The 57,041-nt window shown below is 36.3% G+C and overlaps 3 protein-coding genes across 3 annotated transcripts; all 3 read left to right on the forward strand.

Moving 5' to 3' along the window:
- Positions 1 to 3,448: 3,448 nt before the first annotated feature.
- Positions 3,449 to 7,766, forward strand: LOC138326535 (mucin-2-like). The gene has a single exon (XM_069272634.1). The coding sequence runs from the start codon at positions 3,474 to 3,476 to the stop codon at positions 7,764 to 7,766; it is 4,293 nt and encodes a 1,430-aa protein (XP_069128735.1). The 5' UTR covers positions 3,449 to 3,473.
- Positions 7,767 to 14,256: 6,490 nt separating this feature from the next.
- On the forward strand, positions 14,257 to 33,053 carry LOC138325993 (uncharacterized). Its single transcript, XM_069272053.1, has 4 exons — positions 14,257 to 14,613; positions 21,335 to 21,628; positions 22,048 to 22,252; positions 24,790 to 33,053. The coding sequence occupies exons 1-4, from the start codon at positions 14,562 to 14,564 to the stop codon at positions 24,845 to 24,847; spliced, it is 609 nt and encodes a 202-aa protein (XP_069128154.1). The 5' UTR covers positions 14,257 to 14,561; the 3' UTR covers positions 24,848 to 33,053.
- Positions 33,054 to 34,962: 1,909 nt separating this feature from the next.
- LOC138325994 (uncharacterized) lies at positions 34,963 to 38,225 on the forward strand. The gene has a single exon (XM_069272054.1). The coding sequence runs from the start codon at positions 36,362 to 36,364 to the stop codon at positions 37,370 to 37,372; it is 1,011 nt and encodes a 336-aa protein (XP_069128155.1). The 5' UTR covers positions 34,963 to 36,361; the 3' UTR covers positions 37,373 to 38,225.
- Positions 38,226 to 57,041: the final 18,816 nt, after the last annotated feature.

A 57,041-nucleotide genomic window follows, 5' to 3' on the forward strand; every position in this document is an offset into this window, starting at 1 on the left:
CCTATTTCCACTATGAAACAAATTCAGTTGTGGCGTATTAATTTTTTTCAGTAGCTTAGTTTGGCTCATGACTGTGCCAATTTTAACATTTCCCGCGAAAACGTTCTTAGTGTATGACGTCATAATAAACGACGTACTGTTATTTAGGGCTATGAAAATATACCCTCAAACTTAAGAAATGAGTGTAACATATAAAACATATAAGTTTAAATTAGTATTTTAATTTCAAATGCTTGGGCCATTTAAACACATAACTTATTGTGGAGGTAGAAAAAGCTTTAGTAGATTGTGGACATATTTCAGAATACCTTAACTTTGAAGATATTTCAAACTAAATTTATTTCGCTTTGTTAGTAAGTTTATTTGCGAAAGTACAGATAAAAATGATACAACGTAGCAATATAAAGATTGACTACATATAGGTTTATGGGGCATAACCCAATAGGTCTGGTGATAGATACATTTTGAACAGCAAAAAAATTGTTTCAAGACCTATTGATGTTTATAAACCTACATACAGAAATGTAATTTTAACTGTAATTAAGTCTTATATCAATTAATCTATTATCAGTTCTATCCCATAACTATGCATGTTTCACAATGGAAAACCGATGTGATAAATTTCATAGCAGTTGGTTATCGTTTATGTTTACACACTCCAGTGTGTAAACACCTACGGCGCCTCTGATTGGTCAATTCCAAGATATCTTGATTCCGATTGGCTCTCAACTTCGGGCTACTTTTCATAGCGCATTTTCTTTTAAATAGCATTGTATTTACTATTTAGGAGGTAGTTGCTTATTCAAAGTATAAAACAATAGGATATTGGCTCTCTATTTAGGCACTATATTTTATGGTGGAAAGATACATGTATCACTACACAATGTATGGTGGTAAGTTTCCCTGAATGAAGACGAGAAAATGGTTACCGCGGTATAACTATAGAGCTAAAGTTATGGGATAAATAAGTTCCACAACGCGTGACTGTTGTTACTCTCGTTAGTTAATTTTCAATTTTCAAAAGATACTCGCTAAAGCTCGTGTCTTTTCAAAATTTAAAATTAACAAACTGGAGTTTGATAAAACATGATAAACAACAGTCACGCGTTGGGGAACCTCTATATAACACTTTGTTTACAGGGCTGTAACATATAAAGCGAAAACTGCAATGTGTTTCAAATTAATATCATGTTTACTGATGTTAACCGGGAAACAATGATGCGTTTATGATGAAGTTGACGCTCCATCGTCAAACCCATTATGAGAAACATAATAACATTGTCATAACTAGTAGAGGTCCTCTCCATTATGCTTAGGTGTGTGACATTAAAACGTATCCATAAGTGCAGCTAACGTTAATTCCTCGTCTAATTTGTTAGGCGATGTACATAAAAATAATAAATGAACGTCGCTAGCACGAATTAGCTACACAATTTGAATAAGTGGTTTACTTTGGTCTCGGGAAGGTATAGTAGCTCATTTGTATTAGGCTGAATGCATTAACATGAAAATGAATGAAGTGTTCCGTGATTGGACAATGTGATGTTGTGTAGGCCAGATTAACTATGCTTTACATCTGATGTATAAATAAATACACTCTTTGTTATATTTGACTTTAAGATGTAAAATCACCTAGTATACTTCATATTTGACACAACGGACACTACATAATAACACGCTTGCACTATTTCAAAATGCTGATTAGCAACAAAATGTGAAACATTTTTCAAATGTACTTCAATTAATTATTTCGTTCATGTTAAATATCACTGGCATTTACAAACACGAAGCGGAAATTCTTACGAAACGTTAAAAGTTTGGCGGGATACGTTAATTTGTATATTTCTTTATCCCGTGTATTTATTATGGCTGAGCTGTGCTGGCACACAGGCTACAAGGTGCGTCATTTACTGTTAAGCTTATGGACATTAATCTCCATATAACTATCTGGAGACAGTGTAGCTCAATGACGAGTAACACACAGACATCCACTAACCAGTGTGACCATTTCCAATCTACCGTGTCACCGTGTTATACTGAGTAGCGGTCAGTGTGTGCAAGTTGAGGAGTAATGTTAGAGGAAGCACCATGTACAAATTAGTCCCGCCGTCCTGAAGGTAAGTGTTCTTAATTAACTTTTCTTTTCACTAAACATGTTGTGTTATTTGTGTCTTGTATCAAACACGTATATCGGTTATTTTCAAAAAAAAAATATATCATCAGTTGTAAACTTTTTATAAATGATTTTTTGTCATTTTTTTGAGAACATTTCACGTTCTAAGAAAAATGAGGTAAATTGTAACCATTTATCTTAACGTTTCTACAGTACGATATCTTAATAGACAAATACAATAGAAAATCGATTTAGTGGTCCCTTATATATAAATTGATATAGAATAAAAACAAAAAAATAAATCTTCGTGATATATATCTAGAGAAAATGTCCGTTCCTAATATAACCAGATCTCTTTCGTAATGTTTATTTTATATGCCTATTAGGTAATTAAGATGAGATTTCAGAAACAGATTACCTGTCGGAGCTGAAGGACCTGATAATGATTTCAAATAAAGAATAAATTAAAGAGATGACCTTTTAATTCCTTTATCTATTAGCAACATCTAACAACTATAACATAAATGACGTGTGTTTTAGAGGACGTCGATTCAAATGTTATGGTGGATACGGGGATACTAGGTAGCTGTTGATATGACGTTGTTACATCAACACACAATGCAGATCTCGTAGTTTGCGTTTTATGTCTGTTGACATTTGACCTCCTCTGTAATATGTTGCATACTAAATATAACACTTTCTCAAAATATACATATATATGTATGACAATGTCTTACAACGGTAAAACTTAACTCAGGTAGCTAAACATGTGCTTTAAAACCAAATAGTAAAACGATGTATTTATTCTACTCGTTACTGATGCCTTTGAAATTTAATTTTAATGCCTTCATATTTTTTTTTCAAACTAGCATTTATCTCTCGGAAACAGCATTTTGAAGCATTCGAAAAAGAAACAAATATTAGATATCAGATTGCTAAAAAAAGAAATGGTCACACCCGTTGCTCACGATTTTCCAGAAAATGAAAACGTGACTGAAATATTTTCTCTTTTTCATTCCAATTATCATTATACGAACATGTGCAAGTAATTAGGGTCGATGTTCGAGTGCGGATCGTACCATGATTGATGACTGGCATGTCAATATTTAGAATACATATCCTAGCTTGATTAATTACTTTTTAACTAGTATAAAAAAAACTTGAGATTTTTCTTATGCTATAGAAAGTTTATGAAAATTCACATATCAAATTAACATTGACGCACGTTTAAATGCTCTTGACTTTGAATGATATGTTATGTGTATTACATATGAAAATGATGAATGAAATTGAATGTTTTTTTTCTTTATTTCAGACTCTAAACATGGATTACAATTCGGTGATTTATGTGTTGATAGTTATGACATTGTGCAGTTGCAGCATGATATATGCTCAAAGACATTCCTTTCAAAAGCAAAACTTTCGAAGAATTCAAAGCAATGGTTTCAACTCACAACCATCTACCTCAGAGGGACAGGCATTCAGAAAGAGCAGTATGATGATAAGCGATCCATCAAATGCATTTAATTTTCGTCAGAATTCAAGACGTGAACTTGAACTTAACAATATGAACAATTTCCATAACCGCCAAACAGAAAGGCGACAGACAATTCGAAATCGTCCAGTGAATTCAAACCAGGAAAAAGGTAAAAATATATCTCCATCTTTCAGCATGCCTGTATTACCGGATATACAAAAACAGAGGAGAATTAACAAATCTAATAGAAATTTTGTTCCAACAACAACGCTTGCACCAGTGTTAAAAGTGGAATCGGCAGTGGTTTCTAAACCGTACATGGTACCGGGTTGGGTAGGCAGCCAAAACGGACAGCCAACGAGGCCATGGCAAAGAAATGGTCGGAACAGTAAAAGTAGAGCCGACGGCAGAACAGATGAATACATTTATATGGTAAATGGACATCCCGCAAGAAAAGGGAATTTCCTAAACGATCAAGACCCTCAGAATCAACAACAAAATACTAATTTTAACAATGGGAAGCGCTCATCCATGAATAGTCTTCCGTTGAATGGTAATAACTTAAACAAAAATAATGAACAATTTCAAAATAGCAATTATAAGAAAAACACAGTCCATCCATTGTTTCAGCATACCATTAATAGCAGAAGGTTTGGTGGAATGAACATGGGTGACGGTGGAGCTAACAGACAAACCGCAGGTGTGACGGGAGGAGTTCCAAACTCCGGTTCTTTAAGCAATAGTCAGTGGGGGGAAGGAACGTTAGGATCACCTGGAAACCTAATGACGCTCACGCCGAATGAAAATGGAATAGGGATGAATAGAATACATACTACGGCAGCCAGCGATAATTACCTTCCAAGCACGGTGTCGGTTAGATTACCTAAGAATGGACACCTACTACCCAGTGTGATGCCACAATTGAGTCCAACCCGAAGGGCAGAACCACCGCTGAGCCACTCGCGTCATCAAACTGTCATATCTAGTGGCATGGCCCCGATTCCACAGACTCGACAATATGTGGATAGTCCAATTGCAGTCAAAAAGATACCTATTCCTTCACCACAACCAGCAGAAATTTCAGTGCAGCCGATTGAAAGCTTCCATATAAGTACAAGGCGTGTGCAACAGGGCAACTCACGCCCAACAAGTATGAAGGTAGGTCCTCCAACATCTGGCTTCAATCATGCTCCATTTCCTAGTTATAGTATCAACAACCAAGAAGTAAATCCATCATCGATGCCTGGATTAACACAAACTACGAAGTCGAACGCACGTATCAATGTCCAAAGGCGACCCATGGATCACCCAGGACTTGCTATTGATATGATGGTTCCAGGTGTTGAATATATGGAACCGCGACAAACGAGACCAAGGCCGACGGTAGGACAACAGATAGGACCTTTACCCTCACCGCTTCCAAGGCAGCACATTGGGCCTAAAGCATTTAATGGCCAACAAAGGCGCCATCGAGGACCAATGCCAACCATTAGACATGATACAGGGCCACATCCAACAAATGGTCAACATATGAGTCCACAGACACCAATGGTGGAGTATATAAGGCCACGTCCAACACCAACGCAGGGTCCGAGACCAACCATAGGAAATCAAATAAGGACACATCAACCACCTAGTCCTAACTTTGGACCGAGGCCGATGACAGGACGTCACAAAGGGCCACATCCTACGCCGAGTCAAAATATGGGACCGCGGTCGACTACAGCACAACACGTGCGACCGATCACACCCGATGTAGGCATGAAATTTATACAACCGTCAGTACAGCCAATCATGCAGCGTCCTGTTCCAAGCCAAAGCACGCGACCCATCAAATCGTCAAGACAACCGATTGGAGACATTCCGCAATTATCACGGTCAATGCACGGTTCTATATCTCCACAACAAACACAATCAGAAATACATATGATACAAAACCAACCGTCAATGCCATTATTAGGTAAGATGCCAGGAACACCTATTCCGGAAAAAGTGTTAAGAAACCAACAAATGCTACCACTTCAACAGCATCCAAGGGCGCCCCTTATGGGAGTGATGCCATCGGCAAAACCACTACGAGAAAAGATAAACTGGCAAATGCACTCCCCGTTGCCAGCAAATGGGCACGGCCAGGTATCGCATCCGTGGTCAACAACTAGGACACACAGCGTAGGACCAATATACTCATCTATATCACAAAATGGACCGAACCTTGGAATGAACGTGCGACCAACGCGTATAGCTCCGAGTCAAGGCCCAATGCCACAAGACTGGTCACAATCAAGTTCTACAAGTTTGATTCTGCCATCGGCCCGACCGACTAAGAGCACTTCCGGTTTAGTTAATGGCCAAGTTATATCACACAGTACAGATGAACCAATACCAATAATTGAAACAACCAGCAATGACATAATAAAGCTAACAACTTATGATAATGTGGCAGACAAAACAAGTGATTATATCTCAATGACCTGGCTTCCTCAGAATAACCCAGGGGTATCTCCAAGTATAGACCAAGCTTCCAAAGGTCACGTGACAGTGTCGAAACCACGTGTGGATGACGACAATGGTAATCATAAAAACTCAAAATACAAAAATGGAATGGAAAATGGCAAAAATGGAATGGAAAATGGCAAAAATGGAATGGAAAATGGAGATAACGGATACTACGAAACTAAACCTACAACAGGAAGTAGAAAGGATGTACCTGTAACCAAGACAACCGTTAAAGTATCACCATCGCAACCAGTCAGAAGAGTATATGTGAAATTACAGGATGGAAAAGATAATCACCAAAGGATGAATAATGTTAGTAAAACAACACCAGCTACACCCAAATACAGTTCCTCCTCTGATCCAAAAGGAACAATATCTAGTTTAGACATGTTTCTCATACAGACATCCGGTCAGATTGGACCTGAATCACCACCTACGGAAACCAAGACAATGTCAACCACGAACATGATTACAAATAATAAACCGAAACCGAAAAAAGTAACGAAAGAAAAAACTGTTCTGGAGCCTGTTATACCGTCTACAAAGACATCAGGGAAACAATCAATGCGGATTTTTGACATCAATGCTTTCAGCATTATTAGGTCACAGTTTTTACCTAAAACAGATGTAAAGACAACAGCACAGACACCAAAAAGGCCATCCTCGACGGCGTCACTTCAAGAACTCACCAAAAGGCTGCCAGTTGTATCGAAAAGCGTTGTAGGTTCTACGCAAGCCTCGCTACGTTCATCTGTGCGTAATGTTGATACGAGGACGGATTCAATGTTGAAATCAGCAACTACGACAGAACCGACTACTACAACAAAGCGAACCATTATTTTCAGGAATAGGAATATCATACCTCCAGCTTTACAGGAAATCATGGATGCTTTAAAAAGACCTTATTACCAAGCAGGTGTTCCGATAAACTTGAACCAAGTGTACGCTCCGGAAGCAACAGAAACACCAGAAATACAAAAAACTAGGAAAACAAACGTAGGTGGTTTTGATATTGGAAATATTAATGGCAATATTCAGGGAAACCCTGACTTAATATCCCCGGCAACAACAAATAAAAAATCAGTAATAACACCGCCACCAACACAGCCAACACCGCCACCAACAACGACAACCATCGCAACAACAACAAGGCCTTTAACAACAACAAGAGCTACTACAACAACAACTAAGCCAACAACAACGATGGTGGTTTCCACAACTGAAACAATACCGGGAATGTCGTCTGAAAAACAAATGTCATTCAAATCAATGAAAACGTCCTTTGTAAATCCCAATATTCAAAGCCATCAAAATTACTCGTATAACTCTCCTACGGCAGGATTTATTTCTGAGCAAAGTACACAGCAGCCGTTCTTTGACGCTAAAAAAGAAGTGAGCCAAAATTTATTTATACAGCCCTCTGCGGAGCCAACATCCGATACAGATCAGACAAGTACAGTCAGTGAACAGTCTAAAACAAGCATATTCTTTGGAATGTGGTCTCCAACTCCCCAGAATGATTCAACTACAGGGGACACACACAATTCCCAACCAACCAGCGCCTCAACTTCAGGTGACCATACAAGTGACAACGGAATTCCTTACCCGACTCTATCACAGGATCATTTGACTCCTACTGATGCCGTCCCGTGGACATGTATATATCTCTGGTTAGGTTAGGCCATGGATGTATAAATCATGTATATATATCTGGTTAGGGACCATGGGCCACATGTATATATCTGGTTAGGCCATGGACATGTATGGATGTATCTGGTTAGGCCATGGACATGTATATATCTGGTTAGGCCATGGACATGTATATCTGGTTAGGTCATGGACATATCTGGTTAGGCCATGGACATGTATATGGTTAGGTATGGACATGTATATCTGGTTAGGTCATGGACATGTATATCTTGTTACTAGGCCATGGACATGTATATATGGTCTGGTTAGGTTAGGCCATGGACATGTATATATCTGGTTAGGCCATGGACATGTATATATGGGTTAGGTATGTATATATCTGGTTAGGCCATGGACATGTATACATCTGGTTAGGCCATGGACATGTATATATCTGGTTAGGCCATGGACATGTATATATCTGGTTAGGCCATGGACATGTATATATCTGGTTAGGCCATGGACATGTATATATCTGGTTAGGCCATGGACATGTATATATCTGGTTAGGCCATGGACATGTATATATCTGGTTAGGTCATGGACATGTATATATCTGGTTAGGTCATGGACATGTATATATCTGGTTAGGCCATGGACATGTATATATCTGGTTAGGCCATGGACATGTATATATGGCCATGGACATGTATATATCTGGTTAGGTCATGGACATGTATACCATCTGGTTTTAGGTCATGGACATGTATATATCTGGTTAGGTCATGGACATGTATATATCTGGTTAGGTCATGGACATGTATATATCTGGTTAGGCCATGGACATGTATATATCTGGTTAGGCCATGGACATGTATATATCTGGTTAGGCCATGGACATGTATATATCTGGTTAGGCCATGGACATGTATATATCTGGTTAGGCAATGGACATGTATATATCTGGTTAGGTCATGGACATGTATATATCATATCTGGTTAGGCCATGGACATGTATATATGCTGGTTAGGTCATGGACATGTATATATCTGGTTAGGTCCATGGACATGACATGGAATATATCTGGTTAGGTCATGGACATGTATATAGGCCATCTGGTTAGGTCTGGTTATGGACATGTATATATCTGGTTAGGCCATGGACATGTACATGTATGGATATATATCTGGTTAGGTCATGGACATGTATATATCTGGTTAGGCCATGGACATGTATATATCTGGTTAGGCCATGGACATGTATATATATTAGGCCATGGACATGTATATATCTGGTTAGGCCATGGACATGTATATATCTGGTTAGGCCATGGACATGTATATATCTGGTTAGGTCATGGACATGTATATATCTGGTTAGGTCATGGACATGTATATATCTGGTTAGGCCATGGACATGTATATATCTGGTTAGGCCATGGACATGTATATATCTGGTTAGGTCATGGACATGTATATCTGGTTAGGTCATGGACATGTATATATCTGGTTAGGTCATGGACATGTTATGTATACATATATCTGGTTAGGCCATGGACATGTATATATCTGGTTAGGTCATGGACATGTATATATCTGGTTAGGTCATGTATATATCTGGTTAGGCCACATGTATACATGTTAGGCCATGGAATCCATCTGGTTAGGTCATGGACATGTATATATCATGAGTTATGGTCATGACATGTATATATCTGGTTAGGCCATGGACATGTATATATCTGGTTAGGCATGGACATGTAAATAATCTGTATATCTGGTTAGGCCATGGACATGTATATATCTGGTTAGGTCATGGACATGTATACATATGGTTAGGCCATGGACATGTATATATCTGGTTAGGCATGGACATGTATATCTGGTTTAGGCCATGGACATGTATATATCTGGTTAGGTCATGGACATGTATATATCTGCCAGTTAGGTCATGGACATGTAATATCTGGTTTAGGCCATGGACATGTATATATCTGGTTAGGTCCCATGGACATGTATATATCTGGTTAGGTCCCATGGACATGTATATATCTGGTTAGGCCATGGACATGTATATATTCTGGTTAGGTCATGGACATGTATATATCTGGTTAGGCAACCCATGGGGGACATGTATCTGGTTAGGCCATGGACATGTATATATCTGGTTAGGCCATGGACAATGGTATATGGACATGTCTGGTTAGGCCATTGGACATGTATATCCTGGTTAGGCATTAACATATCATCTGGTTAGGCCATGACATGTATATATCTGGTTAGGCATGGACATGTATAATTCTTGGTTAGGCCATGGATATATGGTTAATCATGTATATATAGGTGTATTATATATCTGGTTAGGCCATGGACATGTATATATCTGGTTAGGCCATGGACATGTTATTATGGTTAGGTTGATGGACATCTATATATCTGGTTAGGTCATGCGACATGTATAATCTGGTTAGGCTCATGGACATGTATATATCTGTTAAGGTCAAGGACATGTATATATCATAAGGCCATGGACTATGTATACATTCTGGGTTAGGCCATGGAAATGTATATATCTGGTTAGGCCATGAAATGTATATATCTGGTTAGGTCATGGACATGTGTATATCTGGTAATAGGCCATGGACATGTATATATCTGGTTAGGCCATGGACTGTATTTAGGCCAATGGACTTTGTCTGGTTAGTCATGGACATGTAATAGGCGATTCTGGTTAGGTCATGGACATGTATATATCTGGTTAGGTTGTATACATATATTAGGTTAGGCCATGGACATGTTACTATCTGGTTAGGTCATGGACATGATTATACATCTGGTTAGGCCATGGACAATGTATATATCTGGTTAGGCCATGGACATGTATATATCTGGTTAGGTCCATGGATACAAAATTCAAAATGTCCAAATCTACATTAATGGAATCATCCAGGCGTCAATGTTCGAAATCATCAGGTTAAGATTTCTATGCAGGTAATGAAATACTATTATGTGTAACAGCTGTAACGGGATTGGTAGCTCAGCGGTAGAGCATTTGGCTTGTGGTCTGGCCGTTACATTTTCTCCTCTCCTGTTACACAACTGACATTGATTAGCTACAATTAAATAGGATTCTAAGTGTTGTGATGGGTATGAACAATCATTTCAAGGAAGAAAATGCTGGCTTTTGAGAATTTCAAGTGGCCCAATGGGCCGAAACTATCAGGTTACAATTTTGGTGCAAGTGTTGAAATACTGTTATTTGTAACAACTGACATTGGTTTTTACATTAATGTAACAGGGTGCAGGATTTACAATAAATTTAATACCTGCCTCTGCAATGGATTGAACTCGGGACCTCTGGATTACTAGTCTGATGCTCCACTGGTTGAGCTCTAGCCGAGCGACATATTGCAGCTAGTATTGACCAGGGTTACATACTCCCTCTCTAGGAATGAACTTGTCTTGAGTTTCTAGGGGCCACGATTCCTTCGCAGGTATCGTTAAGTATCCTTTCCAATTCCCTACATGAGCACAAATGTAACAGGATGCAGGATTTACAATAAATTTAATACCTGCCTCTGCCAGGAATCGAACTCGGGACATCTGGATTACTAGTCTGATGCTCCACCGATCGAGCTAAAGAGAAGTTCTCTCTAGCCGAGCGATATATTGCAACTAGTTTTGATCAGGGTTACATTAATGTATAATTATTTGTGTTATGATGGGTATGCACAATTCTTTTAAGGGTAAAAATGATGGAATTGGAGAATTTCAAAAGGCCCAAAGGTAATAGTGATGCTATAATTGACCAGGAGATTTTTTTATCTTTAGAAAATATAACTCACTTTTTTCATGACTCTGGGGAAGTTTTAAAAGCATTTAATTATAGGCTATAAGTGTATACTTTACAAGACATCATTCTTATTTGATTTACATATTAATACTACAGTGAATATTAAAATTAAAAAAAAAAAAGAAAAATTCTATTGGACTTTGCATTTGTAAAAGCAATAGACAAATACGAACAGTGGCGTAGGACGATGAAATGTAATGGGGGGGGGGGGGGGGGGGGGGGGGGGGGGGCAAAGGTCCTCAATATTTTGTAAACTCCCAAAAGACATGTTTGCCCCCCCCCCCCCCCCCCCCCCCTCTGTCGAAGAGTACTAATCTCAATAAAGCCGTGTTATTGAAATGAGTGAATTTTTAACCTTGAAAAATTCTGATGTCAGTAGTCAGTACTGGCATCAAAGTGTGAATTAAAACAAGAGGCCCAGAGGGCCTGTATCGCTCACCTGGTTTTTTGTTAGTAATTATCACAAGACTCTGACAATAAGAAAATTAAGCAAAATTGACTCCCAAAGTTTAATTTTGAATCACAACCATACAATGATGCTATTGATACCATACAAATATGCTATCCAATACATAGGTTCAGAGACAAAGTAATTTATATGAAAGTAGTAGCCTAATTGACCTTTTTGACCTCGCATCTATTGCCGTCTAAGGCCCCGGGGGTTAGCCCTATCATTTGTACAATTTCAAATCCCAACCCTATAAGGATGCTACCATTGCATTATAAGTGCTCTTCCATTCTTAGATGCAGAGAAGAAATCGTTTATATAGAAATAGCTAAATTAACCCCTTTTGACCCCACCCTTCAGGCCCCCGGGGGGTCAGCCCCATCATTTGCAAAATTTTGAATCCAAAACCCTATAAGGATGTAACCATTGCATTATGAGCGTAATCCCATGTTAAGTTGCAGAGAAAAAGTCATTTATATGGAAATTGACAACTTTTGACCCCGCCCCTCAGGCCCCCGGGGGTCAGCCCTATCATTTGCACAATTTTGAATCCCCACACTATAAGGATGCTACCATTGTATTATGGGTGCTATACCATGCTTAGTTTCAGAGAAGAAGTCGTTTATATGGAAATAGCCAAATTGGCCCCTTTTGACCACGCCTCTCAGGCCCCCGGGATGTCAGCCCTATCATTTGCACAATTTGGAATCCCCACCCTATAAGGATGCTACCATTGCATTATGGGTGCTATACCACGCTTAGTTGCAGAGAAGAAGTCATTTATATGGAAAAAGCCAAATTGACCCCTTTTGACCCCGTCCCTCAAGCCCCCAGAAGGGTCAGCCCTATCACTTGCACAATTTTGAATCCCCACCCTATAAGGATGCTACCATTGCATTATGGGTGCTATCCCATGCTTGGTTTCAGAGAAGAAGTCGTTTATATGGAAATAGCCAAATTGACCCCTTTTGACCCGCCCCTCAGGCCCCCGGGGGGTCAGCCCCATCATTTGTACAATTTTGAATCCCCACCCTATAAGGATGCTACCATTGCATTATGGGTGCTATACCACGCTTAGTTGCAGAGAAGAAGTCATTTATATGGAAAAAGCCAAATTGACCCCTTTTGACCCCATTCCCTTGATCATTTGCACAATTTTGTTACATTATGGGTGCTAGACCATGTTTATAATTATTTGTGTTATGATTTTATTATGGGTGCTATCCCATGCTTGGTTTCAGAAGTTGGGTCATGCACAATTCTTTTAAGGGAAAAAATGATGGAATTGGAGAATTTCAAAAGGCCCAAAGGTAATAGTGATGCTATAATGGACCAGGAGATTTTTTTATCTTTAGAAAATATAACTCACTTTTTTCATGACTCTGGGGAAGTTTTAAAAGCATTTAATTATAGGCTATAAGTCTACAAGACATCCTTCTTATTTGATTTACATATTAATACTACAGTGAATATTAAAATTAAAAAAAAAAAAAGAAAAATTCTATTGGACTTTGCATTTGTAAAAGCAATAGACAAATACGAACAGTGGCGTAGGACGATAAAATGTAATGGGGGGGGGGGGGGGGGGGCGCAAAGGTCCTCAATATTTTGTAAACTCCCAAAAGACATGTTTGCCCCCCCCCCCCCCCTGTCGAAGAGTACTAATCTCAATAAAGCCGTGTTATTGAAATGAGTGAATTTTTAACCTTGAAAAATTCTGATGTCAGTAGTCAGTACTGGCATCAAAGTGTGAATTAAAAAAATGTAAATGACATTGAAAATATATATATATATAATTAAGATTTCACTTAGGCTTCTTCGTGGATTTATAGCACAGATTTTTATGAAGGTTGGACTTTGTCATTTGATATATAATAACCAGAAACATACATGTATTATCAATTACTAGTGACAACAGATCTCTGACCATCAGATAACTGTTAACTGTAATAATTATAACTTAACTTGTTAATGTATTTCGCCGTTAATGTATCAGTTAAAATTTGCGTATGGTTACCTGTTAAACACCTAGTCTGAATTGAATTAACCCCAAAACTCCTTATTGTTAATTTAGTTAATTAACAGTGTCAAACACCTGAACACTGTCAGTCTCTTTGCAGCATTCGTCCTACAAAATTACCCGGAAGTGCGATAAAATGTAAACAATATGATCTAGATCATTTGGTAGCTTGTATTTAACGCTGTACTGCAAGAGCCCGACGCACTTTGAGTAACAGGAAATTGGAGTACGAAGTTTAGCCGTCTACTGCTTTCTGAAGTCATTCTTTTAATCAAAAGAAACAATATGTTCCTGTTTGTGCATGATAGGTTCTACAGCGAGTAACAAAATATTCTTCATCTGGATAAGTAACTAGCGCAACTTTTGGTATATGAACGATAACAATGTATACACGATCTTACAAGAGATAAAAAGGATGCTATGGTCATGATGGTGTGAATCTGATAAAAGAAACCAACATGATTCGATGGTGACACCAACACTAACGCTTGACGTAGAAGGCCGATCTTCAGCAGACAATCGGAAATGAAACTAAAAATCACGATTTCTTTTATTCTGCAGTGCATCGTTTTAATAGGTAATCCAAACAGTAAAAATTGCAAAATAGCTTTATATTCGCTTAATACTCCTGCTAAGCGTACCCCCTATGTGTGAAACAGGGTTTGGTCAATGCTCCAAATGTTTGAGGAGCTGAAAAATTACCCAAAGATCATCTAAATATTAGCTGAATGTTTGATCAATTGAGCTACTTGATTGGTGATGATCAACCTGATCAAGATCTAGAACAGTTACAAAAACACTTATTTACATTACAAACGTAGTGCATTTATAAGAATAGTGGAACGCCTGGGCAGACTGAACCGAAGACCTTTAAACAAAGGGTTCTGTACCATTACTGATATTATATTAGCATACATGCCATACCTCCCGGCGTGAGACAAAACCTCCCGTATTTTAAAGCCTTTTATTGTCTCCCGGCAGGAGAGTCTAAATTCCCGATTTCTATAAACCCCTCCGTTTTATTTTCGTTGCCACATTTGTGTACATGCTAGGTTAATTTTAGCAGGAGAGTTACCACTCCCTGACCCCCTGACCAACACCCAAGTGGCCCTAATTAGCAGTCTTGGGCTATTTCACTCATGTCTGTGTATTGCGTAAACTGAAATCAAGCAGCCGATCAGCCGCCTAGAAAACAATCAGCTGGCCTTTCAATAAATTTTATGACTACAGCTAGTGAGCATTACAACAAAACAAATACTGCTTACAACTGTGAATGATTTACTCACGCTTTTAATGTTAAATAGGCCTATCTGTATTTGATTGATGTCACAAACTTTGCAATCGTAATGGCCGCCATTTTGGGTAATTGTAATAGATGATCCGGATTTTATAGAATTTCCGGATTTCCTAATAACCACGTTTTTAAAAATGGAAAAAGTATTATTTTTTTGGCGAGGATCACCTCGCCATTGTGATCGTGGTTGCAAAATTCTCTTTCAGTCAATTTCCTCAATATGATTGGCTTAGAACTTGCTCGCAGATACTAGCGCTCCTAGCGGCAGTGTATTCAACAACTTTGATTTTACCGGGAATTTTAAGTAGCAAATTTTGAATATGAAAGTTACTGAAATAAGCGTATCTGTAATGCTGAAATAGGAGAAGTAGATAACTGCTTTCATATCCTTACCATATACACTATCCAAATGATCTTAGGTTGGAAAATGTTCACTTGAATTGTTTACAATGTATCTAGACTTTCCGTCCCGAAAATGTTGTTAACAATGCATGAAGACGTTTCGTCCCGAAAATGCTTCGCTTCGCCCCACGCGTTTTGTCCCTACTAGTGACAATTAACCCGCAACGGAAAAAATGAAATCTATATTTCACCTCGAACATCAATATTTATACCATAATGAATTTTGTAATTTGAATCAAATTTGTCTCGGAGCAAATACATTTCATGGCGAAATGGAGATGCATTTATCACGGCTGTGTTCAGGTTGACATGGACGTAAAACTACAATGGAAGAAAGACAACTCTAACAAAATTTTGGACAAACTTGGACTACTGATAAAATATTATGTTACAGACGGTGAACATTTTGTAAATGTCCAAGGTGGCGTTATCTTAAAACTAACGGCAGTTAATAAGGTATGAATATTTATCACATCCATCATTATCGATAATTTCATAAGCACATGCATAAATATCAGATTATATCTATATACTAAAGCACGTTCAGAGATTACCACTAAACCATACTTTTAAAACATTTTAGTTATTTTCAGCACAGGAGCTTGTCGTTCTGATCATATACATACAGCATATTCATTAAACTAGGTAATACGAAGTAAATATTTGGCCGAATGACATAAATCATATATGTTCATATAACTCGAATTGATATTTTTGGACTACTAGATCGACGAAAATGCCGATTCCTTTTTCATAATTCTTCCGTAAAACGGCACTTAAAAAGCTGATTCAATCTGTAACAAATGAAGAGAAAACTGTTAATTGTTTAGCAATTATCCTGAGTTATATTTTACCAAAAAGCATCAGGGATTAGCAATTAAAACTTACATAAACATATTCCCGACTCTCGCTTGCATTGTGTAATCACTCGAGCGGAACTAATCTCTACCACATGGCACAGTCTTACAAATGCAATCGCACAAAAGCCCACATGATCACTGTTTTTACTGCGATTACATCTTATGTTAGTTTTTTTAACTTTTTACTCAACAAAATAGACTTTACGCTTTTCATGATCAGCACCATCATTTTCCGTATAACTTATTAATTTACCACTGTACCCATGCATACGTGTGTATATTTATACTTCTTTGTGCAAATTATATAACAACTGCTATATTACAATCAATTTATGAAGGACAAAACTCTTACATGTAAGAACAGGAGGACGGAAGAACAGCGGGAATTAAACTTCAATAATATTTCCTCTATGCTGGTATTGCTATTTATGATTAAAATGTTTAATTATATGATATTAGCCTTTTCAGTAATTACTCTGTTAATACATTTATTGTTTCCTTATGTTTTACAGAATGTCAGCATGCTTGTATCATTTCAACTGGAAACAGTCTAGGAGAAGAATTGTGTGAACAAAAAGAAATAATTTTCAGCTGTGGAAGCTTAATATTGTAATCATTTTCAATCCAAAAATAATTACTATAATCATCTTCAAATTCCTTATTGTGAATTTAACTGTAATATTATTTAAGCATATACCTGATATTTGTTTATATTCTATGACATGTACATGCTTGAAATGAAATGAATAAATAAAAGATTATTTTAATTTATAACACAATATGACATTAGCTGTTTATATTTTTTGTCAAAAACATATTAAGCTTATCGTTAATAACACTCTAACCATCACCTTCGAGACAATTTAATGAAAATCAATTAAACATTAATTTGTATAACACAGGTCGTCTTATGTTTTCCCCGCCTTGACTATCAATGTTCTCTGATCACTCTGAAAGTATTGATTTTACCTTTTTTTCGGTCACCACATGAACTGCCTTTAAATCAATCACACCAATGAGACATACATTTACTGCATTCATTATAACACTAAGGCAATTCGGGCACGATCAGCGAACATTGTTGATTTACCTTGAATATCTACATGCACAGAATAGTACCATATGTAACAGGAGAGGAGAAAATGTAGCGGCAAGACCGGGATTCGATCCCTGGACTCTCCGAACACTATCCGAGTGCTCTACCGACTGAACTACCTGGTCATCGATAATCGACCCAGTCCAGTCCCGCTACACTCCTCCCTTCTTTTTTGAAGACATACAAGACCGTTTCAAACACCACAACCGTTGGTTATTAAGTTGGGTGCCAATTCTGTAACAGGAGAGAAGAAAATGTAGTTCTTCCGACTAAGCTACCTAATCACCGATAATCAACCCAGTCTGATCATGCTACAAATATTTATCTGGTTATTTTATCTCCCTTCCTATTTTCAATCTACTTTTATGACTTAGAATCTTACCTGGTGGAAAAGAATACTTTGTCTTACAAATCTTGACAAATTATGCACACTGTGATTGTTGCAAGTTAAACTACGTATCCGCTAGCTGATTGCTGTTGATTGTTAATGATCTCAAACACACTAATTACTTATTGTGCCAATTTAAGTAAATATATTGTACTTTTTTCAAATATTCATGATTACTATTCATGTGTAATATCTCAAAACATTGACATGTGCACGAAGTACGGCGGACCAGACCGCCGATGTTTTGGACATATGCTAGATATTTCAGTTTCGGGTTACTGTGGCCAATAAAAGAAAACAAACACAATGCGGTTTTCATATGTTATTTCTTCTAAATACAACACTTTTTGTGCAAGTTGTCAAGCATTTATGGGGAATATTTTGCATTGAAATTGTCGCCTTCATACATCGGTTTTTGGGACTCCCTGGACATTGTTTTTCCCCATTTTTTTGATGCGCAAAATATACTGATAGTAGATTTTTTAAGCATTTTCAGCCCTAAAAAGTACCTGCACATATTATACCAGTTTTTACGGTATATAATATTGGAATGTATCCCAAACTTTTTATCATATTATTTGCCAATAACACTGTTATGATATCAGAAATATCTGATGGTCTACGACAAATGTTACATGAATTTTAACAATATTGCATAACATGGAAAATAGAACTTAAAGGCCCACTACCTTTCCGGGGCAAAATTAAAAGGTCTCTCAAAAAACATTAATAACATATCAGAAAACCCATGCCGATGCCTTAAGATGAGGTTACAACACCAAACATATGCAAGATTTCCTGTGTAATATCTGAAAACCGTGGAGAGTTGTTTCGCTGTCTTGCCGTCTGGCGCTGTAATAGTCAACTACCGCGCGGTATTTAGGACGACGGCGGGAAACATAAGACGACCCGCGTTATAAAAATTTACATTGTATCTATTTTGATTAAATTGTTCAGAATGTGATGATAAACGTAGTATTAACGGTAAGTTAATAACTTTTGCGACTCTACAAAATTATCGATCTCGTTTTACATTCCCATTTTAAAAATTAAAAGTCGTGCCGGAAAGGTATTGGGCCTTTAATATCAGAAAGATAAAAATTGTGATATTCTCAGGACGTAAATCGGTACAACAACACCAGTTGATGTTATGGAATACAGAATTTAGATTTATAAGAATTGTTTACATATCTAGGTACAGAAAATAATGTTAATGGTAGCGTTTTTAAAGAAAGGGAAAAAACCTGCTGAACAAACAATTAAATCGGTGTTTGCTATTTATAAGAAATAAAGGAATGAATCTCTTCCTGTTCATCTTGAACTGAAAATATTTGATTCACTTGTAATAACAGTTTTATTATACTCATCAGAGGTATGGGGATTTGAAAATAAAAAATGTAGAAAAATTCATTTGTAATTTTGTAAAACAATCCTGAAGTTAAGAAAGTGTACAAACAATTTCATGGTCTATGGTGAGCTAACAAGTTATCCGGTTTGAATTGAAGTTCGGATACAATGTATATCAATCAACTTGCTGTTTTACAAAAGAATAATTACAAAACTTGTTAAAAGTAGACCAATTGACCAATTTATTCAAAAATCACATGATGATATTGATAAGTCTTCTAGAGGACAGACATATTCTATATTTAAGACATTTTGGCATAGAAAAGTATGCCTCTTGTCTTTCTCTGCTGCAAAACAATACTTGTTAACTGATACTGTGGTCCCAGGAACTTGATGACAATAGCTATATATAGTCATTAAGAATGAATATTTTCATTAACATCAAATTAACAAGGAAAATGATTAGAGGTGTTATAAAATCATTTGACATATAACATCATAGGAAATATTAGAATGGGCTTCCAAGATTTTAGTATGTGCCTCTTATTTTACACCTTGGTGTCCAAGGAATCCTCAAAAGTCCAAACTGGAAGGAACACCAGCCAAATTTATTTCTTATTGTACACAACTACAGTAGTATTGACCTTAGAAATATATTCTCCTATCATCGAGACCGAGCCATTTAGTACTTTCAGTACTTTGATTAGAATTTCTGTGTGAATTTATTTTTAGGAAAAAAAATATTAATAATAAAAAATTATCAGTAGTAAATGAATTTAAATAAATAAGATTAAAAAGAAATTTACTTTTTTTCTCTCTCAGATTAAATTACATTTTGAATACTACTGTAATGATTCTGCTTTTTTTAAATTTAGTGCTTGTAAATTTAAGAACTTTATCTAAGTTAATTATCCGTTATTTTGAAAGATTATTAAAAAGCCCAGTCTAATATTTCAAACAATAAAACTGCTCCAGAACTGGGTGTATATAGGGATACTTTTGCAAAACCACACATTCCTTTATTTCAGTAAAATTCAATATGAATGCAGAATTTCATCATAAAAAAGCAGATATGAATTTATTCATATATGTCGCGCGTAAACCTCCCTCTTTAGAGACCAAAATCCCTTAAAATGGTTATCAATCTCCCTTTCCACCCCTATAAAAATATGGCATGTATGTATTAGTACATCCAGCAGGGGTTTCAATAACAGGAGGTACCCGGTACTTTTTGCCGGTTAAACGGTAAAACCTAGCTGTGGTACCACCTGATTTGGGCTAAATTACATTAGATAGCATACAGATAGTATAGAAAAGTACCCCCTGAAATTGCAATTGTACCGCCTCTCCTGACAGAAAATGAAACCCTTGAAAAGACTATCCTTGTTGATTAAGTGTACATAAAAGTTTAAAGCTGTTTTGATGTAACCCTTGATCCAGAATTTTATTGACTTGACTATGAATTTTCTAGTACAAACTGAAATTGAAAAGACTATCCTTGTTGATTAAGTGTACATAAAAGTTTAAAGCTGTTTAGATATTAAAGGTATTTCCACATATTTTTTCACATGTGCATGAGTAAGAAAAGATAAAAATAATAATTATGATTATTGTATATCTTAGCATTTGGAAAAACTAATTATTATAAAATTACAATTCATTTCTATTGTTTAGTCAGTGTATGTATATAGTGATTAGACATGTGGAGAGAGGTCCATGTACCAATGGACCAAATATATTTATAGCTTTAATTTATTGGTAGAGCATCTGTCTTGAAGAAGAGAAATAATTTTGTGTTTAATGAATCCAGATAATAAGTCGTGGATAAATGTTTATATGTAACAATTGAGTTTCCTACAAAGCAATATTAGTCTGATAGAGTTATGATTGATTAGTTTTGATTTTTTACAGGTGCCTGCTTGCTGGTATATAGCGAGACCCTCCCGCGACTTCACATGGAGATGGAGAGTGTGTGTGTAGATGGTGCTGCCATCCTGGTATCACTTCATGCTCTGACTGCGATGCCAATTTCGTGTACAGTATGGTACAAGGATCAAGGTCGAACTCAATCCGTCGTCAATAAAACACAAGTTATTTCAGTTACAGACAATAATGTTACACTAAGCAATCTTAAAAAGGCTACACAATATCTCGTCCATGTTGTTTGTGATGATAACGAGTCCCTGCAGAAGACTGTAATTACAGGTATTTATGATATGGTTAAGCTTTGTTTATTAGCTTTTCGAATTGCTTTTCGTCCATGGTCCGTCCTTTCGACCGTCCTACTGTCAGTTGACAATTCTTGTTACCGCTATTTCTCAGAAAGTGCTGAAGGGATCATTCTGAAATTTCACATGTAGTTCCCCTAGGGCCCTAGTTGCAAATATTGCATTTTAGGACCGATCGGTCGACAAGATGGCCGACCGGCCACCATCTTGAAGCTCTTTTATGTGAATCTTATTTGATTCATTGTAATTTTTCCATACAATATAAAGTCATGCATAAATATTTGTCGAGGAGCATGAAGCCCTTCCAATAGACTTTACTGTTATGATGTCACAGGTCATTGTAATATGGCTTTTGAAATTAATATATTATTTAAAGCTTGATGTTGTATATTTCAGGTAAATGTCTGTCAGATCAGCAGTCTAACAGACACGACGATGAACCTGATGTTACTTACAAGGAGGAGGCTATATTTTCCTCGTCTGCTGTGGACATTGTACTGGGTCTGATGTTCAGTGTGGCCGCCATTATTACACTGTCCATGACGGCGTATTATATGTATCGCAAATATCAACGTAGAAGACGACTTCAACAATTCCTAAGGTTTGTGTCATTAAAACCATTTTGTTGTAAATTTTAATGATATCAAAGATGCTACACCATAAAGGAATGATACTTTTTCCCTTTTACTACCGTTGAACCCTACCTGTGAACGCCAAAAGTGTAATACAATTACGACAACTATCAATAGTACATGATCAAAGACAAGTTCTCCCTGGCGTCGAGAATCAAAATGTTTCCTCATTCAATGGTTCGTTTACAAGGGCCAAATATGACTTAAAGGGCACATGAGTTTGGATGTTACAATTTGATGTTTGTGCAAAATGGCGGACGCCGTAGACAGTTTCCTGAAAAAAATTGATCCAGGACTCCTTAGGTACATGAATGAATTCTTATTGCCGTGCTACCCCAACTGAGAACGACATGTGTATAAAAACCCCTACCGCTCTGCGACTGACTTGTATCGCTGTATTGTACCAGTGCAGCTGTGCTCTTTATAGACTCGAGTACTGTCGCCTAATCCACAGGTAAATTGGTACTGATGCTACACTTGCATTTGGCCTCTCACTTTCAGTACATATGGAGTTTACATTTTATGATTCCGTCTAATTATCTCAGCAAGCATAAGACATACAAGCATACACAAACATATCATTGTCAACCACCTGTGATCATCAGTGACTTGTTAACTGAGCTGTGAATGAATGGCTAGTTAGCTTAGCCGATCTATATATCATCAACAATGCGTCTGTATCTACTTAAAAACAAAGATTTTATTCTTCAAATTGCATCAACACTCACTTGAGTAAAGTACTATTGTACTGTCTTTATTTAAATATTTTAATGAATCTTCATATTTCTAGTAAAATTGTACTTGAAACTCCTAAAGCGTATCTAGCAATGCTCCTTACGTAGGGAACCACTGTGTTCCGGCTGCAGGCTGTGTGCAAAAAAGTCAAAACACAAGTGGGATTTATAAGATGCCTAAACGACATGTATTTAGGATTTGCTGCAAAACTGACAAGCTACAAGGTTTGTGGCATTTTTAACTGTACTGTTATATATAATTAGTTATCAGCATGGATCTGGTGCTGTACAGGTACATATTATATGCTATCCGATTGCTCTTTAAAGTTTATTAATGATCTGAAACACACTAATTACTTATTGTGCTTATTTTAAGTTACTAGATTCTAATCATATTTCTGATAACTATTAATGTGTAATATCTCAAGACATTGACATGTGTACGGAGTACAGCGGACTGAAAATGTTTTGGACATCTGCAAGATATTTCAGTTTCAGAGTTATGGTGGCCAATAAAAGAAAACAAACACGATGCGATTTTGATATGTTATTTCTTCTAAATACAACACTTTTTTGTGCTAGTTGTCAAGCATTTATTGGGAATGTTTTGCATTGAAATTACCACCTTTATAATATAAATTTTATTGCTCCCTGGACGTTGTTTTTCTCAAAATCTTTTGATGTGCAAAATATATCAATGTTTATATCAAGATTTTTTTCAGCATTTTCAGCCCAAAAAAGTACTGCACAAAGTAGACTGGTGCACAAGCTTTTATGATATTTGTAACAATTATGATTGTGTTTATGGAAATGTTAAAGTGTACACTAGCAGAAGTGGTGGTACAGCTGAATATATATAGCCAGTGCCGATCCGCGATTAACCTGAACAGTACTGGAGTCTATATATGTCAGCTTTGAGCAATGTAGATAAGTCTAAATACAAAAAAAAAAAAAAAAAAAACAAGAACGTAACCAGATTTATTACATTTATTTGTTTTGATCAGCTGATGTTTGATCTTCAGCAAATGAGACTTCAATCATTTTTCACTCCGCCTACTTAGTTCAGAGAATCATCGCCACCTTAGGGTGAGTGGGAGGCGATTATCTTTTTGCGTCACTTCATTCAATACAATGCACACTCACAACAGTAGTGTAGTACTTAAGTCGTTCACAGATACGGTTCAACAACAGTAAAAACAGAAGCAGACAAAAAGTGCTTGAGGTATTTTTCTCAAATTTTATCTGTAAGTTCTTTCGGGGCCCTACTTCTGCCTATTGCATTTTGATCAACAAGATGGCCGACTTGCCACCATCTTGGATTTTAATAGTTTTAAGTTTGAAAAGCAGAGAAAAGAAGTTTTAAGTTGAAAAGCAGAGAAAAGAAGTTTAAGATTTGAATCTGAACCAGTTAAAGGCCTGCAAAAATTTTCTTTCAAGATTAATGAGAGAGCGATGTCCCACTTCAAAGCAAAACGGCTCTTTGATGTACAACATAGGACTGAATTATCTGTTCTGTTGCCTCCAGTTTTACTATGAGATAGTCCAGGGATGTTTGTGATCAGAACCCCTGGAGTATTGAGGATGAGGGTTAGAGGGACAACAGTTGTTAAATGCTAGCTAAGTTCAGATTTAGATTTGTCTTTCGGATGAGAAATAAATATGGATTGATTCAAAGTACTATTTCTTCAATGAAGAAGAGATTCCCTCTCACTGTTTGGTGATAATTAAATTCTAGAAATATTTAACTGAATGATGGTGATTTGTTGTTGCAGTACACCACATACAGATCCCTTTGAAAGTCTTCAGAGCTACATGGAGGAGGACTCTTGATCAAGGGACACAACTCCTGCTCAACTACCATCACACAAAGCTCGCCACTGCCTGAGGAAAGTAGGAGGAAAGGTTTGGTGATACAGAAAATCTGGAGTTTGTTTATCACAACAGAAAATATCTATACCTATTGAATGTTAGTTTATAAATCTACAGAAATATTCCAAAGAAGTTCAGCTAGAGCAGCGACGTATATAGTATTATTATATCTAAGTCTCTGGCTAAAGTGTGCCTTTATACTCTGCCAACATTGCTGTTTGATTGGCTAAGAAAGATTCAAATTATCCAAAATCTCAGATGCGGATTTTGTCTTTTGAGAAAAATCTAAAAATAAAAGGTGATACATTGTAGCCAAAGTAATTAATTTGGGTTTGTCCTTATATAGGTGCCTGACATACCACTTAAATTGTTTGTACAAGTATCAATATGATATCTGAATTGTCAATACTTTTCTGAAAGTAAATGTACATAAAGCTTTGAATGTGGTTAGAGTATAGACAATATATCTGACAATGTTTGGATTTCTTTGAATTATTCTATGGTATTTCAGGTGCTTGTCATGTAGAAAGCAAATGTGTGCAAGGGAGATAACTGACAAGGGCCTGTATGTCTGAAATGTCTTTACACAAAGTTCACTGCAAAACGTGTTATTTTGTCAATCAATTTTCTTTATGCTAATGTGGTAGATTGATAACCTACTTGCACAGAAAAGGGGGATATTAATTTGAGACTGCAGTTCATCTGCTTTGTCTGTCTGTCAAACTTATTTTCCATATACAATAACTAACTAAATTATTGAAATGATGATTTTTTTAAACACTGTAACAAAAATAAATGCATGACGATTTTGGCAAATTCAATCATCACTTTCTGGAGTGGTAGTTTGGTAGAGTTATTGCCCCTTGATTATCTTAATCTGGGCAATGGTTGTTACACATAAAATTCGAATTACTCCTTCAACTTGCACCAAAAAAGGCAAAATTACATTTACACTTATTTCTCATATTTATGAGCATTAACACCAAATACAAGATATATAGTTTAGGTTTTTGGTAGTTAGCATCTTCAACAAAAAAATGTTACTTAGTACATGTATATGATGTTTTCCCTGACATGAAATTTAGATCTAGATGTGCAAACTGACGTACCTCAAAAATGTTTACTCACCCTTCAAATAACAGAAAGTGGTGATATGAATTCCACAAATTGCCTTCGAATCTAAAATTTGATTGGCACTTAAATTAGTGATTCCAAACTGCTTACGAATAATTCCATTAGCACGGTCATATTTTAGTGTAATTTTTAGTCCATAATATTAATTCTCAAAAATAAGATTAAATGCCAAAATATAAACCAACTGCATTATGTACATTAAGACATATTCCATAGACATTGAACCCATTGATTGTATTTCTCCTCCTGACTGTTGCAGTTTGTGCTATGACTGTTACAGTTTGTGCTTTGACTGTTACAGTTTGTGCTACGACTGTTAGAGTTTGTGCTACGACTGTTAGAGTTTGTGCTACGACTGTAAGAATTTGTGCTACGACTGTTAGAGTTTGTGCTACGACTGTAAGAATTTGTGCTACGACTGTTAGAGTTTGTGCTACGACTGTTAAGAGTTTGTGCTATAAATTTTACAGTTTGAGCTATGACTGTTACCAGACATGTTAACCTCTGGTGACCAAAAAGAGGTAGATTTATAACTCAAAAGCAGTAGCATTGTTCGCGGCGTTTTTTTGTAAAACGCCATAGACAAACAGTGTTACAGTTTGTGCTACAACTGTTAAGAGTGTGTGCTACGACTAAGAGTTTGTGCTACGACTGTTAGAGTTTGTGTTATAAATGTTACAGTTTGTGCTACAACTTACAGTTTGTGCTATAACTGTTAGAGTTTGCTCTACGACTGTTACAGTTTGTGCTACGACTGTTACAGTTTGTGCTACGACTTACAGTTTGTGTTATAAATGTTACAGTTTATGCTAGGAATGTTGTGCTACAACTGTTACAGTTTGTGCTATGACTGTTACAGACTAGTTAGTGCTATGACTGTAACAGTTGGTGCTACGACTGTTACAGTTTGTGCTACAACTGTTAAGAGTTTGTGCTATGACTGTTACAGTTTGTGCTAGAAATGTTACAGTTTGTGCTACGACTATTACAGTTTGAGCTTTGTGTGATGTTCTCTTTAATGCCTTCTTATTCAACTATGCCAAATAGATAGAATTGTAATACTGCAACTGCAGCATATTGTTGTCATGTTTAGAAGTGTTTTGGACGTCCATTATTGTAGAGAACGGCCGTAAGCGTCATTATGATTTGTACGATACTTATCTGTCAGTGGTGTGGTATATGTAGTCAAACAACGAAATGCTCATTCTATGTTATTTATTATTGTATCACCAAAGCCATTTACAGTAGACATTTTGGTTGTTTTTAGGATTGAGAGATCATTTGAGTGTAAATGCGGTTTGACATATTGCCTTGTTGTAATTATACCTGTCTCCTCACAGAGTTATCTCCCCTTGTAGTTATTCTGATGACACAATGTAGCTTTTACTTAGCTTTAATACCAAACATACTTTTATGATTTTGATATTGTTTTTTAGAAATCTTGTATTCACTTTTTGAATGAATTTCAACATTTACATACTATTATTAGCTATTAGTCTCGTTACTGCCAATTTTTTAAAGGTAAAATACATTCACCAAAACTGCTTTTGATCTTTATATTGTAAATATGAAATGAATTTACTGATTTTGTAGAATTTAGAAAGTGATTAGATTACTGTACTAAACTAATCATAAGTTCTTGACCAATTTAAATAAATATTCCCATAATGTCTATGTTTAATGGAGTCGTACTAATGTTATTATATTCACTTAGTCGATTATTGCAACACTTAAACGGCGAAATGAACCTTCGTTGTTAACATAGATTTAATCTTTCATTTGTTTGGTGTTGTAACTTTATCTTTGGTCATTGATCTAGATATTTTGACATTATGATAGTTAAAATTAACAAACTATTAATTTTTGTTTCTGAAATGAATAGAAATGTACAAAATGGTCAGATTTAAATCCATGAATCCTTTGAAACATGCTTATTGTTGCCAAAGGGAAATTTATGCCCAATTTTAGCCTTGGATGGTATGCTAAGCTATGAGGACTTGTAGAGAGGCCAATATTGCCTCGTAGTTTTGAGGTACATTGCCTTCACTTTCTAGGCACTAATACATCCCTGTAATAGACTACAAAGTATCCATTCAAATAGGCCATGATAGATAAACGGGACAACACATACCCCATGATACCTGATAACTAGTGTTGTTCCGATTAATTGATTTAGTCAATGTTTAGTTGTTTCTACCGTGAATTTGATTACCGTAGTTGATCTTCGTTTATCATGATTGATCACAGTTTGACTAACTAACATGTACAATATATAATGATCAGAATTTTGTGGGTCCCAGCGGGTGTTTCTCGCCGAGGAAGCTAGCGTTTTATCAGGAAAACAATTTCAATGAAATGTAGCACTTAGACAATAATACATCTTCATTTTCCAATGTAAATGGGTGAAAGACGATCCCCGCTACAACATCAGTAATATGGATTTTCCCAGAAACAAAAGTGAAAGTAGATACGTAATATTGCAGACAATGAAATAAAATGAAATCTATAATCGGAGTGAAGTAAACTTCAGCTCATGATTGATCATCAGTCACTTGCTTGGAAGTGATGATCGATCATGAAAATGCAACCATTTCCCCACACTACTGACAACGTTTGTGCAGGACTATTGTTTCAATTGGTGATGGAATGATGTCAAAAGATGAAAACATCATTTCAGCGGGAAGATTTCAAAGAGTTACGTTCCATCACCACTGGAGACTCTAGTCCCGCACAAATGTTACCGGGTATCATGTATCCCATTATTTTGTGTCATTTACAACTATGATTTCATAAACAAATGTCTTATGTTTCATATTTATTAGGCCACCATCATTAGATGGTGGGCTGTTCAAATTGCCTTTCGTCCGTGGTAATTCGTCCGTCCCTCCTTCTATCTGTTAAAATTCTTGTTACCGTTATTTCTCAGAAAGTACTTGAGGGATCTTTTTCAAATTTCATATGTATGCCATTGTAGGTTTCCCTAGGGCCCTAGCTGTGCATATTGCATTTTGGGACAGATCGGTGAACAAGACTGATGACCAGCGGCCATCTTGAATTTTGATAGTTAAAGTTTGTTACCGCTATTTCTCAGAAAGTACTGAAGGGATATTTTTAGGTCACCTGAGACGAAGTCTCAAGTGACATATTCTAATCACCTTTTGTCCGTTGTCGTGCGTCATATGACCGTAAACAATTTACATTTTCCACTTCTTCTCCAAAACTGCTAAAGCAATTTCAATGAAATTTTGCACAAACCTTCTAAGGCATACGGCCAATCATAATTGTGAATTATATGGTCCCCACCCCCCAGGGGGCTGTGGGAGGGGCCAAAAAGGGTAAAATTGAGTAAAATTTCAAAAATCTTCTTCTCTACTCACAGATGTGGTAGAATCAAATACTCTTCATAGATAGAAAGATCTTAAGGTCCTTTACAAAAACTGTGAATTATTTGACCCTGGGGTCTCTAGTTTCCCCCTGAGGAGGGGGTTAAGTTTACTATAGTTTATATAGGGAAAACACATTTTTGAGCATTATTTGGTCATTTGTAATTGGAAATGAGTTAAAATTTGTCAGAATTATCAGTATGAGATGGCCATTAAATCCAATTAACAAATTTTCTATGACTGACCCCAAGGGGCCTTAGGGGCTGGGTCAAAAGGGGTCAAATAGGCCAAAACTTCAAAAATTTTCTTCTGAAATTCAGGAAATGGTAGAATTAAATACTTTTCATAGATAGAAAGGTCTTAAGGTCCTTTACAAAAATTGTGAATTATATGACCCTGGGGTCTGTGTCTCAAGTTTCCTCCTGGGGAGGGGGTCAAGTTTACTATAGTTTATATATAGGGGGAAAACACATTTATGAGCATTTTTTGCTCAATTTTCATTGGAATCGAGTCAAACTTGGTTAGAATTATTAGCCTCAGATAGCATTTTAACATCATATCCATATTGGTCCAGGCCGACCCCCTGGGGGCAGAAGGGCGAGGCCAAAAAAGGTCAAATAGGCAACAACTTCAAAAATCTTCTAAAATTCTGAAAATGGTGGAATCAATTACACTTTATAGATGAAAAGGTCTTAAAGTGTGTTTTATAAAGATTGTGAATTATATGACCCTGGGGTCTCATGTTTCCCCTTGGGGAGGGGGTCAAGTTTACTATAGTTTATATAGGAAAAACACATTAATGAGCATATTTTGCTCAATTTTCATAGGAAATGAGTCAAACTTGGTTAGAATTATTAGCCTGAGATAGCATTTTAATATCATATCCATATTGGTCCTGGCTGACCCCCTGGGGGCAGATGGGCGGGGGTAAAAAAGGGTCAAATAGGCTAAAACTTCAAAAATCTTCTAAAATTCTAGAAAATAGAATCAAATAATTATAGATGGAAAGGTTTTAAGTTCTTTTATAAAAATTGTGAATTATATGGCCTTGGGGTCTCATGTTACCCCCTGGGGAGGGGTCAAGTTTACTTTAGTTTATATAGGAAAAACATATTTGTGAACATTATTTGCCCAATTTTCATAGGAAATGAGTCAAACTTGGTTAGAATTATTAGTCTGAAATATAGCATTTTAACCTCCACATCAGTCCTCGATGACCCCCTGGGGGACCAGAGGGGCAGGACCAAACAGGGTCTAAATGATTAAAATTTCAAAAAATACTTCTAAGTTCACAGGTTTAATGGAAGCAAATACTCTTCATAGTCTAAAAAGTCAAATATATATATAAATCACTGACCAACTTCAAGGCCCAGCATATAGTGTTTATATGTCTTTTATTTGTTTCATTATTTGTTTCATTATATATTCTAACTCGGGTGACCGTTAAAACCTATGGGCCTCTTGTTTAAATTTCATATGTAGATTCCCCTAGGACCCTAGTTGTGCATATTGCATTTTGGGACCGATCGCTCAACAAGATGGCCAACCAGTGGCCATATTGGATTTTGATAGTTAAAGTTTAAGGTATCTTTCTCAAATTCAATATACTGTATAGGTTCCGCTAGGGCTCTAGTTGTTCATATTTCATTTTGGGATCGATCGATGAACAAGATGGCCGACAGGCAACCATCTTGGATTTTGATAGTTAAAGTTTGTTACTGCCATTTCTCAGAAAGTACTGAAGGGGTCTTTCTCAAATTTCATATGTTCCCCTAGGGCCTTAATTGTGCATATTGCATTTTGGGACAGATCGGTCTATAAGCTGGCCAACCGGCCGCCATCTTTGGATTTTGATAGTTATGGTTATTTGTCAGAAATTACTGAAGAGATATCTCTCAAATTCCATGCATAGGTTCCCCTTGGGCTTTAGTTGTGCATAGTACCTTTGGGACTGATCGGTCAACAAGATGGCCAACCAGCTGCCATCTTGGATTTCAGCGCTGTTTCTCAGAAAGTAATGAAGCTATCTGTCTTAAATTTCATATGTTGTATATTTGAAAAAGTTTGAAAAGCAGGGAAGAGATCCCTCTTTCTATTGTCAGACATAGATCATACTTTGGTGGGCGCCAATATACCTCTGTGATCTTTGTTATTGAACAATTTTTATTTATTTTCAGATTTGTAGTCTGTTGTATGGCGATATACTGCTAATGATTTGTAGTTTGTTATTTGGCAATATGCTGCTGTCAATTGTAGCGGTACTTGTGACATTCCTGCTCTGTAAAAATGAGTCACAGAGCATCAAGTCTTGTTTTGAATTTGAAGTTCCATGTATATGTTTTTTTCTAATCAGATTAAGGGGAAGTAACTCCTGTAAAATTGAAAAGTAATAAATGTTGTCCCTGTCACTGACTGCTGATGTAGTTTCCTGATAGAATCTAGAAAGTGAATCTCATTATTGTGCAATATTTCTTCAAAATGTATGTATAGTAAGCTATGTAGTGTATTATCAATAAAACTGTAAATATGTACAAGGATTATGTACATCTCCATGCAATTGCTTCTTTAGGCTATCTAATAAATCTGCCATATCCCTTGTACATAGATAGATTTGTGTTGTCTCAAATTTATGGTTAGAGTCTTTAGAGTTTCTCCAAATCTATGAATTTGATTAAGTTCTCATTTTCTAATAGACTTCATTGATATGGACGAAATTTCTTGTGAACTTAATAGTTATTTTGCTTTCATATGGTTTTCTTACAAGCCAAATAGGCCTTTTGTTTTCTGGTACATTTTTTGTCAACCAACTGCCTTAGAATTTATCAATGTATTATGAAGTTTGATTTTTGCATTAAATTTTAAAACAACTTAATTTTGCAGTAAGAAATAAGTTGACAGTTGTGTAATTTGACATTTGACCAGAGTCCACATTGTTATTGTTTTTTTATTTTTTACTTGTGGCCTTCTTTTAGTGAGAAATATTAACATTTTTGTCTGTTTATAACTAAATATACATTTATGTATGTGATGGGATCATATCAGCTTAAGTACATTTCAAGTGTTTTAATTTCTTTAAATTCTTTAGCTTTGACTCAAAGTGTGATTTTTTTTAAATCTTAATCTTTACATACTGTAAATGTTCTTATTTTCACAGATCAGAATTTAGCAAAATATTACTCTGAAAAATGTTAATGGTAGATTCAGGAATTCTGAAAATACCACCTAACACTCGTGTGTTACAGCCAAATTGATTTGTATGAAAAGCATGAATATACGATTATTGCTAAGATGACAATGATGTTTACAGGATATTGTTACAATCTCTGAACACAGAAATGTAATGTGACAACTTGATTCCATGTACCATTGTAAAGGCTGCTAGCACCTGTTTCATTTTAGGGTCTTCATTACCATAAATCATTATCATAATTGATTTCCAATTAAAGTCATTAATCTTCTCTTTACTTATACCGGCTGACCTAAAGGTCAATTTAAATGGTGTCCCCATTGATCCAGGAAGGATTGTATTTACTTCAGTAATCTCATCTTTGTTTAAGTTTCATACTGTCCGTCAGATTTTGTAGTACAGCTAGGCAATTTCTTGTATGAAATGTGTTAAGTAGAATGTAAATACATTAACTATATTTAAATATCTGTTGATGTTTGTTGTCTTTAACATAACAATCAAGGAAAGGTAATACCATATTCGACCCAATAATCGCCCATGTCCATATAAGCACCTCTCCCCCCTTTTGAGACCCCAATTACAATTTCCCAGGTATAAATAAATACCAAGACTACACAAAACTGTATAAGTTTGTAATAATTTCATCTTATCAAGCACCTGTTCACTTTTCTATTTTTAAACGCCCTGGGCGCATATTGGGTCAAATACGGTACTACCTTTGGTTTTCTGATAAAACTGAATCCGACTGAATAGAAAGATGATGCGAACTGATTATGACGCATTTATAGACACGTGGTTGTGTTCGACTTTTCTATCCATGGTCGATGGAATTGATAGTACTATTCTGTAAAGTTTAAGATGAGGACATTGCGGACCTTGTTCACGAAATACATGATAGCTTTACGCGTTTCCTCTATGGATTGATTTAGTTAACAAAGTTTAACAACCCGATAAAGTGAACATGACGATATAGCAATACCTAAGATTACATTCATGATAGCATTGTCAGCATTTCCCAGGACTTTACCTGTCAAATGTATTATGTAATTATTGTAATGTTCAGGGAAATTATCGATAAAATAATGGCTCAGAAATAATCTAATTAACTTACTGAAATCAATGAATCATGTACGAATACGCAATCTAGCGCTCAGATTCACACAAGTGAAAGTTACTAGAAACAATTTAGTCGGCCATGATCACAATGTACATGTATTAGATAACTTAACCAGATTGGATTTACGTGTGTATACCTAAAGTACGTGTAACATGACATGCACATATTTGAGATTATAAGACTCTTTCATGTGTGGATATCATACAAAATGGAGTAAAATGTAGTAAAACCCGAGGCTTGCCGAGGGTTTTGCACCATTTTGTGATCCAGAGGGTAGAATATCCCTATCCTTCATATCCACTTATGAAAGAGTATTTTTCTTTCATACCTCGACGTTTTATTGCTATTTCACAACAATAATATCCCACCATTTTGAAATAAATTCGAAGAAATCCACGGTTGAAAGTCAATTTTTCATACATAAAAAATTACGTGATATTTTCAACATAAATTCTGTTATTTGCATCTTTTATAGTAAAACCAGTCATGTTTGTGAAAAAAAAATGTTAAAATTTTACCGAGGAAATAGAAATTTTGTTGACGCTGTGACGTCATGAGGCTTTATTGCATGGGTAGCCATGCAATACAACCTCAGGCGGCATGAGTGTATTGCCCTAGACCAAGAAATTGAAATCTTACTCGTGTGTTGATTGTCATATTGTACATTTCACGGGAGAGCTCAGCCGCGAAGTCAGATGCAGCGTGTTTTAAAAATCAGAAACACATAATGCCATGATAAACGAGCCTACAATTTAATAAAATATACTTTAGGCGTTTTGCGGAATTGGTTGCAATTAAATTTAGAAGTTAGAATTTCTCTGGTTATTGTGTCAAGGTCCTATTGTCTTTGTTTTACTGGGAAGTTGTTGAGAACCATGTAAACATACAATGTGGTACACGGCCTCCTTTTAACGACACCTTTCTCCCCTAGAGAAGCCGATCCAGTACTGGACACAATCCATACACGTTATTTATACAACTTAAGTGTAGCGATCAAAGAGAATACAACTAGATTTTTACTGTTGATATTTCACTCAATAATACCTTTGTTCGGTTTGGTCTAAAGATCAATTTTGTTGACAGTTCGACTAATGTGTCCCTGGCCCTCCCGGATAAGGCTTGATTCATCGGTATTCCGATAAAACAGTCTAAAATTGTAACTTATACTTATGTGTGTATATATAGACATTCCTGATCAAAGTCTCAAGTGCAAACACAAAATGTAACGATCTATATTTGGTGGAACAATACTCATACCAAAACGTGCCACTAAGCGATCCCATTCGGATTCTACAAACACCTTGAGATAGCGTTTCCCCAATCAATATGGCCTCGAACGTGACGTTAGTTCAGTATATCAACAGGTTGTAGTTTTAATGATGGATTTAACAAAAGAATTTTCAAAGCTTTGACACTTGATAATTTATTTATTGACAACCTTTAATAATTATCCTGAACAGTTTTATCACGAAGCACATCAAATCCTTTCAAGACCAGCGAACCTTGTACAATGACGGTTTTGGAGGTTAGTGGCACGAAAAGGGCAGAGGTCGACACCGAAACGGTCGGATGAAGATTGTACTTATATAACGGAAGAACATTATATACTAATGATTAGTTACAAGACAAATGTGAATGAGCTGGCGCGACTCTATTAATTACAGGTGTGTATTACCAGAACGGTACCACACACAGGTGCGAAAACGACTTTATTTCACACCGGAAGATTAACCTGTTGTCATTTAAAGTTAACTTCGCTACTTGTAAGCAAAATACGATGTATAAATATTTGACAAGTGGCCAATAACTTGATCAACAGAACTGGAGAATGGTTGTGTATTGAGAGAGTATTGACTCGGGGCACGACTGATATAGAAAAGCAAACTTTTGCCCAGCATTCCTGATAAGACCACACACAAATCTCATCGACATACGTATTGATTATAACGGAGCTCTCCTCGTTACCCGGACATCGCTGATGGTCCGCTGGGAAGGCCATGGGTGTCGCTACTTCCAGTAGCTTTGGTCCACATTCAAAAGTTTAGAAGTGTATTTGTGGTCAAGTATTAGACCTTAAGACACGTTTTCATTTGGTGTCGAGTGAATTTAAAGTACGTATTTCAAACTGCAAATATGTTGAACACTCGCTGCTATAACTGAAGGATTGGCACTAAAGCCCACAGTTCAAGAAATCACTCACCTTTAGTACGCCTCTGGTGGAGTGTAAAATACCTTCTATGGTCACGTGCTGGGAGAAGTGTTCAGGGAAAGCATTTGCGTGCTTAAATACCTATTTGCATTAAGCTGCATTTTATTGCTCGATTCATTGGAGTGTACACTTAAAAGGCAGACGTCACTACTCTGTACATTCAATATCTCATCAGTGTCGACAGGACAAAACATTGCTGACGTGCTTCCAACTGTCAATAACCTCCGTGACATGCTAGGACGGTTAATTTATACCTCTAGCTCGCCATTCCTGATGTCGCGTCTCTGACTACGGCAGTAAGACCACACTGGGAATATGCCGATTTTATTATCGTCTCGTATGGTCAAGTTATAACTAAACTTTATGTAACTTTATTGTGTAGAAGAATTTGTGGCTGTATTTGAACCGCGGATTTTCGACCAAAACCAAATCAAGTGTATTCATTATGGATTTCGAGACTCGAGCTCGTGAGCGTCGCCTCATGGACATAGCACGTGGGAAGCAATACCTCCGCCAGATTGACAGCCTGGCTGAGAAACACTGGAATAGACTCGAACCCCGGTCCAACAATAACAGACAAGTGTCGGTAGGACCACTTAAGGAGTACACCTTCCTTCTAAACCGCTCATTCCAACACCACGTAGAAGACAGTGTTTCTAATAGGGGCAAGAACAGGCGAAGGATTCATTCCGAACAAGTTCCGAAAATGAGTGGACGGATAACTACGGACCGCATTCAGTCCGAGAGACTTGGGGCTCAGCCGGATAGAGGAACGCATTTGTTCAACCAGTGGGGATCAAACATAGACCCACTGGCGGAAAAGGTGTCGCTCAAAAAAGAAGACATGAATTTAGCATTTCAACCATTTTCGTTTGGTGACGGAAACCGCAAAGTTCAGAAGCCAAGTCCCAAAAAGGGGGTCTTAATGAGCCGAGTAAGTTCCGAAATCAAGGATCGACAAATAAAAACAAACACTGACTTCCGGTCATCACGGAATGGTGTGGTAGCAGTTATACATCCTGTCGGTCCGTCACCGGATACGGAAGTGGCGCCTGATGTTATAGATCAACAGATGATAGAGCGTGAACAAACTTCTGTAATGTTGAACAGAATTGACCGGATGCTCCACCCGAATAGGTACGCACTGAAGACAAAACTAGCACCAAGTGAAGAAGAAGTTTCCAATAACTCCTCTAAATCGTCTGATATTTCTAATCACAGTATGAAAAGAAACATTGAGCTGGATTTCTCTAACGGGGCGCATCAAACAAATCTTCCCCAGTCGAAGGAAAATCGGCCTAAACTTTTATCCAACCCTGCATACGCTCCGCGGACTTCTGGTAAACCAATAAAATCGTTTTCACAGATGTTGGACGAGTTAGACAGAACACAAATCAATGTGGACAGGAAGTGTCGATTATGGATAAATAAGTTAACTTTCGATTCATACGAGTGATATAAGAAACTCCACAATCTTTTATTTTGTTTTATCAGAATATGGTTTTATTCCAAGAAGACTTGGTGCTCTGTTACCCTTTGTGGGTGAGTCTAACTATTCACTACTTCTGGAGTGAGACAGGATATCTCGATCCGAGGGGGAAGGTTATTAAGTTATCAAACATGAGGCTTGCCGAGTGATATGTTACTTCAAACTTTACCACGGCGTTGAGCTCCATCCTGTCTCACTTACAAGAAGGTGAATGGAGTTACGTATAGGTATATGTTACTGCTGCAATGTTACTCTGGCATTATTATCAAAATCGTCAAAATGTTATCATTAAAATGATGTTATAAAATCGTAAAGAATATCGAAATATAACATGTGACCTGTTAGAAGGTGGAGACCAAACATATCACTTAAGTAATAAATAGTAGCTTCTACTTGACCTGTTATTTAAAAGATATACCTTTTCTCGTGTTCTTTTTTTTTTATCTATTTGACGGTATAACTAAATTATATGTGTTTCCCGATATGATTGTTGTTACGGGTACTATTTATAATATACATTGTTCATTTCGTTTTTAGAAGTATTCACCATGTTAGAAACACATATTTTCTGGAATAATGGTGTGAAAATTCTTCACTGAAAGTTAATTTGGAGGTATTCAATTTAAAACAAAATGAAACAATTCAAGATTAAGACCAAAGTTGTATGGTCAGTGACTTTCTGTAATTTTGGCATAGAAAAGGTATTTAAAGTGTTATACATATTTTTCTCCTTGATAAGAATTCTCCATTTTATTTTTCATCAACACCAAGTTATGAAATCGTAAAGAACATGCAAATAAAACATATATATTTTATTTTTCTTTTGAGTTTTGTTCAATATCTCAGCAGATAATTGTGATTTACTTTTCAAATACAAAAGCAGTTTTTTGTAACGTATAAAATATCCAGTATAAGTTCTAGTTCACCTTCGATAGCGTATTTACACTATACATTGCGTAAACTCCTTAAATCAGTCTAAGATAATTCAAAATGAGAACAATTTCACAATTTCAGGTCCAATTGATCTGAAAAATCATGCAAATTGAGAAAAAAAATCCATAAGAAAATTTAAGTCAAAGTCTTAACCCTTTATTAACGGTGGGTTTTTTTTTCTTATGAAATTAGTCTGAAATCAAATCAAGACATTTTGCCTGTGAAGTAAGATTCCAATATCTAATGTTTCAAAATCATAAACTAATCATAAGCGATCGAGCAATACATATGTATACTACACAGTTTAAATTTACTTAAATATGTGTAAACGATCATGTCGAAATTTCTGACTGGCATATGACCTCAATTTCTAACAATTATAGCATTGGTGTTAGCAAGAGACAATCCTACTATAGGTGTTGGTTAGGTCGTAGTCTCACGAACGTGAGCCACAAAATACCTGTTTATGGTTGTTATTACGAGGTCTATTTATAGTAGTATTGATAATTTGTTAATGTATCTTACTGTAATTTGGCTTCTTATTTGTTCGTGTTTGTATCGGCCATTTACGATAAGATAACACCCTCACACGAACAGACAAATATGTTTAACATTCCACTTATTGGACAGACACATGAAGTATACCGACATTGGTAAGTTTAACATTCCACTTATAGGACAGACACATGAAGTATACCGACATTGGTAAGTTTAACATTCCACTTATAGGACAGACACATGAAGTATACCGACATTGGTAAGTTTAACATTCCACTTATAGGACACACACATGAAGTATACCGACATTGGTAAGTTTAACATTCCACTTATAGGACACACACATGAAGTATACCGACATTGGTAAGTTTAACATTCCACTTATAGGACAGACACATGAAGTATACCGACATTGGTAAGTTTAACATTCCACTTATAGGACAGACACATGAAGTATACCGACATTGGTAATTTTAACATTCCACTTATAGGACAGACACATGAAGTATACCGACATTGGTAAGTTTAACATTCCACTTATAGGACAGACACATGAAGTATACCGACATTGGTAAGTTTAACATTCCACTTATAGGACAGACACATGAAGTATACCGACATTGGTAAGTTTAACATTCCACTTATAGGACAGACACATGAAGTATACCGACATTGGTAAGTTTAACATTCCATTATAGGACAGACACATGAAGTATACCGACATTGGTAAGTTTAACATTCCACTTATAGGACAGACACATGAAGTATACCGACATTGGTAAGTTTAACATTCCACTTATAGGACAGACACATGAAGTATACCGACATTGGTAAGTTTAACATTCCACTTATAGGACAGACACATGAAGTATACCGACATTGGTAAGTTTAACATTCCACTTATAGGACAGACACATGAAGTATACCGACATTGGTAAGTTTAACATTCCACTTATAGGACAGACACATGAAGTATACCGACATTGGTAAGTTTAACATTCCACTTATAGGACAGACACATGAAGTATACCGACATTGGTAAGTTTAACATTCCACTTATAGGACAGACACATGAAGTATACCGACATTGGTAAGTTTAACATTCCACTTATAGGACAGACACATGAAGTATACCGACATTGGTAAGTTTAACATTCCACTTATAGGACAGACACATGAAGTATACCGACATTGGTAAGTTTAACATTCCACTTATAGGACAGACACATGAAGTATACCGACATTGGTAAGTTTAACATTCCACTTATAGGACAGACACATGAAGTATACCGACATTGGTAAGTTTAACATTCCACTTATAGGACAGACACATGAAGTATACCGACATTGGTAAGTTTAACATTCCACTTATAGGACAGACACATGAAGTATACCGACATTGGTAAGTTTAACATTCCACTTATAGGACAGACACATGAAGTATACCGACATTGGTAAGTTTAACATTCCACTTATAGGACAGACACATGAAGTATACCGACATTGGTAAGTTTAACATTCCACTTATAGGACAGACACATGAAGTATACCGACATTGGTAAGTTTAACATTCCACTTATAGGACAGACACATGAAGTATACCGACATTGGTAAGTTTAACATTCCACTTATAGGACAGACACATGAAGTATACCGACATTGGTAAGTTTAACATTCCACTTATAGGACAGACACATGAAGTATACCGACATTGGTAAGTTTAACATTCCACTTATAGGACAGACACATGAAGTATACCGACATTGGTAAGTTTAACATTCCACTTATAGGACAGACACATGAAGTATACCGACATTGGTAAGTTTAACATTCCACTTATAGGACAGACACATGAAGTATACCGACATTGGTAAGTTTAACATTCCACTTATAGGACAGACACATGAAGTATACCGACATTGGTAAGTTTAACATTCCACTTATAGGACAGACACATGAAGTATACCGACATTGGTAAGTTTAACATTCCACTTATAGGACAGACACATGAAGTATACCGACATTGGTAAGTTTAACATTCCACTTATAGGACAGACACATGAAGTATACCGACATTGGTAAGTTTAACATTCCACTTATAGGACAGACACATGAAGTATACCGACATTGGTAAGTTTAACATTCCACTTATAGGACAGACACATGAAGTATACCGACATTTGTAAGTTTAACATTCCACTTATAGGACAGACACATGAAGTATACCGACATTGGTAAGTTTAACATTCCACTTATAGGACAGACACATGAAGTATACCGACATTGGTAAGTTTAACATTCCACTTATAGGACAGACACATGAAGTATACCGACATTGGTAAGTTTAACATTCCACTTATAGGACAGACACATGAAGTATACCGACATTGGTAAGTTTAACATTCCACTTATAGGACAGACACATGAAGTATACCGACATTGGTAAGTTTAACATTCCACTATAGGACAGACACATGAAGTATACCGACATTGGTAAGTTTAACATTCCACTTATAGGACAGACACATGAAGTATACCGACATTGGTAAGTTTAACATTCCACTTATAGGACAGACACATGAAGTATACCGACATTGGTAAGTTTAACATTCCACTTATAGGACAGACACATGAAGTATACCGACATTGGTAAGTTTAACATTCCACTTATAGGACAGACACATGAAGTATACCGACATTGGTAAGTTTAACATTCCACTTATAGGACAGACACATGAAGTATACCGACATTGGTAAGTTTAACATTCCACTTATAGGACAGACACATGAAGTATACCGACATTGGTAAGTTTAACATTCCACTTATAGGACAGACACATGAAGTATACCGACATTGGTAAGTTTAACATTCCACTTATAGGACAGACACATGAAGTATACCGACATTGGTAAGTTTAACATTCCACTTATAGGACAGACACATGAAGTATACCGACATTGGTAAGTTTAACATTCCACTTATAGGACAGACACATGAAGTATACCGACATTGGTAAGTTTAACATTCCACTTATAGGACAGACACATGAAGTATACCGACATTGGTAAGTTTAACATTCCACTTATAGGACAGACACATGAAGTATACCGACATTGGTAAGTTTAACATTCCACTTATAGGACAGACACATGAAGTATACCGACATTGGTAAGTTTAACATTCCACTTATAGGACAGACACATGAAGTATACCGACATTGGTAAGTTTAACATTCCACTTATAGGACAGACACATGAAGTATACCGACATTGGTAAGTTTAACATTCCACTTATAGGACAGACACATGAAGTATACCGACATTGGTAAGTTTAACATTCCACTTATAGGACAGACACATGAAGTATACCCCGACATTGGTAAATTTAACATTCCACTGATAGGACAGACACATGAAGTATACCGACATTGGTAAGTTTAACATTCCACTTATAGGACAGACACATGAAGTATACCGACATTGGTAAGTTTAACATTCCACTTATAGGACAGACACATGAAGTATACCGACATTGGTAAGTTTAACATTCCACTTATAGGACAGACACATGAAGTATACCGACATTGGTAAGTTTAACATTCCACTTATAGGACAGACACATGAAGTATACCGACATTGGTAAGTTTAACATTCCACTTATAGGACAGACACATGAAGTATACCGACATTGGTAAGTTTAACATTCCACTTATAGGACAGACACATGAAGTATACCGACATTGGTAAGTTTAACATTCCACTTATAGGACAGACACATGAAGTATACCGACATTGGTAAGTTTAACATTCCACTTATAGGACAGACACATGAAGTATACCGACATTGGTAAGTTTAACATTCCACTTATAGGACAGACACATGAAGTATACCGACATTGGTAAGTTTAACATTCCACTTATAGGACAGACACATGAAGTATACCGACATTGGTAAGTTTAACATTCCACTTATAGGACAGACACATGAAGTATACCGACATTGGTAAGTTTAACATTCCACTTATAGGACAGACACATGAAGTATACCGACATTGGTAAGTTTAACATTCCACTTATAGGACAGACACATGAAGTATACCGACATTGGTAAGTTTAACATTCCACTTATAGGACAGACACATGAAGTATACCGACATTGGTAAGTTTAACATTCCACTTATAGGACAGACACATGAAGTATACCGACATTGGTAAGTTTAACATTCCACTTATAGGACAGACACATGAAGTATACCGACATTGGTAAGTTTAACATTCCACTTATAGGACAGACACATGAAGTATACCGACATTGGTAAGTTTAACATTCCACTTATAGGACAGACACATGAAGTATACCGACATTGGTAAGTTTAACATTCCACTTATAGGACAGACACATGAAGTATACCGACATTGGTAAGTTTAACATTCCACTTATAGGACAGACACATGAAGTATACCGACATTGGTAAGTTTAACATTCCACTTATAGGACAGACACATGAAGTATACCGACATTGGTAAGTTTAACATTCCACTTATAGGACAGACACATGAAGTATACCGACATTGGTAAGTTTAACATTCCACTTATAGGACAGACACATGAAGTATACCGACATTGGTAAGTTTAACATTCCACTTATAGGACAGACACATGAAGTATACCGACATTGGTAAGTTTAACATTCCACTTATAGGACAGACACATGAAGTATACCGACATTGGTAAGTTTAACATTCCACTTATAGGACAGACACATGAAGTATACCGACATTGGTAAGTTTAACATTCCACTTATAGGACAGACACATGAAGTATACCGACATTGGTAAGTTTAACATTCCACTTATAGGACAGACACATGAAGTATACCGACATTGGTAAGTTTAACATTCCACTTATAGGACAGACACATGAAGTATACCGACATTGGTAAGTTTAACATTCCACTTATAGGACAGACACATGAAGTATACCGACATTGGTAAGTTTAACATTCCACTTATAGGACAGACACATGAAGTATACCGACATTGGTAAGTTTAACATTCCACTTATAGGACAGACACATGAAGTATACCGACATTGGTAAGTTTAACATTCCACTTATAGGACAGACACATGAAGTATACCGACATTGGTAAGTTTAACATTCCACTTATAGGACAGACACATGAAGTATACCGACATTGGTAAGTTTAACATTCCACTTATAGGACAGACACATGAAGTATACCGACATTGGTAAGTTTAACATTCCACTTATAGGACAGACACATGAAGTATACCGACATTGGTAAGTTTAACATTCCACTTATAGGACAGACACATGAAGTATACCGACATTGGTAAGTTTAACATTCCACTTATAGGACAGACACATGAAGTATACCGACATTGGTAAGTTTAACATTCCACTTATAGGACAGACACATGAAGTATACCGACATTGGTAAGTTTAACATTCCACTTATAGGACAGACACATGAAGTATACCGACATTGGTAAGTTTAACATTCCACTTATAGGACAGACACATGAAGTATACCGACATTGGTAAGTTTAACATTCCACTTATAGGACAGACACATGAAGTATACCGACATTGGTAAGTTTAACATTCCACTTATAGGACAGACACATGAAGTATACCGACATTGGTAAGTTTAACATTCCACTTATAGGACAGACACATGAAGTATACCGACATTGGTAAGTTTAACATTCCACTTATAGGACAGACACATGAAGTATACCGACATTGGTAAGTTTAACATTCCACTTATAGGACAGACACATGAAGTATACCGACATTGGTAAGTTTAACATTCCACTTATAGGACAGACACATGAAGTATACCGACATTGGTAAGTTTAACATTCCACTTATAGGACAGACACATGAAGTATACCGACATTGGTAAGTTTAACATTCCACTTATAGGACAGACACATGAAGTATACCGACATTGGTAAGTTTAACATTCCACTTATAGGACAGACACATGAAGTATACCGACATTGGTAAGTTTAACATTCCACTTATAGGACAGACACATGAAGTATACCGACATTGGTAAGTTTAACATTCCACTTATAGGACAGACACATGAAGTATACCGACATTGGTAAGTTTAACATTCCACTTATAGGACAGACACATGAAGTATACCGACATTGGTAAGTTTAACATTCCACTTATAGGACAGACACATGAAGTATACCGACATTGGTAAGTTTAACATTCCACTTATAGGACAGACACATGAAGTATACCGACATTGGTAAGTTTAACATTCCACTTATAGGACAGACACATGAAGTATACCGACATTGGTAAGTTTAACATTCCACTTATAGGACAGACACATGAAGTATACCGACATTGGTAAGTTTAACATTCCACTTATAGGACAGACACATGAAGTATACCGACATTGGTAAGTTTAACATTCCACTTATAGGACAGACACATGAAGTATACCGACATTGGTAAGTTTAACATTCCACTTATAGGACAGACACATGAAGTATACCGACATTGGTAAGTTTAACATTCCACTTATAGGACAGACACATGAAGTATACCGACATTGGTAAGTTTAACATTCCACTTATAGGACAGACACATGAAGTATACCGACATTGGTAAGTTTAACATTCCACTTATAGGACAGACACATGAAGTATACCGACATTGGTAAGTTTAACATTCCACTTATAGGACAGACACACATGAAGTATACCGACATTGGTAAGTTTAACATTCCACTTATAGGACAGACACATGAAGTATACCGACATTGGTAAGTTTAACATTCCACTTATAGGACAGACACATGAAGTATACCGACATTGGTAAGTTTAACATTCCACTTATAGGACAGACACATGAAGTATACCGACATTGGTAAGTTTAACATTCCACTTATAGGACAGACACATGAAGTATACCGACATTGGTAAGTTTAACATTCCACTTATAGGACAGACACATGAAGTATACCGACATTGGTAAGTTTAACATTCCACTTATAGGACAGACACATGAAGTATACCGACATTGGTAAGTTTAACATTCCACTTATAGGACAGACACATGAAGTATACCGACATTGGTAAGTTTAACATTCCACTTATAGGACAGACACATGAAGTATACCGACATTGGTAAGTTTAACATTCCACTTATAGGACAGACACATGAAGTATACCGACATTGGTAAGTTTAACATTCCACTTATAGGACAGACACATGAAGTATACCGACATTGGTAAGTTTAACATTCCACTTATAGGACAGACACATGAAGTATACCGACATTGGTAAGTTTAACATTCCACTTATAGGACAGACACATGAAGTATACCGACATTGGTAAGTTTAACATTCCACTTATAGGACAGACACATGAAGTATACCGACATTGGTAAGTTTAACATTCCACTTATAGGACAGACACATGAAGTATACCGACATTGGTAAGTTTAACATTCCACTTATAGGACAGACACATGAAGTATACCGACATTGGTAAGTTTAACATTCCACTTATAGGACAGACACATGAAGTATACCGACATTGGTAAGTTTAACATTCCACTTATAGGACAGACACATGAAGTATACCGACATTGGTAAGTTTAACATTCCACTTATAGGACAGACACATGAAGTATACCGACATTGGTAAGTTTAACATTCCACTTATAGGACAGACACATGAAGTATACCGACATTGGTAAGTTTAACATTCCACTTATAGGACAGACACATGAAGTATACCGACATTGGTAAGTTTAACATTCCACTTATAGGACAGACACATGAAGTATACCGACATTGGTAAGTTTAACATTCCACTTATAGGACAGACACATGAAGTATACCGACATTGGTAAGTTTAACATTCCACTTATAGGACAGACACATGAAGTATACCGACATTGGTAAGTTTAACATTCCACTTATAGGACAGACACATGAAGTATACCGACATTGGTAAGTTTAACATTCCACTTATAGGACAGACACATGAAGTATACCGACATTGGTAAGTTTAACATTCCACTTATAGGACAGACACATGAAGTATACCGACATTGGTAAGTTTAACATTCCACTTATAGGACAGACACATGAAGTATACCGACATTGGTAAGTTTAACATTCCACTTATAGGACAGACACATGAAGTATACCGACATTGGTAAGTTTAACATTCCACTTATAGGACAGACACATGAAGTATACCGACATTGGTAAGTTTAACATTCCACTTATAGGACAGACACATGAAGTATACCGACATTGGTAAGTTTAACATTCCACTTATAGGACAGACACATGAAGTATACCGACATTGGTAAGTTTAACATTCCACTTATAGGACAGACACATGAAGTATACCGACATTGGTAAGTTTAACATTCCACTTATAGGACAGACACATGAAGTATACCGACATTGGTAAGTTTAACATTCCACTTATAGGACAGACACATGAAGTATACCGACATTGGTAAGTTTAACATTCCACTTATAGGACAGACACATGAAGTATACCGACATTGGTAAGTTTAACATTCCACTTATAGGACAGACACATGAAGTATACCGACATTGGTAAGTTTAACATTCCACTTATAGGACAGACACATGAAGTATACCGACATTGGTAAGTTTAACATTCCACTTATAGGACAGACACATGAAGTATACCGACATTGGTAAGTTTAACATTCCACTTATAGGACAGACACATGAAGTATACCGACATTGGTAAGTTTAACATTCCACTTATAGGACAGACACATGAAGTATACCGACATTGGTAAGTTTAACATTCCACTTATAGGACAGACACATGAAGTATACCGACATTGGTAAGTTTAACATTCCACTTATAGGACAGACACATGAAGTATACCGACATTGGTAAGTTTAACATTCCACTTATAGGACAGACACATGAAGTATACCGACATTGGTAAGTTTAACATTCCACTTATAGGACAGACACATGAAGTATACCGACATTGGTAAGTTTAACATTCCACTTATAGGACAGACACATGAAGTATACCGACATTGGTAAGTTTAACATTCCACTTATAGGACAGACACATGAAGTATACCGACATTGGTAAGTTTAACATTCCACTTATAGGACAGACACATGAAGTATACCGACATTGGTAAGTTTAACATTCCACTTATAGGACAGACACATGAAGTATACCGACATTGGTAAGTTTAACATTCCACTTATAGGACAGACACATGAAGTATACCGACATTGGTAAGTTTAACATTCCACTTATAGGACAGACACATGAAGTATACCGACATTGGTAAGTTTAACATTCCACTTATAGGACAGACACATGAAGTATACCGACATTGGTAAGTTTAACATTCCACTTATAGGACAGACACATGAAGTATACCGACATTGGTAAGTTTAACATTCCACTTATAGGACAGACACATGAAGTATACCGACATTGGTAAGTTTAACATTCCACTTATAGGACAGACACATGAAGTATACCGACATTGGTAAGTTTAACATTCCACTTATAGGACAGACACATGAAGTATACCGACATTGGTAAGTTTAACATTCCACTTATAGGACAGACACATGAAGTATACCGACATTGGTAAGTTTAACATTCCACTTATAGGACAGACACATGAAGTATACCGACATTGGTAAGTTTAACATTCCACTTATAGGACAGACACATGAAGTATACCGACATTGGTAAGTTTAACATTCCACTTATAGGACAGACACATGAAGTATACCGACATTGGTAAGTTTAACATTCCACTTATAGGACAGACACATGAAGTATACCGACATTGGTAAGTTTAACATTCCACTTATAGGACAGACACATGAAGTATACCGACATTGGTAAGTTTAACATTCCACTTATAGGACAGACACATGAAGTATACCGACATTGGTAAGTTTAACATTCCACTTATAGGACAGCACATGAAGTATACGACATTGGTATTAAATTCCACTTATAGGACACACATGAAGTATACCGACATTGGTAAGTTTAACATTCCACTTATAGGACAGACACATGAAGTATACCGACATTGGTAAGTTTAACATTCCACTTATAGGACAGACACATGAAGTATACCGACATTGGTAAGTTTAACATTCCACTTATAGGACAGACACATGAAGTATACCGACATTGGTAAGTTTAACATTCCACTTATAGGACAGACACATGAAGTATACCGACATTGGTAAGTTTAACATTCCACTTATAGGACAGACACATGAAGTATACCGACATTGGTAAGTTTAACATTCCACTTATAGGACAGACACATGAAGTATACCGACATTGGTAAGTTTAACATTCCACTTATAGGACAGACACATGAAGTATACCGACATTGGTAAGTTTAACATTCCACTTATAGGACAGACACATGAAGTATACCGACATTGGTAAGTTTAACATTCCACTTATAGGACAGACACATGAAGTATACCGACATTGGTAAGTTTAACATTCCACTTATAGGACCCACACATGAAGTATACCGACATTGGTAAGTTTAACATTCCACTTATAGGACAGACACATGAAGTATACCGACATTGGTAAGTTTAACATTCCACTTATAGGACAGACACATGAAGTATACCGACATTGGTAAGTTTAACATTCCACTTATAGGACAGACACATGAAGTATACCGACATTGGTAAGTTTAACATTCCACTTATAGGACAGACACATGAAGTATACCGACATTGGTAAGTTTAACATTCCACTTATAGGACAGACACATGAAGTATACCGACATTGGTAAGTTTAACATTCCACTTATAGGACAGACACATGAAGTATACCGACATTGGTAAGTTTAACATTCCACTTATAGGACAGACACATGAAGTATACCGACATTGGTAAGTTTAACATTCCACTTATAGGACAGACACATGAAGTATACCGACATTGGTAAGTTTAACATTCCACTTATAGGACAGACACATGAAGTATACCGACATTGGTAAGTTTAACATTCCACTTATAGGACAGACACATGAAGTATACCGACATTGGTAAGTTTAACATTCCACTTATAGGACAGACACATGAAGTATACCGACATTGGTAAGTTTAACATTCCACTTAACTATAGGACAGACACATGAAGTATACCGACATTGGTAAGTTTAACATTCCACTTATAGGACAGACACATGAAGTATACCGACATTGGTAAGTTTAACATTCCACTTATAGGACAGACACATGAAGTATACCGACATTGGTAAGTTTAACATTCCACTTATAGGACAGACACATGAAGTATACCGACATTGGTAAGTTTAACATTCCACTTATAGGACAGACACATGAAGTATACCGACATTGGTAAGTTTAACATTCCACTTATAGGACAGACACATGAAGTATACCGACATTGGTAAGTTTAACATTCCACTTATAGGACAGACACATGAAGTATACCGACATTGGTAAGTTTAACATTCCACTTATAGGACAGACACATGAAGTATACCGACATTGGTAAGTTTAACATTCCACTTATAGGACAGACACATGAAGTATACCGACATTGGTAAGTTTAACATTCCACTTATAGGACAGACACATGAAGTATACCGACATTGGTAAGTTTAACATTCCACTTATAGGACAGACACATGAAGTATACCGACATTGGTAAGTTTAACATTCCACTTATAGGACAGACACATGAAGTATACCGACATTGGTAAGTTTAACATTCCACTTATAGGACAGACACATGAAGTATACCGACATTGGTAAGTTTAACATTCCACTTATAGGACAGACACATGAAGTATACCGACATTGGTAAGTTTAACATTCCACTTATAGGACAGACACATGAAGTATACCGACATTGGTAAGTTTAACATTCCACTTATAGGACAGACACACATGAAGTATACCGACATTGGTAAGTTTAACATTCCACTTATAGGACAGACACATGAAGTATACCGACATTGGTAAGTTTAACATTCCACTTATAGGACAGACACATGAAGTATACCGACATTGGTAAGTTTAACATTCCACTTATAGGACAGACACATGAAGTATACCGACATTGGTAAGTTTAACATTCCACTTATAGGACAGACACATGAAGTATACCGACATTGGTAAGTTTAACATTCCACTTATAGGACAGACATGAAGTATACCGACATTGGTAAGTTTAACATTCCACTTATAGGACAGACACATGAAGTATACCGACATTGGTAAGTTTAACATTCCACTTATAGGACAGACACATGAAGTATACCGACATTGGTAAGTTTAACATTCCACTTATAGGACAGACACATGAAGTATACCGACATTGGTAAGTTTAACATTCCCTTATAGGACAGACACATGAAGTATACCGACATTGGTAAGTTTAACATTCCACTTATAGGACAGACACATGAAGTATACCGACATTGGTAAGTTTAACATTCCACTTATAGGACAGACACATGAAGTATACCGACATTGGTAAGTTTAACATTCCACTTATAGGACAGACACATGAAGTATACCGACATTGGTAAGTTTAACATTCCACTTATAGGACAGACACATGAAGTATACCGACATTGGTAAGTTTAACATTCCACTTATAGGACAGACACATGAAGTATACCGACATTGGTAGATTTAACATTCCACTTATAGGACAGACACATGAAGTATACCGACATTGGTAAGTTTAACATTCCACTTATAGGACAGACACATGAAGTATACCGACATTGGTAAGTTTAACATTCCACTTATAGGACAGACACATGAAGTATACCGACATTGGTAAGTTTAACATTCCACTTATAGGACAGACACATGAAGTATACCGACATTGGTAAGTTTAACATTCCACTTATAGGACAGACACATGAAGTATACCGACATTGGTAAGTTTAACATTCCACTTATAGGACAGACACATGAAGTATACCGACATTGGTAAGTTTAACATTCCACTTATAGGACAGACACATGAAGTATACCGACATTGGTAAGTTTAACATTCCACTTATAGGACAGACACATGAAGTATACCGACATTGGTAAGTTTAACATTCCACTTATAGGACAGACACATGAAGTATACCGACATTGGTAAGTTTAACATTCCACTTATAGGACAGACACATGAAGTATACCGACATTGGTAAGTTTAACATTCCACTTATAGGACAGACACATGAAGTATACCGACATTGGTAAGTTTAACATTCCACTTATAGGACAGACACATGAAGTATACCGACATTGGTAAGTTTAACATTCCACTTATAGGACAGACACATGAAGTATACCGACATTGGTAAGTTTAACATTCCACTTATAGGACAGACACATGAAGTATACCGACATTGGTAAGTTTAACATTCCACTTATAGGACAGACACATGAAGTATACCGACATTGGTAAGTTTAACATTCCACTTATAGGACAGACACATGAAGTATACCGACATTGGTAAGTTTAACATTCCACTTATAGGACAGACACATGAAGTATACCGACATTGGTAAGTTTAACATTCCACTTATAGGACAGACACATGAAGTATACCGACATTGGTAAGTTTAACATTCCACTTATAGGACAGACACATGAAGTATACCGACATTGGTAAGTTTAACATTCCACTTATAGGACAGACACATGAAGTATACCGACATTGGTAAGTTTAACATTCCACTTATAGGACAGACACATGAAGTATACCGACATTGGTAAGTTTAACATTCCACTTATAGGACAGACACATGAAGTATACCGACATTGGTAAGTTTAACATTCCACTTATAGGACAGACACATGAAGTATACCGACATTGGTAAGTTTAACATTCCACTTATAGGACAGACACATGAAGTATACCGACATTGGTAAGTTTAACATTCCACTTATAGGACAGACACATGAAGTATACCGACATTGGTAAGTTTAACATTCCACTTATAGGACAGACACATGAAGTATACCGACATTGGTAAGTTTAACATTCCACTTATAGGACAGACACATGAAGTATACCGACATTGGTAAGTTTAACATTCCACTTATAGGACAGACACATGAAGTATACCGACATTGGTAAGTTTAACATTCCACTTATAGGACAGACACATGAAGTATACCGACATTGGTAAGTTTAACATTCCACTTATAGGACAGACACATGAAGTATACCGACATTGGTAAGTTTAACATTCCACTTATAGGACAGACACATGAAGTATACCGACATTGGTAAGTTTAACATTCCACTTATAGGACAGACACATGAAGTATACCGACATTGGTAAGTTTAACATTCCACTTATAGGACAGACACATGAAGTATACCGACATTGGTAAGTTTAACATTCCACTTATAGGACAGACACATGAAGTATACCGACATTGGTAAGTTTAACATTCCACTTATAGGACAGACACATGAAGTATACCGACATTGGTAAGTTTAACATTCCACATATAGGACAGACACATGAAGTATACCGACATTGGTAAGTTTAACATTCCACTTATAGGACAGACACATGAAGTATACCGACATTGGTAAGTTTAACATTCCACTTATAGGACAGACACATGAAGTATACCGACATTGGTAAGTTTAACATTCCACTTATAGGACAGACACATGAAGTATACCGACATTGGTAAGTTTAACATTCCACTTATAGGACACACATGAAGTATACCGACATTGGTAAGTTTAGTATTCCACTTATAGGACAGACACATGAAGTATACCGACATTGGTAAGTTTAACATTCCACTTATAGGACAGACACATGAAGTATACCGACATTGGTAAGTTTAACATTCCACTTATAGGACAGACACATGAAGTATACCGACATTGGTAAGTTTAACATTCCACTTATAGGACAGACACATGAAGTATACCGACATTGGTAAGTTTAACATTCCACTTATAGGACAGACACATGAAGTATACCGACATTGGTAAGTTTAACATTCCACTTATAGGACAGACACATGAAGTATACCGACATTGGTAAGTTTAACATTCCACTTATAGGACAGACACATGAAGTATACCGACATTGGTAAGTTTAACATTCCACTTATAGGACAGACACATGAAGTATACCGACATTGGTAAGTTTAACATTCCACTTATAGGACAGACACATGAAGTATACCGACATTGGTAAGTTTAACATTCCACTTATAGGACAGACACATGAAGTATACCGACATTGGTAAGTTTAACATTCCACTTATAGGACAGACACATGAAGTATACCGACATTGGTAAGTTTAACATTCCACTTATAGGACAGACACATGAAGTATACCGACATTGGTAAGTTTACATTCCACTTATAGGACAGACACATGAAGTATACCGACATTGGTAAGTTTAACATTCCACTTATAGGACAGACACATGAAGTATACCGACATTGGTAAGTTTAACATTCCACTTATAGGACAGACACATGAAGTATACCGACATTGGTAAGTTTAACATTCCACTTATAGGACAGACACATGAAGTATACCGACATTGGTAAGTTTAACATTCCACTTATAGGACAGACACATGAAGTATACCGACATTGGTAAGTTTAACATTCCACTTATAGGACAGACACATGAAGTATACCGACATTGTAAGTAAATTCATTAAGACACACATGAGTATACGACATTGGTAAGTTTAACATCACTTATAGGACAGACACATGAAGTATACCGACATTGGTAAGTTTAACATTCCACTTATAGGACAGACACATGAAGTATACCGACATTGGTAAGTTTAACATTCCACTTATAGGACAGACACATGAAGTATACCGACATTGGTAAGTTTAACATTCCACTTATAGGACAGACACATGAAGTATACCGACATTGGTAAGTTTAACATTCCACTTATAGGACAGACACAGAAGTATACCGACATTGGTAAGTTTAACATTCCACTTATAGGACAGACACATGAAGTATACCGACATTGGTAAGTTTAACATTCCACTTATAGGACAGACACATGAAGTATACCGACATTGGTAAGTTTAACATTCCACTTATAGGACAGACACATGAAGTATACCGACATTGGTAAGTTTAACATTCCACTTATAGGACAGACACATGAAGTATACCGACATTGGTAAGTTTAACATTCCACTTATAGGACAGACACATGAAGTATACCGACATTGGTAAGTTTAACATTCCACTTATAGGACAGACACATGAAGTATACCGACATTGGTAAGTTTAACATTCCACTTATAGGACAGACACATGAAGTATACCGACATTGGTAAGTTTAACATTCCACTTATAGGACAGACACATGAAGTATACCGACATTGGTAAGTTTAACATTCCACTTATAGGACAGACACATGAAGTATACCGACATTGGTAAGTTTAAAATTCCAAAACAGTCCTTTTCAGGACTACCCATAGGACAGACACATGAAGTATACCGACATTGGTAAGTTTAACATTCCACTATAATTTCACGAAAAGTATCCAGAGTACGCCTCGAAAATACGCTAACCCAACCCAACCCCAATATATACGTATAGAAAGTAATTGATAAAATTAATAAAAACAAAGATAGATAGATAGATAGATAGATAGATAGATAGATAGATAGATAGATAGATAGATAGATAGATAGATAGATAGATAGATAGATAGATAGATAGATAGATAGATAGATAGATAGATAGATAGATAGATAGATATAGATAGATAGATAGATAGATAGATAGATAGATAGATAGATAGATAGATAGATAGATAGATAGATATATAGATAGATAGATAGATAGATAGATAGATAGATAGATAGATAGATAGATAGATAGATAGATAGATAGATAGATAGATAGATAGATAGATAGATAGATAGATAGATAGATAGATATAGATAGATAGATAGATAGATAGATAGATAGATAGATAGATAGATAGATAGATAGATAGATAGATAGATAGATAGATAGATAGATAGATAGATAGATAGATAGATAGATAGATAGATAGATAGATAGATAGATAGATAGATAGATAGATAGATAGATAGATAGATAGATAGATAGATATATAGATAGATAGATAAATTGATAGTTATACATTATACGTTATAATTTGTTTATATATATTAAATTAGCATATTATTTTGTACAGAGCTATACATATATATAATGTACATGGACTAACACCGCGGCCCCGACCCCCGGTAGTTTCTTAAGAGAATACATACAGAGAATTAAAACTTTGAAATCTAATTGTTTGAATCCATTAAACTTCTATGAAAGGACGACGGCTAGAAATCTATTGTTTTCCCTGTTACATACAAGACATGCGTATACCTATATACGATATTCCCGGGGCGTCGGGTCTTGTACGTTTACCTGTATTAACGTATATATAGATACCTGTATATATGCAAAATACTTATATATTACACAAACTATATACCCGATAAAGTACATTACAAATATTCATTCAACTATACAGCCGCAGTTTAGAAATTCATAACCAATTTATTTGAGCTAATCCTGAAATAAAACTGACAAAAACGCCGGGAAATCGCATATAACTCACATATTAATGGACGGATTTGAAATTTGAAAACACCTCCAGTTAGCTTATCTTTCTGGTAACAAAAATATATATGTTTCACAAATCGATTTCAGATACGAAATATCAAAATCGCCGTTTTCTCAAGCGAAGGAAATTTGTTTATTGCAGCGAGAGGTGTCTTCGGCCAGGTGCGGCTAGAGTCTGTTAGTCGAGCCCGTCTAACGGTTTGACGATATCTGCTCACCTAGCTAGCATCAGCCAACCTACGTAGACGAAAAAAGAAGAATCATGGCCGAGAAGACTCCGGTAAAGAAAACCGCCGCCAAGAAACCAAAGGCAAAAACCCCTAAGAAAACAGCAGCCAAGAAAAAGCAGAGAAGAAAAAGCCGGCACCCAAGAAAGCTACCAAGCCCAAGACTCCCAAGAAAAAAGCTACCGCCTCTCCTAAGAAGGCTAAGACGACCAAACCCAAGACAGCTAAAGCAAGCAAGAAGTAGATAATGTACTATCTACAGCCA

This window comes from Argopecten irradians, chromosome 6, assembly GCF_041381155.1.
Source record: "Argopecten irradians isolate NY chromosome 6, Ai_NY, whole genome shotgun sequence".
Lineage (NCBI taxonomy): Eukaryota > Metazoa > Mollusca > Bivalvia > Pectinida > Pectinidae > Argopecten > Argopecten irradians.

What these genes read in the sequence shown, in the direction of transcription:
- LOC138325993 (XM_069272053.1), top strand. Translation starts at nt 14,562, where the DNA reads ATGAAACTAAAAATCACGATTTCTTTTATTCTGCAGTGCATCGTTTTA. An exon ending in GCAGAAGACTGTAATTACAG is followed by an intron (nt 21,629 to 22,047) that starts GTATTTATGATA and finishes TGTATATTTCAG; the next exon opens with GTAAATGTCTGTCAGATCAG. An exon ending in CGACTTCAACAATTCCTAAG is followed by an intron (nt 22,253 to 24,789) that starts GTTTGTGTCATT and finishes TTGTTGTTGCAG; the next exon opens with TACACCACATACAGATCCCT.
- LOC138326535 (XM_069272634.1), top strand. Translation starts at nt 3,474, where the DNA reads ATGACATTGTGCAGTTGCAGCATGATATATGCTCAAAGACATTCCTTT.
- LOC138325994 (XM_069272054.1), top strand. Translation starts at nt 36,362, where the DNA reads ATGGATTTCGAGACTCGAGCTCGTGAGCGTCGCCTCATGGACATAGCA.